The 72,089-nt window shown below is 38.0% G+C and overlaps 1 long non-coding RNA gene across 1 annotated transcript; it reads left to right on the top strand.

Annotated features, from left to right (window-relative positions):
- The first annotated feature begins 8,858 nt into the window (after positions 1-8,858).
- Positions 8,859-17,710, top strand: LOC138445114 (uncharacterized). Its single transcript, XR_011258737.1, has 2 exons — positions 8,859-8,925; positions 17,301-17,710. It is a non-coding gene; the product is annotated as an uncharacterized lncRNA (long non-coding RNA).
- Positions 17,711-72,089: the final 54,379 nt, after the last annotated feature.

The following is a 72,089-nucleotide window of genomic DNA, read 5'->3' on the forward strand; positions in this document are numbered from 1 at the left end:
GGGGTCGCAGAGTTGGACGTGACTGAATTACTGAGCATGCACACATTCAAGTTTTATGAATCATCAGTACATTTTTCTCCATATGGTGCTTTTTCTTTAGAGAGGGAACAGTTTTCTCTGATCTGGTGAGATTTTTACTGCAGATGTATTAGCTATGGCAGAATAGGCTGAGTATTTATAAAAATATAAGTGAATACCACGATATCTATTAATTCTGTCCTTTTCTGCAAGTTTTTGAAATTATAAAAATAATTCTCATTCTATAAAGTGAAAACAAACATTATACTTTTTTTCAAAGGACAACTAAAGTCTCTTATAGACCCCATCATTTCTTGCCATCTTGTCAAAATCCTGCTTGCTTATTTATTCTTCAGAGGTAGTTACTGTGAAGTTTGGGGTCTAGCATCTTTCTGGAACTTTTCTAGCTGATGGAAACAAAAATGTCCTTTTTTTAAAAAAAACACAGATTAAAATATACATTCTATTCTGCTACTTGCTCTTTTCCATTGAAGTATATTGTGGGACAAGTTTCTGTAGCTAAAATTTACAGAAAATATAATTATGAAAAAATCAACGTATGATAACTCAAGTTGCTATACTACAAAAGGATCAAATTATTTGCTCTGTAGGTCTTATAGTGTGGTTAGGAAAAAAAGCACTAATTTAGTGTATCAAAACAATAAGGAGCCAAATTGCCAGGGATGATTTTATGTGTGGTTTGGTAATGAAGACATGAGAGAGATTTCAGTAAGGCTCACTTGACAAAAAGTTGTTTATATAATAAGAGGCAGTTAAAATGCAAAGAATCAGGATAAGTAAAACATAAGTAGTGGTGGTGGTGGAGTCGCACTGAATGTTTCAGTTTTTCTCAAGTAGGAACAAAGTCATAATAATGGCAGAATTGAACAAGGCATCTGGAAGGATAAATTAAAAGACTGGTCTGCAGGGAAGAGGATTGTTTGGTATTAGTGGGAAATCCACTGGATTTGTGGGAAAGGGATAGTACACTTGACATGCAGGCAGATAGAGTTAGACTTGAACTGAAATATTTAAATGAAAGTAAAAGTGAAGACATTATGCAAGATGGCCAAGAAGAAACATCTTTCCTTTTCACATTTATCTAATAGATACTTCATCCTTTTCAAACACACACACGCACAGCTCTTCTTTTTCAAGCAGTTTCATAAAAAGAGTAATGTTTAATAGTACCTAATTTTGTAGGATGGATGTTTTAATAATTAAGATGGAAATTTGAATTAGCATGATTTTGTTATGTGATAATTGAGAAACTCAAGCATTGATTTGCATAAAAGTTGAACCCAGGGGAAGAGAAGTATGGATTTAGAAACTATTGCATGTATATGTTGAAGTATAATTTGTATCTATATGTTTTCCAATCAGAGGGTTCATTCTGAACCATGGTCAGCTCATCACTTGTCACTCATTAATTACTACTGACGGTAGTAGTTTTATTTTAAAAATGCAAAAATGGAATAAAGCATATGTTTGGTAATTTTCCAAGAAGAAACTTTTTTCTCACAAAATTACATTTGTGTATTTTATGTATATATACATTTCCTCCTACCCTTTGGTCTACAAGATTCACTGACCATTATGGCATCAAAGTATAATCATCATTGCCTAAGACTCCAGCACTGAATCAATAGAGAGTAAGCTGGTTCTGCAACAGACTGAACAGTTAGCAAGATTTGTTTACTTCTACTTCTTAGAACAAGATCAAATGAACAAATTCCAAGCAAATGGTATAATAGAAGGAGACAAGGGAAAATGAGTAACAATATTCCCTCACTGACCTTTTCCCCTATATTAAGATGTGATGTTCAAGATTTCACAGTTTGTCTCATGCCCCTGATTCATGCATAGGATACATAAGATTTTCCCAAAGAAAGCAGCAGAGTGTCACAATGTTACAAATGTATTTTTATGCCCTTAAGCCTTCTATAATGTGCTTGATTATCTTCATAAGAGAGACAGCACCACACTAAAGAACTTCTCCAGGCTTTAAATAATAATAAAAGATGTTGGGTGGGTTTTGTTCATGCCGTTTCTATGTCCTACACAAATTTAAATATGCAATTAGTTTAAGACAATTCTGAAAGGTTAAATTAAATCATCTCCAATAGGATGGAAACACCTTAAAGGCAGAAATTTGGAGAGAATCAAAGTCTCAAGTAGGAACACATCTGTGCACATTTCCCAATCTCCCTCTGCCTTGTTTTTCAAAATCCAGCTGTATTTTAGGATTTAAAAGTATAATAGCTAAAACTTTCCTCTTTCCCATGTTTCTTCCCATTTTTTTTTTCAAGCTTTACACTGTTGAAAGTTTGATCTAAAGTCTGGGGTGGTTTATGAGCACCATTTGTTTTAGTCTGCTAATCTTTCCCAGGCTCTCCCTACTTTTAAGATACATTCTAATTTGGGGTCACATGGATCATTTATAAGGAAATGCCTTTTTGTAATTCACTTGCCCCTACATATATTTTTATCTGTAATATTTACACAGCTAATTTGACCAGAGGAGAAACTTCTCTTGGAACATGAGTGATTTCTGTACAGAGAACAAATATAGTTGCAATCAAGATCTGCATGATTAGGAACGGGTGTGCAGTGTAATTTGGAATTCAGCGCAGTTACCAGTGCAGCACACGCGTAGATTTTTAGATGTGGTGGTGAACTGTTGAAAAGAAACTGGCTAAGATTTGAGCTTCATTTGAAGTGGAAAAAGAAAAATAGCTTGTTTTGGAGCTTCATGCCCTTTTCTTCCTTTGGTATCTGAAAAAAAAATTTTTTTTTCTGGTTTGGAGAAAACTGAGGCACCAAAGACTCTAATCATTAATAAAAAATGGTTCTTCTCTGTGCAAGGATTATCTGTCCAATATACCTCAGAAAAACCAGATCTAAGAAATTATAGATGGATTCTTATTGCCAGGATTAGAATGAGAAGACTAGATTACAGTGTTCTCTACTCCAAAATGTTTGATATTGGGTTATTTAGAAATGTTTTGGTTGCAAATAATACAAACCTGACATAAACTAGTTTCAGATGAAAGCAAATTATAATATTACATCCTAGAAATCCCCAAAGTAAGTAAAGGCTTCAGGTTGGCTAGTAACTGGTAACTGGCCAGTACCTCTGGTTAGTAACTTGGAGACAGCTCTGGGGTCAGGGTTCTTTGTCTCTCTCACACTCTGCCTGGGACCATCCAGGCTGTTTCCTCTCCTGGGTGTGAGAGGAAACCAAGGATGGTCAGGGACGATCCCTTCCTGGGTCACTTCCAGTGGGAGGGAGACAAAAATGTCTTCTCCTTCAAATAAGGAAGGGTCTTTCCCTTCAGTCTGGCTACACCTTTGACTCCATAGGAAGAGTCAGGAGAATGCCACATGCTCAGGACTGAGTAGTTGAGATTTACCCTGGGAGCTGGGCCAAGCCTCAGCTCCTATTTTGTTGACTGTAGTACTGAAATAGTATTTGTTTGCTACCAATTGTGGAATACATTTTTGTGTGCCACAGTTTAAGTTTTTATTCTTATGGAGAGGTTGAAGTTAATAATGGGGAATTAGTATTTGCAAAATAGGTCTGGGAAGTGGAAACAAAGAATGAGTTCCATCGAACTATATCATATAAAAGTTGATTTGTGGGCATCATCTGGGAAACTAACCTCCTTTAAAAGCACCACATCTATGGAATAATGCATTTTAAATTTTAAAAAAGTCAACTTCCAGTTAAATAGGTTGTATTTATTCCCCACATTTAACACAGAGTCTGGCATAGAGAGATATCAATCAAAACATGTTGAAAACATGTATGACTTTAGGAATACAACCTGTTGTAAGTTAAGATCTGTCTGCACGTCAACCCTTCTTTCAAGGAAATTTCACTGGGAAATATGACGTATATAAGAAAGTGTTAGTGATCAATAGAAGAAAGAGTGTAATAAAATAGTAAATTGAATACCACCAAGAATTCCAAGTATAAAGTGTATCTATTAGGATTAAAGAGCAACAAAGAAAAAGATAGCAATTGTTGCCAGAATGTGTACTTTTAGGGAGTTAAAGGAATGTTGAACTTGGAAAAGAAATAAAAGGGGGAATCAATATATTACAGTATTTTTTAAAATATAACTTAATAAACTGAGAAATTTAGAAGAGTTATCACCATGTGTTTGGTATTTAGATTCTATAACCATAAATATATGTTAAAATATCAATAATATCTTAAATCAAACTATTATTTTTAACATGTGGTCAAATTTTTTTTCAGTCATGAGATTGCATCATGTGTTAGAATTTCATCAGCCATAATTTTAAGGAAAATATTTTTCAGTTTGAAGAACTCACATTGTCAGTGACAACTGTCCTAGATGTACTTTCCTTCTGTAGAGCAGAGCAGGATCTAGTCATGTGGGAGCAGGTCATTGCCTTTGAGTAATGAACTGAGGAACCTAGGAAGCCTCTCTTGCCTCAAAATATCTCTCCTTTTCTACTGTCTGCCTAGCAAAGTCTCATCTCCAGATAGTCATTCCTTTGGGTCAGCATGTGTGCTCTTTTTAAAAGCTAGTCATTTACTTCTTAATATGAAAAGTAACCGTAATATGTTCTTCCCTCTCTGCAATTAGGCCTGGCCACTGGGCAAATTCATTGGCACATTGATTGACACCTGACATGAGGTGGACATGCTGTAAATCTCTGGGTGACAAAGACAGATGACAGTCTCTCTTTTAAGAAGCCCATCACTGAGTTGACAGACAAGCTTAAACACTGAGATGTGATAGGAAGTGTCACAGGGATAGCAAGACTGGTTCACGTACTAAAGAGGAAGGAGGGACTATTTTGTGAGAATACAAAAGTCCAGCACAGGGAAGATGGCAGAAAGAGGGCTCTGAATTTGGTAGGATGAAATTTCTAGGGTAATGAATAGGGAAAGAGGTAGCAAGATGAAGTAAAGATAGCACAGGTCGTATCTTAATTATTTAAAAATAATTTTATAAGTGAAAGCTTTTATAAAATAATCTCTTAAATTGAAATTTTCATGTAACATTTGTTTCAAATTTATAATCAAGATTGTGGTCAATTAATAACCTTTTACAACAGAATGTGTAAGATAAATGTTGCAAGATATTTCTGAATATTGTGGTGATGTCACTCTTGTTCTCCTTCATCGCTCAAATACATAACAGATGAAGGTAAAGTGACAGACATGTACACAAATGATGGTAATAACTGTAGGATTTGAAGTTACTCATGACTGACAAACCGTCACAACATTCCTTGCTTTTTTTCCGAATACTCCTCCTCATGTCAACAACAATTTCCTGTGCAAAATACCAGAACAATTTCTCCCACAACTCAGCCTCACAGTCATCACCTAGACATCATTTCTAAGTTATTGTAAATATTCATTTAGACCATAAGTTCTGATGGTGAGAAACATGAATGTGTATGTTGATTGGTCAATAAACTTGGTTCACAGAACTATCTTCAATCATACATCACATTTATGTGATTGTCAACTCAAAAGAAACCACCATCCATGTCTGAAGGCTGAGCTATAGGACTTACGCATCAAAGAACTTGCTAGGTTCCCAGTCCTTTTTAGTGTGACCCATAGGACCACACAGTTTCTCAAGGTTCATACTTATTAACATTTTGAACCAGATAATTTATTTTTGAGTGGAGGGGGAGTTCTTTTAGCAGCACCCCTGTCCTTTACCCACTAGATATCAGAAGACCACCCTCTCCCTGCCCCCACCAAGTTGTAGCAGCCAAAAAAATGTCTTCAGACATTGCCAAATATCCTCGGAGGGGCAGAACCGTTCCTGGCTGAGAGCCACTAGGTTATATACCATACCAACAGTCACTCTTCAGTAGTGTAGTTGACATTATATGTGATCTATTTTCTAGGGCCCCGATGTGTTGAAAGGAAGTCTACATATGACTCATTGAGAATAAATGGCAGACCAACCAGATCAACACCCATAGTCAACGATACATCAGAATTCACTTGACTACAGAGCATGGAATATAACTCAATCAGGAGGAAGTTAAGTGGATGGTGAACCATGTGGTATTATACCATGGATTTCTTTCTATGTGTGATTTTTTTTTTTCTGCTTTTAAAAGTAACACATCCATTATTGGGAGGAAAAAAAAAACAAACTACCATATATAGGAGTTTGAAAAAGAAAACAAAAATTAGCCCTAATATCACCACCATGAGACAATGATTCCTATGGTAAATTATATTATTTTTTCCAGTGTTCACTGCTTTCCCCCGTGATGTGTGGAAATCTCTTTCTCTGAATGAGATTATTCCTCTAGCCCTAGTGAAGCCAGTGTTATCAACAGGACTGTTTTGGTCAATGAATATGAATAGAAAGGATGTGCTACTTTTCTTTGGCTCTTTTCTGTTTGTCATGAAAAGGACAAAGTACCAAAGAAGGGTTGTCATTTAAGAATAAATAGTAGGACAAAGAGATCACATGAAGGAGAGTTACAGCTAATTCTCAGTTGACATGAAATGAGCAAAAATTTAACTTTCATTGTTATGCCACTAAGTTTTAGGATTATTTATTACTGTAGCATAATCTCATAAAATCTCATATTTTATTCTAGTCTTATTTATGTATATATAATATTAAAATATAAATTTATTATGTAAAATGTATACATTTCTATACAAATATATATTTATAATTATCTCACTTCATTTTCACTTAACATTTCTTCGTGATTTTTTTCTGTTATTACACTTTTACTTTATTTTCAGCCAACAGTCTTACATATAATATTCCCACACAGAAATCTTTAAGTGCCTCTTGAAATATTTTCTTAAAATAAGTCAAGAAAGCAACATTCCTGAGTAAAGAGGATGGGTGAACATTGGTAAGGCTTTTAGTAGAAACTATAGAGATGCTCACCATAATTATCACACTCATAGGCTCCATTCAGGGTGGATAAAGGTGTTATTTCTTTACACTCTCAACAATACTGGAAATTGACATTAAGTTCAAAAAGAAAAAAACTTTGAAAATGTCCCAGAGCAAAATGCTATCTTTTTTCAGTTTCTTTTCCTAACTTGGTAGTGAAATGTGTGTGGGTTTTTTTTTTTTGCATGTTATTTTAAATGCTCTGCTCCTGATTTTCAAAGTCAACAACTTGATTTTCCTACTCAAGTAGAATGGCTAACATGGATAGGCCCAAGTGTCCAAACCAATACCTCAATAATGAACCCCAAGTAATTTTGAGCAATAATTAAATATATAGTGGTCATGTCAGTATAGAAAAAATTCATGTAAAGATGGTTTCAAGTGGGCTTTGAAAGGAATGGAAAGGCTGAGAAGCAATGCTAATGTGCCACTCATTCATCTTATTAATTCATTCAACAAATAAGTGGCTATTAAGAGCCAGGGATCATGCAGGGTTGAGGATATGATGTGGCACATGATAGACGGGCTTCCTGCCCACACAGAGCGTGCAGCCTAATGGCCAGAGCTGAACAGTTCTACTATATGACTTGATAGCACCCTGGTAGGATCAAGTCAGAGCCAAGTGATGGAATGGCAGGAGTTCCAAGAATGCTAGACACTGTCTTCAAAACATTCCTGTGAGGGAACATGCCATTTAGCAAGTGGCAGATTTAAGATCTGAATCCAAGTCTCCTTGACGCTCCAAGTTTGTATTCAGCCAAAGATTTATACAGTTTAAGTAAGGAGAGCAGTATAGAAGGTCTGTAGAAAGAGACGGTATGCTGACAATATCACTTTGTATTTCATGTCCATATATGTGTATCTCTAGTCTAGAAATTAGATGGTGTCTCAGTTCCTTACTGATAGTGCTTTGTTAACATTTCTCTGTGATGATTCTCTGTCACTTTCATCACTTCCTCTAAAGATTTCCCACATTGGACGTTCAAAATTCTTTGGCAAAAATGTTAATTACCATATATTTATATGCACAAATGCATTTCTTTTGTTTTTATGGTTAAATATTAGTTATCAAAACAGAAATGGGTTTTTTGAAGTTGGATGACTGTTTGGGTTTGTAAAACAAGTTAAATCTGACAATAAACCATGTGCTTTAAATTTCTTTGGTTTTCATCACTGCTTACATTGGCGGCAGCGCTGTGCGTAAGTCAAGATTTCTTGCTCTCTCCCATAGCTGTTACATGGTGGACTGATGTCAGCCAACCCTGAAGGAACTATCTGAAAACAGCACATTTATTTTTGATCAAATATTGGCAAGTCATACCTCCAAGTTTCTCATTAGACTGTGTGAAAAAGATTTCAAAGTCTGGGAAAACATCATAACCTGGGTTGCCCAAATCTAAGCATTTTCTAGAAGGGAGACCATCGTAGTTTAAGTGTTGCTCTAGAAAGTTGCCTCTTGTTCATCTAGCTCAGGGTCTCAATGTCTTCATTAACTTATTTTAACAGTCTCCTAAAGAAATGGTTCTCTGATGATTAAAAAATATATTTTATTGTTTGTCACATTTCACATTTTAACCAATTGTATTGATCAGTCTTGAAGTTTGAGGCTTGAGTAAGCACAACAGGCATGTCTTATATGCATATATTTGTTTTCTTTATTTGTGTGTGGCTGTATGAGATAGCTCTTCAGTTTAACAGAAACTTAAACAAGGAGGGTCCTTGAAAGCTCAGATAACTTTTTAAAAAAACTTTTTATTTTATGTTGAAGCATAGCCTACTAACAATGATAAGAATAAGCCAATAACAAGAAGAGTATTGATGGTGCAGGATAAAAAAAGGAGAAAATTTTAAGAAAAAAGTCCCTGAAGAAGGTGAACCAGGAAAAATCCAGAGGAAACAAATTGTCTTAGAAGAAAAAATGAGAAGTTAATTCAGTTTAATAGGAGGGAAGACAAAGACTACAGGTGTAAGTAAGAAGGTTGGTAAATTTGGTGGCTGTAAATTACAGTTTTCTTCTAACTGGTTCTATTTTCTCGGTGAAATAACAGACTAGCTAACTAAGATTTATTAGCAACTCCTTATAAGATTGGGGTTTTCTTAAGCTTGGATTCCTCAGCTGTAATATAGACTCACTATGCATGCAGCAGCCACCTACATCACTCCCATGGGACTTGGGCACAAGGTGACCCAACATAAACAGAAAGTTCATGCTACCAGCTATGCTGTGAGTCATAAAGTCATTTGTGTCTGATCCAGGCATCTCATGTCTTCTGGTAGCATTTTGAAACTGGGGCTAGTTAACATGTCAACTTACAAGTAAATATCTCAGACATTTCATAGTTTCTGGTTCAAAAAGTAACATCAGCTTAACCATTTAAGATCATTTAAGATACAAAGCACATTTCCTTTATTTTTTGGAATTCTACTTTTGCCCCTAATCTTTCCCCTTTCTCTCTTTTCTTTTATTGTTTTTAATTTTCAAGATTGGGTTTAAGCATTTAATTATCTCATTCAACATTTAAGACACGTATGTTTTAAAGTCTTTCAGTAATTTTTAAATGCTTGACTTTTAAAAATGACAATTATTCCTAATTTTTTTTTTAAATAAAGGATGGTTATTTCAGAAGTTTTCTTTTGGATGGGAATAGTAATTGTTCTGAGTCATAGTAAGCAATGGATTGAATCTTAGACCTTGAAGACCGCCTTCCAGCCAAGATATTTCCCAAAGAATAGAAGCTTGTGTACCTCCCTAAATATTAAGTAAATAACAGCAATAATTAGTAGGGGACTGCTTTGAACTGATGATGCAGGGCATCTCACTGGGGTTTACCAAACTTTGGCTTGGTAAAATGAAACCTAGTAGGTCCAGGCACAGTGGACACCAGGGTCTGCCAATGTGGCAGGTCAGGGAGGGCCCAGCTGGCTTCTTTCAAAGGACACAACCAAAGAGAGGGTCTTGGATGCTGTCAAAGAGTGAGAGACATGAGCAGAATAAAATGCTCTGGAGCTGGTAAGGGATAATTACATCCTGTGCTTTTAGGACTGTGGGATGTGGGTTGACAGAATCAAGCATGGAACTTTCCTACTCAAAATGAGTCAGGGGATAAGAGTGGTGATCAAAGGCAGGAAGTAAGTAGAGGTCCCAATGCAACTTGGGCCTGTGATGCACAGTGAAACCCCACTGAACTATTTTCCAACTTGTAAGGACACATGATGAAACAAATGAGCATTTGTTTAATTCTGGAAAACTTGGTGGGTCTTATTTGGACCCCTTGAATTGCCCAAGTTAAAACGTTATTAAGTATAATTATTTGAATATTCAAATATCAATTTTAAGGAATTTAATATAAATTTATGGAGTTATAGACCATTAAAGCATTCTTATTGTAAGATGTAAATTCAATATTCAATGTGTTACATTTCTTCCTAAACTCATTTAAGTAAAAAAAAATCATAGAAATAATAAGCCTTCATAAATATTATTTGCGTGGGTAAAGAAAATGTTGTCAAATAAAGCTCTTCCGTTGTGCTATTTCTACCTGTTTATAAAAGCACTTGGACTTTGACATTTATTTTGCATAATTCTCGACACTAAGCCTCTTTTATTGAAAAAGAAATCAGAATGAATCAGTGGTGTTTAAGAGACTTTCCTTCATGCCAATTGAAAGAAGTTACCAGGAGAATCTATTAAAATTTTAATCCTCATCTTTAAGGCATGTTGGCTACTCCACCAAGAGAAGTTGCCCCCAAGAGAAGAGGCAACCGAGTAAATGCGTGAGTCTAAAAGTGAAAAGTTGCATGAAGTTTTCTCCATCTGCTATTTATTTAATGAATGTTTAAGGCAAGACAAGAACTTACCTATCTGTTTTTATGGAACTTGCATTATGGCAAGGGGGAACTAAAAGAAAGGAAAAGTGAAAGTGTTAGTTGCTCAGTGTCTGACTCTTTGTGACCCCATGGATTGTGGTTCATCAGGTCCTCTGTCCATAGGATTCTCCAGGCAAGAATACTGCAGTGGAGAGCCATTCCCCTCTTCAGGGGATCTTCCTGACCCAGGGATCAAACCTGGGTCTCTTGCATTGCAGGCAGATTCTTTACCATCTGAGCCACCAGGGAAGCCCACAACCCACAAATCACATAATATGTCACATGGTGACAAGCATGATGGAGGAGAATAGAGCAGGGAAAAAAAAATAGAAATGTAAGGGTGGAATGGGGATGCTGTGAGATATTTTGAAAACACATCTGATTTTGATGTTCCTTTACTCAAACCCTTCAAAGGCACACCATTACCTTCAGCATGAAGATCACACTTCCAGTCCTCATAAAATCCACTCTCTATGGTTGGACCCTTGAGAAACTCTCTATTCTCAACTCCTTCTATGCCTCCAGAATACACTCTTCATTTTGGCTACATTTAATTACACAGATTCTCAGATTAGTTCCTGCTATTTTATATTTCTATGTGTATACTTGTTTATGCACCTGGAAATACCTATCCCTCCTTCACCAATTTCATCTACCTAGTTAGCTCCTTCTTATCCTTTATAATTCATTTCTAGAATCATATCTTCTTAGAAGTGCTTTCTGATCTATTTTGTCTGCTATCGTAGGTCAGTTTCAAGCTCCTCCTTCTTTCAGGATCCTGTAGAAACGCTCTTCCCAGCTCTGCAACCTGCTCACAATTCCACAACGCTGTGTGCTTGTCTCTGTTCTAGCACCTTTCACATTGTGTTGTTACGTACACAAGTTTGGAACCAGGTGGGCATCAACAAATGATGTCCTCACTCACTTCTGATCAGATCTTCTCACCACAGTATGAATTACTTGAGGAAGGGTTTGCATGTGTTTGCATTTATACTCCCTGGGTCATCACAGTCCTTGGTACATGGTGAGCATCTCACAAATGTTTTATTCATCAGTGAACTTTATACATCAACTTTCAAATCAAGCTATAGATTTTGACTGATTTAGTGACAAAGATCATTTATAATATTTTTATACATACTAGTATTAGGATATAGTTACATGAATATTTCTACCCCAGTTTTTCAGATTCCATGCCATATTCTAAAGGCATAATAATATCTAACATTCATTGAATTTATACTATGGCCAAATTCTGTTCTAAGAATTTTACATCTAGTAACTTATTTATTCCTCAAGACAACCCTAGAAATGGGTATTATCAATTTTCCCATCTTGCATGGGCACAAAATTGCTTAAGTAACTTGTCTAAGGTCAGTCACATGATCAGATTTCTGACCCCTACCCTGACTCCAATTCTCATGTTTTTAATCACTACAATAGCATGTTGCCTAATTTTTATTAAGCTTCAGAAAGTTAAGTGATTCATTTCTTAAAGAGACAGAAAAAGCATCAGCTGAGAAATATTGACAGAGAATTTGAACTACTGAAAAATTTAAGGGTTGTTTGGTTTGGTGTGGAGGGTGCAAAGTACCTTAGGAATTGTGCCAAAGCTTTGAACTTGAGCCTCTAGGTACAGTAAATTAGACACATGATATTCTTGTCATCTGCTGTCTTCAATAATAATTCATTTAATCCAGGGAAGGATGGTAAATGCTTTGGAATAAATACAAGATGCTGTGGTTTCCATGGGGTAAAGTAAGAAGATATTAAACAAATAACCAACTCTTTGTAGCCTGCAATAGTTTTTTTCCACTAGATGCTATATGTCCTGTTGGTGTAATAACAACAAACATTTGAAGAGCATGCTCACATGCACTATTCCGTTTGATTTCTTTCCACAACTCCAGAAGGTAAGTAGTGCATAGATGATCCATGTCTTGCAGATGAAGATCCAAATGGTGCAAAGCATGAATGCAGCATGTGAGTTACATTACTCCTTATTCCTCCTTATCTTGATTTTTATAATTAGATAAGATAGTTTAATTGCAATGGATGCTATTTATCTAATATAAGATGACATCAAAATTGGTAGTTTTCCAATAATGCTAGGAAAATGATTCATAGAGAAACCACCCCTGAAATGGCAAAAAAATTAATATACACACCATCCCTACACAATCTCTTAACTTTTAGGAGCTTTCAGTTGCTGATACCTACCAGCATTTCCATGCTCTTCCTTGGTGTCTTTACATTCCTATCTAGGGAGAGAATTGAAAAACCAAGATTGACAGTTCTCGGAAATCTGTGTGAAGTTCTTAATGGTGTTTTAGTGATAATGACCTACAGTTTTATAGACAACAAAAACTTCAGATCTTTTAACATGTTGGATCATTATCACAACTGTCTGAAGTATGTATTTGTGGTAGATGTTAGTGTTCCAGGTTTCTAGATAAAGAATTTGCTGATAGCTGAATAAGTGACTCAGTGTTCTTTTGAAAGATTTCTCATTGGCTTTTCCATATGTTTCTGTGAATTTAGATCTGCTCTGGAGCATGATCTTCCTTTCTCTTCCTTCTCACTTTCCTGATCGAGATAAATAGCACCATCATCTACCAGTTGCTTGAGGAACAAACTTGGGAAAATTTCTCTCCTTTTCTTTCCCCCACATCAAGTCCATTGGCAGATCCTGATGACTTTATTTCTAAAACATAACCAGAATCTGTCAACTTCTTTACAGTACAAGCATTTTGGTTATTTCAATCAGGGCTAGTATTCCTAGGGCCTAGGAGAATATCTGTTATTTCATAGATGCTCAACAAATATTTGTGAAATGAGCATTTCCATTCCTACACAAGCAGTGACATTCAAAATATTTAACAATATATATGGCAAGAGTTTGGACCATTAGCTGGGATACCGAAGTCCTATAAATTCCCCTCTATGCTGTATCTTCATTCTTTCATTACTGCATCATGAGGCAGTTTGGAGGTCCTGAGAGAGAAGATAGGAAGGCTGGGGCATGAAGGTGGCAGCATTCAAGGGATGCAGGATAAAGGCTACTTATTAACCCTTAGGGAAATATTTCTTTATTTTAATAACTGACCATTATATAATGACTTTATCTGTGTGTGACGGTCACATGTCAACTACCTCTTAGTCTAGGCTACCATCAATGCTCCCAGGGCCTCTTTGTTTCCACTATCTGCCTAATTTCTCAAGTGATGATTTAAATGCAATAATCAAATAGTGTTATTCCCCTGTTTGGAATCCCCTAAAGGGCTTTCCATTACCTTTACAATAAAAGCAAAATTTTTCGGCCTTTCAGATCTTTTTGGATTCCTCTACTCAAAGTCTTTGAACTAGATATTTCTTCTGGAATCCTCACAGGGCTGTCTTTTTCTGACCTTGGGGGAAAACTGAGTTGTAATTGCACTCTTTTAGAGGGCAACTCTTCTGACCACTCAACATTAAGGAGCTTTGCCATTTGTTCTCTCTCACCACCCTTTTTTTGTTCTCTGCCTGGAATTCTTTGCTACCAATTGTGTTTGTATTTTTAGTTTCTGTCTCACTCTCCCCACTTGGATTATCTCCCATGTTCATGACAGTATCCCCAGGACCACCTACAACAGTGCTGAGCACACAGTGGCCTCTTAATAAATATTTATCCTTTGATTGAATGAATAAACCAGATATGCACTTTGGCATCACTTTGGTATCACCATTTTTCAAGTGTTAGGAGATATTTAATTTCCATCATTGTATTTGTGAATATCACAGTAGAAGTATAAGTACCTACATTTGGGAGATGATTCCATCAATGGTTCACTAAAATTGAATTATTTTAAAAGTTATGAAGACATAAGAGAAGAAGGTAAAACACTTCCAATTTTTTTTACCCAAATTATGCAGTTTGGGAAATGCTGCTGAAAATGTATCCTTTCTCCAAGAAAAGGAACTTGAGTACTCATTGCATTTTATAGAAAACATTCTAGCAGCCAATATAACCACCCTGCAGCAATAACAAATAAACGTATCTACCTAAATATTAACCAGTCATCATGAATACTCACTAGATTATAAAAAAAAAGATGTTAAGGGCAAAGATTAGGAATATAAAGTACTTTATTAAAATAAAGCAGGAAAGAAGAAATCTGGTAAACTTTTTATTCTGTTTTAATTTTTATTTTGCTCTATAAATCCTAAGTAGTATCAGACAAGAGTATATTGTTGCTTCATAATCCAGCAGCTCTGTGATTTGTAGATTATTTATTTACTACATCAATAAAAGAGTGGACAAGCAAAAAACCCTGTGAATTTTGAATTCATATATGAATGTGAAAATATTACTACTTTGCTAGACATAACTTGTCCTCAATTATTCCTTGGGAATAATCATTTTGAGAGGATCCAGGGAGAGCTTTTCCTGTTATGGATTTTCTTTGTCTGTTTCCGTCAGCTGTATCAGATAGGAGTTAGGTTAGAAGTGAAACATGACATTCTGAGAGTGAGTCCAGCAGACAGATTCTTGGCTGCATTCTCAGCTACACTTGAACTTCTGCTAAGCATGTGATGAAAGAGTGTTTTCAACTGTACCAGCTGTGGAGAGGTTAATAAAACAAAAGAGGAGAAACAAAAGTGCTCAGAGCAGAAAGCTTCTGGCTTTGCTGATTTCTCTGGTTACAAACACTATGTCAGAGGGCTGAAACTGCTGTATTGTTTTGGCCTTAAAATCCTTTCAAACAAGTGGAGCTTCTGAATTAAAACTTGCATAAAAATAAGGAAGTCGGACATCAGATGCCATTTACATATTTTGGTCACAGAAATGGATAATTTTTACTTTTCTGTAGACACCTGGAAAATAGAAAAATTGTATTTATTTTATTGGTAACCTTGTGAGTTTCTCTACTCAATAAAAAACTATGCAGATTTTCTGATTCTCAAGATATGCAGAAGCCAAAATGGTCTTAGTGGCCTGGGACTAGCGACCTAATGTTTCCTGTCCTCCCTGTGTCCACTGCTTCAGGACAGCACCATGGATATGGAGCCTTGTCTAGCCTGGCTCTCAGAAGGTCATTTCTCAATCCTATTTTGTGCAAGGGAGGTCAGTTACTGACCCAAGAACCATTTAAACTGGGAGGAGAAATTAAGCAATGCCTAGGAAACTGACTGCAAAGGACTTTTCCTTAAAAGTTAGGGTGACAGCAGGACAGGAAGGCAATTCACGACCTTTCCCGTTTCCTCCCCCAGACCTCTGTTTCCCTGCATCTCAGGTCCAGCCATCAGCGTGCTGCAGTAAGCTCAGCTATCATTGTATTCCTGAAAGCTGAAGGAGGATGGGATAAGGAGCCCTATGGCTTCACACAGGCTTCCACCAGGAGAGAAATAAAAACCAGCCTTTTACTGTCTACTTCACTGCCTGGAGGCCTGTGATACTGGTGTTTGAGAGCATCGTGAATGTGATTTACATATGTTCATTTGGGAAATGTGGTGTTTATATTTGTTGAGTTGAACAGGGGCAAAAAAAATTATAGATAGCTAAAATTTGCAGGAATTGAAAGAAAAAGGAAGCAAACATGTGTGCTCTGCACCAGAAGACATTCAGTGGTATGGACATCTTGATTTATTAGGTTAGTAAATTAGGAAAAGGTTAATCACACCCCTGGGCTTCCCTCCTAGCTCATTCGGTAAAGAATCTGCCTGCAGTGCAGGAGATCTGGGTTCGATTCCTGGGTTGGGAAGATTCCCTGGAGAAGGAAATGGCAACCCACTCCAGTATTCTTGCCTGGAAAATCCCATGGACAGATGAGCCTGGCAGGCTACAGTCTATAAGGTCTCAAGAGTTCGACATGGCTTAGCAACTAAACCACCACCAATCACAGCAATGAAGAATGGGTTCTTTTAAGCTGTATTTGCTGCAGGATGATAACTGTGATTCTGTTCATACAAATGTGATGGGCTGGGAGATCTGTCCCAGAGTACTCTAAGTCACAGGGTGGGATATACTTTGCATAAAGGTACCTAGAAGAGAATATGCAAATAAATTCACATATTAATAATTTTACAAATAAATCTGTAAATGAGGTAAAAGAACAGTTGAGCAAAGATGAGGAAGCTACCAAGTTAGTTGGAACAGTACATGAGATGCTCAGTGTCCCCTGAATTCTGTACAGCAGAACCACGTGTGTGCACTAATTCTCTTCAGTCGTGTCCGACTCTTTGAGAGCCCCTGGACTGTAACCCGTTAGGCTCCTCTGTCCATGGGATTCTCTGACAAGAATACTGGAGTGGGTTGCCACGCCCTCCTCCAGGGAGTCTTCTCGTCCCAGGCACTGAATTCGTATCTCTTCAGTCTCTTGGTTTGGCAGGCTGATTCTTTAAGACTAGTGCCACCTGAGAAGCCCACAATAGAAACAAAACATTACCAAATACTGATTTGCATGTCAGGATAATAGTAATTTTCCCTTCTCCTTTTTCACTCTGCAGCTGGCCTATGAAGACCAAAACAACACAGTATTTTTCCATCTGCCACCTTTCCCTCAAGAACTCAGTAACCCAAATAACATGACCTTTACCTGTGTATCACTTACAAGAAATCACTGGCAATTGAAGAAAAAGAAGAAAAAACAAAACAAAACAATTTCAGGGTGAGACATCTTCAAAGATCACATTTAAAGCATCATTCCTAGCATCAAATCAAAACCATAATTTTAATGTGATAACTTATGTTTCTGGACTTCTGTTTTCATCTCTGAGATAAGACTGAGTGTAGGGCTAAATATAAAGACGAGAATTCAATATATGTGTAAAACCAAGATACCGAGCAGAGAATATGCAAATAAATGTAAAGTTCTGCATTTTTTCACATAATAAAACACCTACTGAATTTGATGGCAGAGGTATGTATAAATTAATTCCCATAACACAGTCTTTACAAACATATGTAACAACAACCCAGGAAAATTAGCTTTGAGGAGACATTTGGCTTGTAATTCAGAGGAAACTTCATCTTTACATTTTCTGCAGAATTTCTGAAATGTGTGAATATGTTCAGTGGGCAATAAGCAAATAGAAATTTCACATCGTCTTCATCTTGGTTTGGAAAAGCCTCTTGGCCACGGAGGCTCTGTGGCTTTCCCAAGAGACAAGATGTGCTGGAGGTGGAGCTTTAGATGTGCAGGAGTAAGATTATAAGGCTTGGAAGAAAATATTATTCTACATGGCCCAACAAGGCATGTTACCAGATAGTTAGTACTGGCTGCCTACCTGGGCAGTGCACCAGGAGAGAGAAGTGTGTGGGGATAGAGGAAATAATAATTCGGAGGCTGCTATTCAACACTTAAGACCCATGTGAAGGAGCTAGGATAGATCTCTTTACTGTAGTTTGTGTTCAAATGTCCACTACTTCCGGTTTTAGGAATATGTTGTTGGATTTGAATAATTATTTTAAAACTTTTTAAATTAAAAATATAGGATAATAGGAATAACAGCATTAGGTTTAGCAAACAGAACGGATCATCTGTTGTTCTTTTTAGTGTCAGCCTTGGGGATAGCCATTCTAAGTCGAATTGAGGAGGGGTACAAGAGGGTCCCCACCCCAGCCCTGCCTCTCTGGTCCAGGACCCTTCTTCCCTGGAACGTGATTGAGACACTTAGCACATAGGGAGATGCCTGGCTGTTGGTAGGGTTACCTCTGGCTTTTAGCTAAGCAAAATAAACAAAACAAGGGACCCACTGAAACACTCGAGAACTTTGCTTTGATAACTAAAAAGTCTAAAAAGTTTTGCCAGAGAGTTTCACTGGTTTGGTCTCCCACAAGAGCTTGCTGTCCTGCTTGCCTTAGTCTGATTTTTTGTTTATTCTCAAATTGTCTCTGAGGATAAGCATTTCTATGTATGGACCATAACGTGGAGGATGTGACTGTCTTTTCTTACAAGAACTCAGATTCTCCCTGGAGTATCTGCTATTTTAACTCATCAAGACAATAAGACACGGTAGGATGAAACTTGACAAATAATTCTCTGGAAACTGCATTGTGAAGTAAATTCAAATTGCTTCAAATTCCGCTTAATTCGCATTTACTTCAAATGGTGAATTATTAATAAAGAGATTTTATGTTTTTTAAATCATATGCTACAAAATGAAAGACTTTGGGGAAAACATTTTAACAAAATAATAAATCTCAATAAAGTTCCATAAATTGCTTTTTTAAATTATTTATTACATCAAAGCCAAATATATATATTTATGTTTATCATATTCTTGCCTGGGATCTTCTTTTAAGAGTAAATTTCTCTTATTTTGCTAGAAAACTTATTTACTGAAACACCAATCTCATTTCTAAATTGTTTCCCATTACAATTTTCAGTTAGAAGTTATTTTACGTTAATCATATATGCTATTAAGATATACCCCAAAGCTTGGTTTTCTCTCTCTCCTCCTTTAATGAATGAGAGATCTCAGTAACATCATCATTGTCATTGTCATTGTCACCATCATCACCATCATATCACTCACTAGGAACCTATTACATGCTGGCACTTTGTATAAATTATTTTGTCAAAACAATCCTTGAATGTTTACAGATGAGGCTCAGAAAGTTAAACAAAGCTTTAAGGACACAAGGCTAGTAAGCAATGGCTCTAGTGTTAATAGAATTTGAACTTGGCTTTGTCTCTTTCAAAATTCTTCACTATTTCTAATTCTGAAATAGCTAAAGTATCAAAATCTAAAATACTGGCTATCTTTGCATGGTAATATTATAAGCCTTAATACATCCAGTGGAGCAAATCCTTTGCCTTTTAAGTGCTATCTGTCTCTGTCAGAATCTCTGGGGATCTGAGACTACCACACCATAAACTCTGCTGGTTTTTGTTCTGATCTCAAAGCACTTACTTCTGTGCCAGAGAATAGTTCAAACATGTTGGAAGAATTAAACTTCCAGAATTGGGCAACACATACTTGGTTTAAAACTGATATAACAATCGGAAATTCTGCTTATCCACTGAATCCTATTGATTACACGCCAGAGTCTTGTTCTTTATCCTAACCACACTCATCCCCACCCCTCGCCTTTTTTTTTTTTTTTGTCTACAGGATTCTCACAGCCTACAAAGAAAATTTCAGAACAGATATTCACAAGGATGAAAGGGCTTAGGTAACTTGATAAAAATTATAAAGAGGAAATCAAGTTCAAAGATAACTATAAGTATCTGGAATATGTAAGAAGCATCCAAGTTCTTGATAATAAAGTCAGGTTACTTTAAATTTTCTGAAAAGCAAAAAAGAAAAAAAAATCTTAGAATAAAATAAAAGTAGAGATAAGGTCTAAAAGTGGAAAGGCTTTATGGAGATAGAGTGAAAGACACAGGAATGCTTAGAAAAATCAGATAACAGTGATCCAAAAGAGGCAACCCTCGGGACAAACATACAACGATAAATACTGATGGAAAGTAATCAGAGCATAAGGTTATAATTCAAAGTAAATTTTCCAAATTGCATATCCTGTTTGAAATGTGTGTCTTGAAGTTTTACATGAGCCTGCTCTTGCCTGGAAAATCCCATGGATGGAGGAGCCTGGTGGGCTGCAGTCCATGGGGTCGCTAAGAGTCGGACACCACTGAGCAACTTCACTTTCACTTTTCACTTTCATGCATTGGAGAAGGAAATGACAACCCACTCGAGTGTTCTTGCCTGGAGAATCCCAGGGACAGGGGAGCCTGGTGGGCTGCTGTCCATGGGGTCGCGCAGAGTCGGACACAACTCAAGTGACTCAGCAGCAGCAGCAGCAGCAGTGGGAAAGCACTCAGGATTTGAAATCAGAAGTCCTGGTTTAGGTCTGGCTCAGATACTTGTTATTTATGTTTTCTTGGATGAGCTACTCAATGCCATGTTTTCTTACACACAGATCAAAGAGATGCTATTAAATGCTTTCCAGTGCGAAAGAATTCCATCTAGCAATGAGTAGAATTTAGAATGACACTTTATTATATGGCAAGATGTCATTTTCTTACCATTTACTGATATTCTGCTGATGATAAGCTGCATAGAAACCAATAAAAATAAAAGAATTAAAAGAATATAGAACCTATTCTTACAAATAGTAGCTATATCCTGTCACTATCATAGCTATAGTTTGCCAACATTATACTAACATCTTCTCAGATTTTATTGTATACAGTGCATATTTGATCTTCCTTACTATGCAAATAAAAGGTTGATATTTTAAAGTCTGTTGCTGTTCTTGAGGTCTAGATTAAATCAATGTACAAGTGGTCAATACTATAATTTGTGTGTTCTGTAGAGTATAGTTTTTTGCTCAAATTCTCCCTATAATTGCCAAAGCAGTAAACCCTTTAATTACAAATACACAATAATGCCTCAAAGTATAGTGCTGTAGTTAGAATAAATTTTAAGATGGCCTAATGGAATGCATGTTAGAAAAAGGGCAGGGTGAGTTTAACATTGTAATGTTCATACAGGCTTAAAGGTAACATGGATGATTTTTTCCCTCTGACAACAAAGAAAAAGGTCTTTCCCCATCTTTTTTGGTGCTTCTTGAATTCCTGCCAATATACGTGAATTATATAAAAACAAGTTCTCTCTCCCTCTTTTTCACATGAGTGTTTGTGTGTGTGTGTGCATGCACACACACACACACATCCATGGGAACATCAGTGGAAAGTATGAGCATTTCTCCTGTAGAGGCTGGCTGATCACTGGGAACTGTGACTATGGAACTCTATGGAACTAGGTTTCTCCATGTCCTAAAGGAAGGCTGATTTTAAATATGGGGTCATACTGGAGTTTTGAGAGGCTGGCTTAAGGGAAGAAAACATAGAAGGGGATCAATATTACTCTAAACAGCATGGTACTTGCTCTCTTAGCACCATAACTTTTAGCTGTGCAATCTCAGAAAAGCACAATATCCTATTCTGTAATGGGAACATACACATTTTACCTTTATTATGGAATTGTCAGTAATAAATTAAAATATTCACTTCTGTGCTCTGTAGAGTCTCAGAAAGTAATCTATTTATTTTATTTTTGAAGGTGGGTGGGTCGATAGTTTTTTATCAAATGAAAGTAAGGGAATATTTGAATGAGTAAAAGTAAGAAAAGCAAGTGGGAATCATTTACAAGGATAATAGGAGAGATTTTTGAATTCTAGATTAACAGATGTTAGAATTAGAGTATAGGAATCAGTAAAAGTCAAGTCAGATAAAAATAATCCTTTTACCTCATAAAGCAAAACATAAATAATTAATTCTCTAAGGATTGTATTTACATGGGAATCAAGAGAAAAATAACTATGAATGAGACTAAAACAGATTTATAGAAGCAGTTCTAACAAAGGCTGGTACCTCTGTTCCCTTAAAGAGTTTACAAAATCAAAACAGTCCCCTAGTGCAATGACATATACTTAAAATATTCTTTTTTTGTCAGGTGTTTTCACTGGGAAAAATTTCTTTCTTATTAGTTTTCCCAGCGATCATTGGGAGTTTGTTAGTTGCTCAGTCCTGTCCAACTCTTTGGGAACCCGTAGACTGAGCCCACCAGGCTCCAGTGTCTATGGAATTCTCCAGGCAATATTATAAGCATCTAGTGTCTGCTAACATTAAAAGAATCAACCACAGTCACAAAAAACATTAGGTGATGGCAGATTACAGTTAAGTAAAGGGACCTCATGTGTTTTATCTCCAAGGTGGCCCCGAAGGGTGTCATCATGGAGGTGAAGGACCTGGGTCCATGAAGACTCTTATTTTCCACTCACTGTCATTATTGAAGCCTCAGTAACCTCAAGACCCCAGGGTGGGGGAATAAGGCAGTGCTTCAGGATTAGTGAACCTCCAGTGGCAGCAGGGAACCTGGCTGGTCTTCAACAGTAGATGTACACAGAGAACAGGTACATGTCTTGCTTAAGGTAGTTGAAAAAGTGGAAATTCCACCATGACATAGGTAAAAGGGCCCATGATATGATTAAGAGCCCTTTCTACAATATCTTTCAGCTGTGGGACTTCTTAAAAATATCTTGGCCCTGTATTTTTACTAATCTTTAACATGAGGGTGCATACAGGCCTGTGTATGTTTTAACAAGCCAAGAAGCCACTTCGATGAATTAAAATGTTACATAATTAAACTTTCTTTTTCCATATAAAAATTATTTTCACATGGAAAACATGGCTATAGATAGAAGATTTGTCTCTAAAAAATCAGTTTCTTGAGTACCTTAAAACAGCGGAAAAAATACAAGAAATTGGTAGCAGTGTAAGTTCTATATTTATTTTCAGATGCATATTAGCAAATATCTACTTTTTAAATTTGCTTCTAGGGTGCTTATTAAATTAGTTCTGCTATATAATGTTTGACTTTTAAAAAGAGGCCTAAAGTTTTAAAATACAAAACCTATATTCCCTCTATATTACAAATTGTAATTTCCACAAAATGATTATTATCTTTGCCTTTCTCCACAACATATACAGCAATTAGGGAACATAGATTAGAAAAGATAGTACATTGATTTATAAAACCCTCCTTTATTTGGATTTCTTTAATGCATACCAGAAACATGAATTATAAAACCAATTTATATATGTTGTATATAAACAAAAAAATAAAAGCAGATACACTGGAGGAAGAAATAATAAAAATGTTACAGCACTTACCATTTTCAGTACTGTTGTTTTCATTTGTTTTGATAATATTTTCCAAAATGTATAGTTCCAAACTTGGGATATTGCATTGAAGGAAATTTGTTTCAAGTAAATGCTTAAGAAGCAGGAAATATCCTGTAGTTTGTTGTCACATCACAATAAGAATAGTTATATACCTTAAGCATAAATAAACACAGGTTTCTCCACTATCCAAAAGTAGATAGCTGAGTTGAACCCTTCCATAAAATGAAAGTGAAGAAGCAATTGCCTTAAGACCCATCTTGCTAAAGCATGCACAAAATAAATCAAGATAAAGCAGAGAGCCTCCTAGACACAGTTCAAAGCTATGGTGGCTTGACGCTGAGATGCTACGGGTAGTTCCCAGGGAAGGAACTTTGGAGAGTCACTGTCGAGGCCTCTGTAACAGCTTGGGGCAAAACAAACTGACCACTGTTTTCACTGTTTTTTTTATAAAAGCGAAAATGTTCTTTGTATTTCTTTTAGTTAGTGAAGATAGGTATTAATGTAGGTCTTTCGTGAAAGTGGGGCTTCCCTGGTGGCTCAGACATTAAAGAATCTGCCTGCAGTGTAGGAGACCTGGGTTTGATCCCTGGGTCAGGAAGATCCCATGAAGAAGGTAATGGCAACCCACTTTAGTATGCTTGCCTGGAGAATTCCATGGATAGAGGAGCCGGAAGACTACAGTCCATGGGGTAGCAAAGAGTTGGACACGACTGAGCAACTAACACTATCTTTTCTTTGTGAAAGTGAAGTGGTCTAAAGAGAACTTTCGAAGAGTGGAGGACACCTGTAATTCTTAGAGCCCTCCTTTTGGACCTCCATGTTACTAATACAGACATGATGAGAACATTTTTTTATTAAAATGCAAAACCTTGGACTTACACTCTAAATCATTACTTGTTCTTGCTTTATATGTTGTGTTGGGGGGTTGGAAAATCAGGAGCATATGGACACACATCTCAGAGGGAACCCTGAGGGCAGAAGGTGGACTAGGCTCCTGGCTGATAGCAGGAACTGACCATAGGAGCATCCATGCGGCTGTCCTAAGGATAAGTGAATTTATTGCATCTTTGTTTTCATATTCTGGTTGTTCTCTTTCCTCTCTAATATTTCTGTTTTTTTTTTTTTTTCTTTAAGCCTGTGTTAGTTATGGTCATGAGAGAGGGAATGATACTTATCAGAGGAAGGACTCTGAAGAGTTTTAAAGAGAATAACTAACTTTTTTTGAATGCTAGGTATCAGGTACTTCATTGAATCCTTCACCTGTAATGGCACACACTCTTTTCTTTGTTCAATGCCTTGGGCAAAAAGGAAGTTTTATCAAAATTGCAAGTGATACAAAATGAAAAGGATTAGCTAATGACTTGGAAAGCAAAAAGAAATGTGCCAACAGTATTTTATAAGGAAGATTTTTAAGAACAAAGAAGCTGAAATGTAACAGTATAAAGGACAAAAAACTTCCATTTAAATTCAGATAATCAATCTCTGGGTTTACAATGATGAAAATTTGATTTGGTAATAAGTGTAAAAATATTTTAGGTTTTAACACAAGTTCATGTAACCCAAGAGTGTGGCTTTATGCTAAACACTGAACTCAGTCATATACTCTATTAATTGCAACATAGTGTACACATCAAGGGAATTATTAGTCTAACCTCTTTCCTGCCAGGCACACAGGAAGTGCTGTATGGAGTCCTGGACACCACATTTTAGGGGAGAAGCTGACAGCAAACTGGACTGTGTTCAAAGGAAGGATGGTAAAGTGTCTGGAAACCATATCATATAAGAAATATCTGGAGGAATGTGTTCATTTAACCTGAAAAATGACAAGTTGCATTAAAATTTCAAAGTCTGTTCTGCAGAAGAAGAGGTTGATTTTTCAACAGAGTTCCAGAACTAATGATGAATGGGGTTAGTCACAGGGTGGTAAGTTTGGGCTCAATAAAATAATTTTATGACAATTAAAATGGTCACCCATAGGCTGAGACAATAATAGCCAGTTGCTGGCTGCTGGGGCTGTGGGCAAGTTTGTGCGCCCACTTGTCAGAGCAGTAAAATAAGCTGGGCAGGGCTGCAAAGTCCTTTGGAATCAAGGTAGAATCTATGGCAATATTTTTTGGTTACTTCCTCTAAGAAACATAGGGTCTCAGGCAAAATTTTTTCTTTAGTAATGAAAGTCCTTCTTCATTTTAGTGATTACCCACTCAGAATAATTTTATTCCTTTGCAGATAGAGTTCAGTTCAGTCACTCAGTCATGTCTGACTCTTTGTGACCCCATGAACTGCAGCACGCCAGGCTTCCCTGTCCATCACCAACTTCCAGAGTCCACCCAAACCCATGTCCATTAAGTCAGTGATACCATCCAACCATCTCATCCTCTGTCGTCCCCTTCTCCTGCCCTCAATCTTTCCCAGCATCAGGGTCTTTTCCAATGAGTCAGCTCTTCACATCAGTTGGCCAAAGTATTGGAGTTTCAGCTTCAATATCAGTCCTTCTAATGAACATCCAGGACTGATCTTTAGGATGGATTGGTAGGATCTCCTTGCAGTCCAAGGGACTCTCAAGAGTCTTCTCCAACACCACAGTTCAAAAGCATCAATTCTTTGGCTCTCAGCTTTCTTTGTAGTCCAACTCTCACATCCATACATGACCACTGGAAAAACCATAGCCTTGACTAGACAGACCTCTGTTGGTAAAGTAATGTCTCTGCTTTTGAATATGCTATCTAGGTTGGTCATAACTTTCCTTCCAAAAAGTTCAGTTCAGTTCAGTTCAGTTCAGTTCAGTCGCTCAGTCGTGTCCGACTCTTTGCGACCCCATGGACTGCAGCACGCGAGGCCTCCCTGTCTATCACCAACTCCCGGAGTTCACTCAGACTCATGTCCATCGAGTCAGTGATGCCTTCCAGTCATCTCATCCTCTGTCATCCCCTTCTCCTCCTGCCCCCAATCCCTCCCAGCATCAGAGTGTTTTGCAATGAGTCAACTCTTCACATGAGGTGAGCGTCTCTTAATTTCATGGCTGCAATCACCATCTGCAGTGATTTTGGAGCCCAAAAAAATAAAGTCAGTCACTGTTTCCACTGTTTCACCATCTATTTGCCATGAAGTGATGGGACCAGATGCCATGATCTTAGTTTTCTGAATGTTGAGGTTTAAGCCAACTTTTCCACTCTCCTCTTTGACTTTCATCAAGAGGCTCTTTAGTTTTTCTTCACTTTCTGCCCTAAGGGTGGTGTCATATGTTCCCTAAAGGTGAGGCTCCCTCCAACACACACAGACACACACTCACACACACACTCCCACTCTACACTTAGATTTTTACATCTTACATCTGTTTTCCTTTGCCCTCTCTCTCTTATCTTTTTTAAAAGAGTTGCAAGTTAGGTTTTATTTGGGGGCAAAATGAGGACTGCACTCTGGGAGACAGCACCTCAGATAGCTCTGAAAGACTGCTCCCTGCCATCTCTTAATTTTTAAAAATAGGGACAAAGTCAGTAGATGAGTAACAGTAGAACACATTTAAATCAAAGTCACATTCAGCAACTGTAGCAGAAATATTTCTCCCAGGTGTATTTCTGGTTCTCACTGCAATGGTTCATGATCTAGAGTGACACACATCAGCCAGACTGTTGCCTTGTGCTTTGTGTGGGAAAAGGTGTCCTGGAGCCAGAGTAAGATGTAAAGGTTAACGTTTGTTCTGTACCGAAATTATGAAGGTGTAACATTCAGTTCAGTTCAGTTCAGTCGCTCAGTCATGTCCAACTCTTTGTGACCCCATGAATTGCAGCACGCCAGGCCTCCTTGTCCATCACCAACTCCCGGAGTTCACCCAAACTCACGTCCATCTAGTCGGTGATGCCATCCAGCCATCTCATCCTCTGTTGTCCCCTTCTCCTCCTGCCACCAATCCCTCCCAGCATCAAGATCTTTCTCAGTGAGTCAACTCTTCATATGAGGTGGCCAAAGTACTGGAGTTTCAGCTTCAGCATCAGTCCTTCCAATGAACACCCAGGACTGATCTCCTTCAGAATGGACTGGTTGGATCTCCTTGCAGTCCAAGGGACTCTCAAGAGTCTTCAACACCACAGTTCAAAAGCATCAATTCTTTGGGGCTCAGCTTTCTTCACAGTCCAACTCTCACAGCCATACAAGACTACTGGGAAAACCATAGCCTTGACTAGACAGACCTTTGTTGGCGAAGCAATGTTTCTCCTTTTGAATATGCTATCTAGGTTGGTCATAACTTTCCTTCCAAGGAGTAAGCGTCTTTTAATTTCATGGCTGCAGTCATCATCTGCAGTGATTTTGGAGCCCCCCCAAAATAAAGTCTGCCACTGTTCCCACATCTATTTCCCATGAAGAGGTGTAACATTAGATCATAGCAAATAACTGCTGCAGATGCCTGTGTATTTTCTTGGGGATTGTACAGTAGAAACAATGTTTAAAAAGATTAAAATGGCAATATGAAATAGAAATTGTAAAAGACTAAAATGTACTTTTGTCAGCATCTATCTTTATCCAGTTCTCTGAGGCTTGGAGGCATGTGTTAAGTGACTATTGTGTTCTTCAGTGTAAACCCTGCATTCATGCTTTATGTGAAGAGCAGGTCATCAGGTCATGTATTTACGAATTGAGAAACAGACACCGTGGAGTTGAGATTGTCTCTTGATTCCTCCCTCCCTCCTGCTCCTTCTCTTGTTTTTCTTCTTCTAATAAAGTGGCACAATTTTATTTTTTTGAGTCCCCGCACCACCCGCAGCTGATCTTCAGTCCAGAGTTTAAGGTTTTTTGGGTTCGGTCTGGCCTTTTAACTTTTTTCTGTGCATGGCTCTTTGCTGACTCCGCAGCTTTACAGTGTCTTTTCTTTTTGTAAAACAAACAGGGGAACATAAACTATGGAGAAATTATTAATAAAGTTTCAAAAAAGTCAGCTCAGCACGAATTGGATAATGAACACAGAATGTTTTCCTATTGTTGTGATGTTCTGCTGGGCAGCCCTGGCCTGAGTGGCTCAGCCCAGCTTGCCCTGTGCGGTTTGGGGCCTTTAACCACGGGGCAAGTCATTAACCGGCTGGTGAAGCAGCAGCACATTGTTCTGTTATTTTCAAACCACAACAGCCTCTGTGGAATCCCAGAGCCATAAAGACATAGTTCTGATGCTGCCTGACACAGGCATAATTCATGAGCTCTATAATTTAAAGGGATTTCAATGCAATTGTAAAACTAATAAAAAATGAAGTGCATTGGGGGAACACTGGTATCTTTTTTAATCAGTTGATGCTACTTATTTAAAAAAAATGCCGTCAACCTGGTAGGTGAGTGTGTGTAAGTGTGTGTGTGTGTGTGTGTGTAAGGTAAGTCAGATTAAATCTGATAGCAGTAGTTTCAAGTAAATTCATAACATGGCTGTCAGACCCAAGAGAAAAAGCAGAAAAGAAAGAAAAATCCCAGAACAATTTATGGCCTGGAGCCAGTAACAAAGTGTTTCTCCCTGTACCTTTTTATCATTTCCCCCTCAAATGTTGATTATGCCCAAGTTAAAAAAATTGGATGGGGGGTGGGTAACTTTCTAGAAGGTTTAGATTTCAGTCTGGATTTTTTTAAAAAGCCTCAAATGAAAGACTCTCTTTAATCAGATAATTGAATAGCCAGTAATTTTAGCCTGTCTGTGACACACCAGTTGGCAGGTACAGAGGTATGCAGTCCTGAGTCCTCGCCTCCTTTCCCCCTTCTCTGCCCCCTGGGACTGTCACTCAGCTTCCCTGTCTTACTGCCAGTCCCCAGAGATTGTCCCCAAACATTTTGTTGTTCAGAAAGGGAGAGCCAGCTGTCAGAGGTGACCAAGCAGATGGCACAAAGGGGACTCCATCCCTCCATCACCCACCTGGGGAGACAGTAGGGCCTCACCAAGCAGCTGTCTTAGGTCCACAGCAACCACCTTTCAAACTGATCCCCAGTTTCCTGAAAGCCTGGCTCTGAAGTTGTTTGGGAGGCTTTGGTGGGGCTTTAGATACAAGCACATTATTACCTCTTCTATTTTAACTCTCCACTATGAGTAATGGCAGCTCAAAAATGCCCTCTATAATGTCATGTCACAAAAGCCTCAGAAAATTATCCCTTAGCCCCATTGTTTGCCTGCTTTCTTTTATTCCTTCTCTACTCATCACGTTCCCTGGCAGCCATGAATGAAATGTAACATGCTAAATGACTGACATCCATTAAAGCTCCTCGACAAACCTTGGACTGGGTTTTGAAAGGCCCTTGGAAGAAAAAGGATTGTGTGCTCTTTGAATCTTGGTCTGCTGAACGGCTGCCAAGTGAGTGCTGCTCCATTCAAAGGGCTGAGTGAATAAATGAGAATAACATCCTTGGGGACCTGCAGGATCGGTTTACTCTGAAAATGCTCAGCTTCACAAAGGGTCAGAGTCACAAGGTAAATGAAAATGGCTAGGAGGGGACTTTGATGGCAGAAATACGGTAACAGTAGAGGACTTGAAAGAAAACTTTACTTAAAAAAATAAAAAAGAGGAAAAGAAAGAAGAGGGGGTGGGGAAATCGCAGAACTGCAAACTCAATTGATAAGACCAAACACTTTGACAACAACATCCAGGAATATGTGTTTGTAAGTTGTACACAAGAGGTATGCAAACACGAATGTATGCTTATAAAATTGTATAAACTGCCAAGCTGCCCACATATGTAAGCAGCATGAATTAATTTTATTTTTCACAAGAATGAAAACTGGGTCAAAGTTTGTTAGTTTGATTTCTTGATGGGCTGTGGCCTAAGTGCTTGAACTTTACTCTTAGCTGTAAGCGACAAAATCTGGGGGCTTCCCAGGTGGCACTAGTGGTAAAGAACCCACTTGCCAAGTGACGTGGGTTAGATCCCTGAGTCTGAAAGTTCCCCTGGAGGAGAAAACGGCAACCTACTCCAGTATTTTTGCCTGGCGAATCCCATAGACAGAGGGGCCTGGCAAGCTACAGTCCATGGGATTGAAAAGAGTCGGACACGACTGAAGCAACTTAGCACGCACATGCACAGCAAAATCTTGTGAGCCATCAAACATGCCATTTGTTTGGATCACTCCTTGTTTTATTCTCCAAACTCAACTTCTCAATTAGAATAATTTCTGTGAGAGCACTTTAATGAAGGTACATTAAAAGCAGTTTCTAGGCAAGGAAGTGAAAAAAACCACAGAAATTATTGACACATGTTCCATCCTAACCTGGCACAGGGTTACTCCTAAGAAAGCTCTTTGGCCCCTGACTTTCATTTTCAGACATGTAGGCTGTGGTGGCATAAAGAAATCTTACAGAATAAGTTACATCAAATTGCCTGCAGTGAAGATGTAAACGGAGTTCTGTTCCCTCCCTTTATTCAGCAGATGACAATCGCAATGGAGGCAGTGGCTGAAGACATGTGGCCAATGGCTGCCCAGCCCCAGTAACTGTGACAGCTAGCAGAGCTGAGATGTTATCATACAAGCTCAGAGGATACAGTGGATTGAATGGTGACCCCCACTGCTCAAGAGAGATATGTCCACCCAGTATCTAGAAATCTGAGTTTATTTGGGAAAAGGGTTTTTGAATCTGTAATTAAGTGAAGGAATTCAAGATATGGTCATCATGGATTAGGCTGTGCTCTAAACTCAATGACAATTGTCCTTTGAAGAGAAGAGAAGGGAGGAGGGAATGTAAAGACAGTGGCAGAGATGGAACAGCCGTGTCTGTAAAGGGATGCTAAGAGTTGCCTGCAGCCACCAGAAACTGCCCAGGTGGCACTAGTGGTAAAGAGATTGCCTGCCAGTGCAGGAGACTAAGGGATATGGGTCCAATCTCTGGGTTGGGAAGATCCACTGGAGAAGGAAACGGCAGCGTACTCTAGAGTCCTTACCTGGAGAATCCCACAGACAGAGGAGCCTGACGGGCTACAGTCCTTAGGGTTGCAAAGAGTCCGACGTGATGGAAGTGACTTAGCACACACACCAGAAACTAGGAGGGAAAGTAGAACAGATTCTCTGTAGAGCCTCAGAAGGACCCACCCTGCTGACACCTTGATTTCAGACTCCGGGCTTCCAGAACTGTGAGAAAATAATATTTTCTTGTTAAGCTGCCATGCTTGTGATAATTTGTTACTGCAGCTTCAGAAAACTAAGAGAGATGGCAGTGGCCATGTGCTATCACAATCACAAAGTTGTCCAGCTTGGGCTTGCTGCTCTCCAGTAAAAGGGAAATAAGTTCCCAGTGAGGCAGCCCATTGAGTTATTGCGTCACTCTGCCCAGGTTCTCCCATTAGCATTTTCCCTCAATGCTTCCTGGCTTTCAATAACAACATATGCTCATTTCCTTGGTTCAAGGTTATTTAGATAATATTCCTAAAGGAAAAAAAAATGTTCCCCCAAACTCATGTGTGTGAGGAAAGATTCATGTTATATTCCAAATATAATTGTTATATATCCAAATATAATTGACGTATAAAGGTGCTGGTGTTAAGGAAGGTCACGGTAATCTAAAAAGCAACTGTGTATTAACAGCAAAGTTAATTGTCCAGTAATTAGGAAGTGATGTTTTCAACATATTATATTCTACTATAATAGTTTTTTTACTTATATATGGGAATTATTACACTTTAATAATTTAGTTGATGGGTGGGGGTTATTATATAGCATGTTTTAATTTTTTCCATTTTAAATAAGGGGAAATTGGCTTTTAGTTACTATTATTTTTTTCCCCCAGAATGTCTGATTCTAAAGTGGATAATGCACATTATCCAAGAGAGACTGATACTTCCTGTTTTTTATTGACAGATTTTAAAGGAACATAACTGTACCCTTGGGGAAAATCTTTTGTTAGAGTCAAGTTACTATATTTACCTAATTATCTGAATTCACAACTTTAAAGAGTGGCCAATTTAATTTAGATTTAGGATCTTTCAGTATTTTCAAATTCTAGTAGATTATTCTTCAGTTTTCCTTTATGATACTGGCTAAAAGAAACTTTTGAATAAAGGTAATTTATTTAAAATAGACTGCTTTTAGAACATGAAAATGTTAAAAGAACACATTTATTAAGCTTGAGTTTTGGAGAATTAGACTGATAGCCCCAAAATGCTCTCTAATAGAAAAATCTAAAGGAATGCGGTATTTGAGGAAGAGTTTCAAATATGCCTAATTATCAGCAAAAAGTGTTTAGATTTCAGTGTCCTGAAGAAGTTAATTTGTCTTCCTACTTCAATAATTCCCAAGGAGTAAGATATTGGAAAAAGTAGCCAAAACCGTAAATTTGTAAAGCAGGACTTACAACCAACAGTGGATATGTAAATGCTCATTTGTTTAAAATTTGTATGTGGAAGGGCTCTTGGTTGAAAAAAAAGAAAAAGAAAAACATAAATTATCCAGAGTGGATTTATCACAATTATGTGTTCTAAAAGCCCCATCTTTTTAAAAAAATGCCAAAGAAGACTGACACATGGAATTCATTACATTCTAGCTAATGGTTTCAATCAAGTTTATAACGGAGCTGAGTAGGCAGCAAGCATTTCTGGACCTGTGTCTCCAATCACCAGGGCACCCAGAGACACAGGCATTCACACACAGAGGAAATTCAGTGCCCAGACTACTGAAGGCCTCCGCCACCCACACTTTTAACTCCAGGGATAAAATAAGTTTCTCTTTTTAAATTTGGGCTCTATGAAAGGCCAAAATAAGTCCTTAGGATATATATTTTTTTAAGCATAACGCTATGATATGTTCATAGAATTAGATGCAATGGAGGGAGAATATTACATTTCTTTTTGTGGAATGGCATGGTATATTTTTCAAAACTTGGTAATTTACACATAGAGGAAATTAGAAAAATTTATTGACACTGGGAGTGCAAATGCATGTTCATTCTTTTTTATGCATTCAAATATGATTTAACATGGACATTTATCTAGATAGTCTTTGAATTCTAATTTTTAGTCTGAGTGTTTTGTGAATTCTTCATATATTATTTAACATACTTTGTTAACTTAAATGAATTATCCCTTTGATTTCCTTTGGGGTATGGGGGTTGGTGAAAAGGAGAAGTCTATGTCAATGTTTCATTTTATTAATTTCTTTTCAGAAGGATACTTTGAAGGGAATCAGCATTTGAAACTTATGGTCAGCTACGGATTTTGTTGGTGTGATGAGGGAATTCTCTGCCTGTGTGTACCATTTGGGCCTTCAGGGGGCAGCCAAGTGCAGCAAAGCTAACTGAACTGGCATGCGCTGCCCTGTGTTCATGCTACCTGAGTAACCCTAGTTCAAAAAAAATGCAGCAAAAGCCAAAGTAAGCACTCCTTCTCCATCTGTCACTGTGTGGAAGAGAGCTGAGGCAGCCATATTTAATCAATGCTGAAGTCTCCCCTTGGGTGATGTTCGTGCCCTTCTGTAATATTTTATTCTAAGCCATTTCCCAGACAGCATTATTGATTCGTGTCATTATTCTCTCTCAGCTCCGGGAGCTTATGCAACATGATACCAACTGCACTTTTCTCTTCGTGAACATAACCTCAGAACCAAAAAGAAAGGTGACTGCCTGAAACATTCAGATTTGCCCAGATGGCATATTATGCAGTGTATCATAGGCATTCTAAGCTCTTACATTCTGACATCAGATGATTATAATGCATTTGCAATCGAAAATTACCCCAAAAAAAGGAGTTTGGCATTTGTTTCTTATTTCTGCTCTTTTACTTCTTAACTGGTAGACTTATAGTGATAAGATACTGTATTTTAGGTATTTTGTATGGGTAGTTGGGATGAGAAACTCCTCTCCCCTGGAAAGCTTATTAAAAATAATAATACACCTGATATTTATCTCAACTAGAGTTCTGAAATTCTTTCCTCTCTCTTCTGTCAGAAATAAAGGATGATGGTAAACATTTTCTATTTTCTTAATGACAGATAGTGGGTTATCAGAGGAAGCCCTACTTGTTGAACGAGTAAGTGAGGAAAAGAAGGAAGGAAGACAGAAAGCAAGATAGGAAGGGAGGAAAGAAGGAAAATCTAGTAATTTTCATTATTCCTGAGATCTCTTACTCTCAGGAAATGGCACATTGATCAATTTTCTCAAAGTCATTTCAATTTTTAATCCACCCTTAAAACTGTGCATACTTTCATTTACCTTTCAGGCTGTAAAAAGTCACAAACCTCCACATCATCCTTCGTCTGTACCCCTACACACATACCCTAATGTGAAAGATCTGTAAAATACTACTGAGATATTTGCAGTTTCAGCACCAAGGTTTTATTTTGTCTTGGACCCAATGGAGTAATGGAAGTTGAAATGCCCATTCTTTCCCTTCTCTACCAGAAATGTTTTTCTAATTATTGTATAAAAGACAGCCCCTGTACTACTAGCCCTGCATTTCTGGTTGTATACACTTCAAGAGTCTTTTGGCTTAATTCAGTTTCAGCTTATTATTAGCGTATATTTCTATACAATAGTCATTGTCAATCCAGCATTTTGTCTGCCACTTTCTAAAGCATGAAGTCTTTATTAATTTGCCTGAATATCATGACAGATGATAGGTCAAGATTACAATAGTCACAATACTATCAACTATGGAACATCTATGCTTCAGACACTGCATTAGGCAACCCTCACAAAAAATATAAGTAGGTATTATACCCAATCTGTATATGTTTAAGTGGAAGCACAGAGATATTAAGTAATTACTGTTGTTTTAATTATAACACTCAAGTTACTACAAGGAAGATAACTATTTTCTAAAGAATAATTATGTAATAAGGCCAGGGTAATTCTAAGAAAAGAATTAATGCAAGACATTTGCTTTGATGGATATGAAACTATATAATAAAGACATAATCATTAAAATTAAGATTCTGGCACAAGAATAAGCTGATTGACAGGACTGTAAAGAAAATTCAGTAATAAACCTAAGTAGAGCTAGTAATTAATTTTACCGAAACTTTCTTAATAAGAGGTGCTTGGGTAAGTTTTCTACATACAATTTTTTTTTAATAATTTTATTTTACTTGGCCCTGCCACATGGAGTGAGAGATTTTAGTTCCCTGACCAGGGATCAAACCCATGTCCCGTGCAGTAAAAGCATGAGGTGTTAACCACTGGACCACCAGGGAAGTCCTTGTATACTTTTTAATCACTTAATTTTCACATGGTCCTAGGAGGCATTATTATCTCCACATTTTAGACAAGGAAACTGAGGCTTCAGTTCAGTTCAGTTCAGTCACTCAGTCGTGTCCGACTCTTTGCGACCCCCATGAACTGGAGCACGCGAGGCCTCCCTGTCCATCACCAACTCCCGGAGTTCACTCAGACTCACGTCCATCGGGTCAGTGGTGCCATCCAGCCGTCTCATCCTCTGTCCTCCTCTTTTCCTCCTGTCCACAATCCCTCCCAGCATCAGAGTCTTTTCCAATGAGTCAACTCTTCACATGAGGTGGCCAAAGTACTGGAGTTTTCAGCTTCAGCATCATTCCCTCCAAAGAAATCTAGGGCTGATTTCCTTTAGAATGGACTGGTTGGATCTCCTTGCAGTCCAAGGGACTCTCGAGTTTTCTCCAACACCACAGGTCAAAAGCATCAATTCTTCGGCGCTCAGCCTTCTTCACAGTCCAACTCTCACATCCATACATGACCACTTGAAAAACCATAGCCTTGACTAGACGGACCTTAGTTGGCAAAGTAATGTCTCTTCTTTTAAATATGCTGTTTAGGTTGATCATAACTTTTCTTCCAAGGAGTAAGCGTCTTTTAATTTCATGGCTGCAGTCACCATCTGCAGTGATTTTGGAGCCCCCCAAAATAAAGTCTGACACTGTTTCCCCATCTATTTCCCATGAAGTGATGGGACCAGATGCCATGATCTTCGTTTTCTGAATTTTCACTTTCATCAAGAAGCTTTTTAGTTCCTCTTCACTTTCTGCCATAAGGGTGGTGTCATCTGCATAGCTGAGGTTATTGATATTTCTCCTGGCAATCTTGATTCCAGCTTGTGCTTCCTCCAGCCCAGCGTTTCTCATGATCTACTCTGCATATAAGTTAAGTAAGCAGGGTGACAATATACAGCCTTGACGTAATCCTTTCCCTATTTGGAACCAGTCTGTTGTTCCATGTCCAGTTCTAACTGTTGCTTCTTGACCTCTATATAGGTTTCTCAGGAGGCAGGTGAGGTGGTCTGGTATTCCCATCTCTTTCAGAATTTTCCACAGATTATTGTGATCCACACAGTCAAAGGCTTTGGCATAGTCAATAAAGCAGAAATAGATGTGTTTCTGGAACTCTCTTGCTTTTTAAATGATCCAGCGGATGTTGGCAATTTGATCTCTGGTTCCTCTGCTTAGACAAGTAGATTTAGTAAGTTGTCCAAAGTTATATAGTTTTAGTTAGTGTGAACATAAGTTTTTATAATTCCAGAATCAAACTACTTTACCATTAAGTCCACAGTTTCTCCAATGTTTCATGGAATTTAGTACATGATAAAAAGTAGCATTGTAGGACAACCAGTGGAAAAACAATACATTATTTAGTAAATGGTGCTAAGATAACTCTATCAGTGTGGTATCTGGTTTAATCATATCAAAATAAATTCCATATGCCTCAAATATATAAACAGTGAATGCGTAAGTACACTAAAAGAAAGTTAAAATGAATATTTTTATATTTTTGGAAAGGCTATTTTAAGTATGACAAGAAAACCAGGAATGATAAAATAAAATGTTGATAGCTCTGAGTATACATTCTTTTAAACTTTTGACTGTAAACATAGTTTAAAAGGCAAACAAGTTACTTGAAAAATATTTGCAACATATATGCTAGGCAAAGTATTAATGATCTTAATTTATAAATGACTCTTCAAATCAATATTAAAAGTCAACAATTTAATAGTAAAGTAGGAAAAGTTTATGAACAAATACTTCACAAGAGGAGAAATTCAAATGGTCAAAAATATCTGTAATGATCAAAGAAAAGCAAATTAAAACAGGAATGAGATAGCACTCTTTACCTTATTTGATTGGAAACAGATCGATGCTTTTTGTTAACAATGATTTAAGGAAAATCTGAATCCTATGAAATGTAATTTGCTATTCATAATTCTATTACTGAAGCAAAAGTAAAAGCATATACCACTTGTCCCAATGTTCCAATAATTCCACTTTAAAAATCTTAAGAAAATAATTATACAATTAAATAAAACTGTTATAAGATATTTAGAATGTTCAAGTAGATTTATTGCCCCATTACTTATTATAGAGTTAAATTGGAAACAATATAAATGTCTATCATGAGGGCATTTCTGCTAGAGGTTATGGTATACGGACACAATGGAATACTATGAGCCAGGAGAAGTAATGCTACAAAGCTATATTTATGAGCATGAAAATGTGTTCATGACATTTAAGTTAAAAAAATGCAAGCTACAAGCCATCCATGAAAAATCATTAATATATGTATAAGGAGACGTCTAGTAGTTACTCAACAACACATTATTAATGTTGCAGTGTTTTTTTTTTTAAAAACTTTATTGTATTTAAATATTTAGTTTGCTTTATGATGTCTTATTTTTACTATTAGGAAAGCAGCAAACTTCTTTATTTTCCTTTTGGGAAACGGTTGGGAGGACATACATGGGCTGGAGCTGAATGAAGCAGTATGGAAAGGTTATTCTGAGACTCCTCAGGCTTGCCACAGGCTTTACAGCCTCACTAGAACATTTTTGCTCCTGTGGGGCAACCACTGTCTTCTCCCTTTTAATGCTAATGTGTTGCCATGACTTTGGTTTGCTCATGACTTTGGCTAGTCATGACCGTTCTGTCATGGTGCTATTTCTGCATTTATGGTAACTGGCCTTTCTACTCTCTGGGTATTTACTCCTTAAGAACATGGAGAAAAGGAATCTGATTGACCCAAGGTATCTATTCTTTCCTTCCACTTAGACTCTATCAAAATGTCATTGACAGGCTTATGACTTGGTTTTCCTTGAGTTAGGTGCTCACTTTGTACAATTACAGGGGTTGATTGGGCTATTACATGACACCTAGGCCAGTTCCTCAAGAAGTTTAGTTCAGTTCAGTCACTCAGTTGTGTCCAACTCTTTGCGACCCCATGAATCACAGCACGCCAGGCCTCCCTGTCCATCACCAACTACTGGAGTTCACTCAGACTCGCGTCCATCTGGTCAGTGATGCCATCCAGCCATCTCATCCTCAGTCGTCCCCTTCTCCTCCTGCCCCCAATCCCTCCCAGCATCAGAGTCTTTTCCAATGAGTCAACTCCTCACATGAGGTGGCCAAAGTACTGGAGTTTCAGCTTTAGCATCATTCCTTCCAAAGAAATCCCAGGAAGGAATTTGGGAGCAAAGTAATTTCCTTTACAAGAGCGTTATGGTGAAGAGGTAGAGATTAGCCATTTGCCAATTAAAACTGTAGTATAGTGACTATCTTATTTACTTCCTATGACTGTTCATTTAACAATTTGGAGAGTTGGTGGGGAAGAAGATATCAGAATTTCCTTTTATGTAACTAGATAATCTTGGAAATCTGGAAAAAAGAGACAACCTAATCATATTTAGTAGGAAAGCTTGTTTTGTTAAGTTTAGGAAAGTTTGGCATTGAAATAATCAGATACCATTAGCAAATTTGAACTCTAGGTTCAAATACACAGATTTTTGAGCACTCTGGTGTACATTTTTGAGAACCCCTCAGAAATTTTTCATAGCCTGTGATAAATTTTTGCTTCAAGAGATGTAATAACTCTTTACAAAATAAAAAATAGAAAAATAATGATTAAGATGACAATTTAAGTAGTTTGGTCTAAATCTCTTTAATAGCAACTTATGGCAACATTAATTAGTCCATGTTGTACCAATTTAAAATTTTAATTTCTTTTAAGTTCTAAATGTCAATGGTTTATTCTGGCCAATTACTATGATTTACTCTCTGTAAATGTCTTATTAGAAGTCACAAACTTTACTGACTCATAAGCTGAGATAAGAAATTTAAGTAATGACTTTGTCCGAAGTTATATATTTACTTATTTGCTTGGACAAGTCAAGATCAAATCTTGTGCAATTATTCTGGGGGCTAATTTGCTTGGCCAATGTTAATAATATTGTTAAAATTCCCTAAGAAAATAGAGCAAATGTTGATATTAGTTATAAGGCCAGTGTTTCAGCCCACATCTGAGGATTAGATTCCATGACATTACTTCTTTCAGATTATATTTAAGAAAAGCTTTAATGCAAGCAAGCATAATCCTTTTATTATACCATTCCATTATTTCAAAACCATGATTAAAATTCCCAGTGTGTCTTAGCATATGCTAGCACTTGAGATAGAGTTTTAAAAGGATACAACTCTTAATATAAAGGAATTTAAAGTTTAGTAGAGGAGACAGACAAATAAAAAGATTATAGCATTATAGCATGTACTTTCCTAGAAAAGTGCTCAGGATGTTATGGGAAGCCGAGATATTATTCCCTTTCTCATTCTTGTTAGGAGTCATCTATATATTAATATTCTCATGAACATTCAAGTGTTGCAATATCCTGGTTTTGAGTCTCTTTTCGAGGGAGAGCTGTAACACATTTTTGGAGTTAATACATAGTCTACACATATGCACACAAGCCCTTAGGCATAATTTCTACTGATATGAAACATGACTTTAAATTCTTGCCAAACAATACTTCTGTAGTGTTTTTTCACTCGATGAGAACTGTTGTATTGAGTTCTGACAGCAATAAAGGTGTTTCATCAATCCATCTCATGAAGTAGTGGTACCCATCTAATGCAACCAACCAAACACTTTATAAAGTTTAATATTCTCATTTCATTTCCAAACACTTACTAAATACATGGTATATATATATATATATTTAACATACACATTGTTGATTTTCTATGTAGGATGAAAAGTATGTGCCTTATTCAAGTAAGTGGTATTCAACCTTCTATACTTATCTCATTTAAAATTCCTTTTTTTTCCTGCTCTCTACTATCACTTTCAAGTCATTTTGTAGTGCCCTGGGTCATCTTATTTTGTAGATAAAAATCACTTAATACAAAAAGGAAAAAAAAAAAAAGGGAAAAAGTGAATTGGTACATGAGCTAAACATTTCCTTGATGGACAGTGCAAAAGACCAGAGGAATTTCCTTGATGATCCGTTTCATTTCCTAGCTATACAACTGAGAAAAAGATAGCCTTCCAAAGAATCCTTTGAGAAAGTCCTCATCTAACCTAATTGTGGGATTTCAATTTCAATTAAACTAGGACTTTTCTCCTCACAGTCTGAAATTGAGAACAAGACTGGAATCTTTCTATTTCAGTGAAGGCTGTGAGCCAGCCAAATGGCCATGAAGGATAGGAAAATGGATAGAATAAAAATGCTGAATCTTCAAAAATTGTGTTACTACATGTTGAGATAAATATCATGTTGCAGAAGAAAGAGATAGGATGTTTTTCAGATATCTAAAACTCAATTTACAGGCACTTGCTAGCAGAAACAGACTGCAGAAAATGAATAGATTTTTTTTCAGAGATCAAGATGCTAAAAGATATGTGAATTGTTAGAGAACTGAAAGCTGAATGGTCATATTATATCCATATTTTGACTTGTGCAGTACTTAAAATGCTCCTGATTTGAATTTTTTTTCCTTTCTCCTCTCTCGCTTCTTTTGCCCCTCCCTCCCTCCCTTCCTTCCTTTCTCTTTTCTCCTCATTTTACTTTTTCAATCTGTTGAGATAATGAGAGAGTGGATGTATGTTTTCACCTGTGCCTCATGTTTGCCTCTATTTCATTTTTAAGCCTGGGGAAATACCCATCTACCCACCTGGAGGTTCCTGTCTGAAATAAAAAGCCTCATTGCTGAAGCTTCCTTTTAGAGCGTTAAAGTCATTCCTATAATCTTTAGGTTTAATTTATTCTAGCGTATGCTGATTGGAGACCTACTAAAGTGAAATAAAACTGTTTTTGACCTACATGTTTCTTTGCAACATTTTCAACTGAACTAAGAGAAAATGCAATAATAAATGGAATTAGCAAACAAGTTTTCTTACAAGGAGTTTACAAAGGTTTACTCAAACTCCTGAGAGGATCCGTGGCCTGTTCTTATCCCCACAGTTAACTTTTCCAGGAGTCTGCTCCTGATCTTGACCCTTGCAAGCTACATTTCCCAGACTCTGTTGTTGGCCAGTTTGTGGTTGGGTTTGACAAGTCTGAGCCTCTAGTGGGAGACTAGAGGGTGGGAGAAGAGAAAAACTAACTCTCTGACTCTGGTGGCGTCTCCAGCAATGACTGCTTCTCCTCTGTGGCTCCGGCTCCTATCAGACTTACTTGCCATTGCTTGAGCTTCTTCTGAGTAATTGTGTCCCCCGGCTTTTATAATAGCATCTTCAATCTTTGTCTAAGCAGCCTAGAGATGGCCACGCATTCCTTTTTTGTTCCCAGGCTCTGGGTTTCCTTACTATCACCTATGTAATCAATTTTCTGCTTTAAAATCACCTGAACTATTTCTTTCTTCCTAGTTAGACCTTTTCTGATCTATCTTATTTTTGTAAGTCATTGTTGAAAAAACTTTTGAAGAGTTACAAATTTCAGGGGGGAAAAGGCTAGGTTATGCCAATAATACTGGCTGAATATTGCAAAAGGCACAAAATAAATCAATAGCTATTACTTCTACAAGAGACCAAAAAGCTAGTTGAATAGATTTATTTTCTTCCATAATTGAGTAATTTTTTGGATTTCTGTTGGTGTAATTTTATCCCATAGTTGCTGTCTCCCATATGGTTACTTAGCTAAAAGCTACTCAAAGCATAAAATTTGGAACTGAATGCCCAATTGGTTGTCTACAGCTTCCTGGGGACATTTTGGTCTCACTCATACCATGGATATGTTGCATAAAAAATGGGTATTGACCGTTGGAAAAATTTGAAATGATCATATTCACTGTGAGTTTAGTTAAGTAAAGGAAAGAGAGAAGAGGAGAGGAGAAGAAGGGAAGAGGGGGAAGAAAACCTACCTGAGATGCATGGTGTTGTTAGAAACTGCTACTTCAGGCAAGTCGTTTAACTCCTTTGAGCCTCAATTTAACAGAAAGGGATCTTCAAGCATTCAGATGCTCCTCCATGAATAGTAGAAAAAAAACTCATCTAGTTTAAACAATAAGGGTCATTTATTATTGCAAATGACAAAGGTTCTTAGGTGGAGCTTCTCCAAGTCATGCAAAAGGAGAGCTCATGTCATTTTCTGCTCCCTGCCTCCCAGTCAGGCTCGTTCCACTCCTCTCTCTGTCATTCAGGACTTCCCTGTGGTCACAGAGTTCACAACAGCATCTGCATGTGAGACAAAAGCAAGCAGAAGACAGCTTCTCTTCTTTGGTCTCTTTCTAAAGAATGCAAGACACTTTCCCAGAAGAATCCCAGGTGACTTCTGAGGTTGGAATGAATCACTCTGAAATTTGGACATATTTTAGAAATAATTGTAATTGTTGTATTTTCTTATGAGTCTTAGGGAACAAGAATAATATAAAGTTGCTGATCAAAATCAAAAGTTTTAGATGATGTAGTGAGAAAAACAGTTCATAATTCTTATTTTAAACAAGTTTGAGGGTTGATACACAGAGAATGGTTTGGAACTTTTTCCCCTTTAGGAAAAAGTAATAATTACTAAAGTTTAATGAGCATTTATTATGTACCAGGAGGTTGTATAAGTACTTTAATCTCACAGTTCATTACAATCACTCAGTGAAGTAGATGCTATTACTATCACCCCACTTTACAGATGAGATATTTAAGGTACAAAGTGGTTAAATCATTTTCCCACTATTCCTCTCCTGGCAAATTTGGCAGAAAGCTAGGATTTGAACTCAAAGGTTTTAAAAGCAGAATCCCTGCCTCCCAAATCTACAGTAATGACAACACGCATTTTATTCAAAATTGCCTGAACAAGAATCTTGGAACATTATGGGTTTTGCAACAGTTCTTTGCAGTTGCTTTGAAACATCATGATGATGGGAGATTTGGTCTAAAAGGCTTTTGTTTTTAGCCTTTTAAAAATTGAAGGTGTGTATATATATTTTCCTGCTCTGCTATGTAACTTTGCATCCTCTCAAGTTGTTCATCAGCTCAGTGGTTGTCAAACTTTAACATGTGCAAGAGTCACCTGGGGGTTTTAGTAAATGCAGAAGCTGATTCTGGAGGAAGGGTGGGGTAGGGGATACCAATGTGATGCTGATGCCACTGGATGGAGGACCACACAGAGTAGAAAAGTATTAAGTGGTCATTCATAACGTGCTGGTGGACCGTATGTGCTGGTGCCAGTATCTACCAGCTTGTAAGAGCCAATTGTTAAATTTTCAGAAATACTGGGAGCTGGTTGTTAAGCACAGTCGTAATCAACAAATTACATAAACGTCCAGTTAACATAACTGTCGTCGTTCAGTTCAGTCACTCAGTCATGTCCAACTTTTGTGACCCCTGTCCTTCACTGTCTCCCACAGCTTGTTCAAACTCAAGTCCCTCGAGTTGGTGATGCCATCTCCTCCTCTGTTGTCCCCTTCTCCTCCTACCTTCAATCTTTCCCAGTATCAGGGTCTTTTCTGATGAGTCGACTCTTCACACCAGGTGGCCAAAGTATTGGAGTTTCAGCTTCAGCTTCAGTCCTTCCAATGAATATTCAAGATTCATTTCATTTCGGATTTACTGGTTTGATCTTGCCGTCCAAGTGACTCTCAAGAGTCTTCTCCAACACCACAGTTCAAAAGCATCAGTTCTTTGGTACTTAGCTTTCTTTATGGTCCAACTTTCACATCCATACATGACTACTGGAAAAACCATAGCTTTAACTATATGGACCTTTATCATAAAGTAATGTCTCTGCTTTTTAATGCGCTGTCTAGGTTGATCATAGATTTTCTTCCAAAGAGTAAGCATCTTTTAATTTCATGGCTGAAGTCACCATCTGCAGTGATTTTGGAGCCCAAGAAAATAAAGTCTGTCACCATTTCCATTATTTCCCCATCTATCTGTGATAAAGTAATGTGACCGGACTTTATTTTTTGTGCTCCAAAATCATTGCAGATGGTGACTGCAGCCATGAAATTAAAAGACGCTTACTCCCTGGAAGAAAAGTTATGACCAACCTAGATAGCATATTTAAAAGCAGAGACATTACTTTGCCAACAAAAGTCCATCTAGTCAAGGCTATGTTTTTTCCTGTGGTCATGTATGGATGTGAGAGTTGGACTGTGAAGAAGGCTAAGCACTGAAGAATTGATGCTTTTGACCTGTGGTGTTGGAGAAGACTCTTGAGAGTCCCTTGGACTGCAAGGAGATCCAACCAGTCCATTCTGAAGGAGATCAGCCCTGGGTGTTCTTTGGAAGGAGTGATGCTGAAGCTGAAACTCCAGTACTTTGGCTATCTCATGCAGAGTTGACTCATTGGAAAAGACTCTGATGCTGGGAGGGATTGAGGGCAGGAAGAAAAGGGGAGGACAGAGGATGAGATGGCTGGATGGCATCACTGACTCGATGGACATGAGTTTGAGTGAACTCCGGGAGATGGTGGTGGACAGGGAGGCCTGGCGTGCTATGATTCATCGGGTCGCAAAGAGTCAGAGACGACTGAACAACTGAACTGAACTGAACTGAACTGAATGGGACGGGATGCCGTGATCTTATTTTTTTGAATGTTGAGTTTTAAGCAGGCTTTGTCACTCTCCTCTTTCACCTTCATCAAGAGGCTCTTCACTTTCTGCCAAAAGGCTGGTATCATCTGTGTATCTGAGGTGATCGATATTTCTCCCCTCATTCAAACATAACTGTAAACAAAGGCAATAAATATGCATAACTCATGCTTCAATAATCATTTTTCACCATTTCTTGATTACTGATGCTCCTGACATTTTTATGTTGACTGTGGAATTATTCTACAATAATGTGACAGCTTTCACCTCTTCCCTTCTCTGCATTCAGTGAGGTCACATGGAAAGCTTGAAATTGATCATGGTGAGGATACTGACACTGTGGAAACTGGGAAATATTACAAATTAGGGCTGTTTTCCCCAAAGAACCTGTTGTTAAAACATTTGCCAGCATACCACTCTGGTAAATATCGCATTTACAGTTACGATTACTGATTTGGAAAAAAAAAATCAAGTTGTCATTTCAAACCTGAAACTAGTTCACATGGAGCTAAAATTTACAGGTTGCTGGAGTTTGCAGGTTGGGTGAGAGTGTGAGGGAGGAGGGTCTTTTGGTTTCATATTGTGAGTTAGCGGGACAATCGTTCCTGAGAGTATGTATCTGTGTTCTTACTTTGGGAAGGGGTAGACTTGTACTTCATCTGTACTTGCCTTTCAGGTTAGTTACTCATGAGTGGGAAGAGGGTACAAGAAGAGTGATGTTGGACATGTTTTGTCTATGATCACCCAGAAGTTGCTACATGTCTGAAGTGTCAGCTTTCTCGATTGTTTGTAATAAGCACCCCCTCTTCACAGTCATTTGCTCTTCGTGGACCAGGCACAGTTTTATATTTTGCCTTTGGCAGCTGAGAGCTATTATTGGGGCCCACAACATCTGTTTCAACAACAGTGGGTCCCTGGTCAGAAAAACTAATTAAAAGAGAAGTCCAAAACAAAATGTTGAAACTTGTATGTTGTACGTCCACAGTAAACATGGTTACTGGAAAAAGAAAGAAAACCCTTTCATAAGGCTGGGATTATTTACAAAACTATGACAGGTGATGAAAGGGTTGAGCTGTATTTTGAGTTGGAGGCTACAGGAGAGGATGCTAACTAGCCAGCTTTCCTGATGTGGGATGCTTCGTAAAGGTTGCGCTAATTGGCAGGATCATTCTGCAGCATGATCAACTGAATAACAACATATAATGGGCCTCCAAACATTTGCTCAGTCCTTCTGGTTCATTCTTCCATCAAATTTTCACTCATCAAGAGTACAAAGTGCCGGTGGTTTCCTGGAAGGCTAACTAGCTTTTCCTAACCTGGCAGCAGCAAGAGCGGTGATGTTTACGTTGAGTTGATGAAATGCAAGTACTAGACAAAACATAGAGAGACATGGAACTGGGAGCCTGTAAAAATTCCATCACTGTTTCTTTGTTTACTGCTTAAGAGGTGATGGGAAAAACCTCAAAATCTCTCCTTTTTCCTCCTTTCATATCTGTAGGAACATGCTTCTTACTCTTTTATTATGAACAGAAACTCAGTGATGTTGAGAATGCTGTGGGTGTGTGTGTGTCTGTGTCTGTGCGTGTGCACACACACCAGCTTTTCAGAGAAGTACAACATTCTTCTTAAGATTTTGAGCATTTAGAAGCAAACCAACAACTAATGCCAATGGGAGACTTTTTAAAAAACAATCAGTAAATGTCCCAGCTATAAACATTTTCTTTCCTACCGGAGCTGAGGCAGGATTGGGTCATGCTGACAATTATGCTTAGTTGTATTTTAAGCCTCCTTAGCTCCACAGGACAGCTGCGTGAGTGTGGGGACCCCTGGGGAGTACAGCCCACCTGGTACTGTTCTTTTCCTCCCACTCAGATGAAATTTTTAGTTTTTTTTTTTTTTTAGTTGCTAAGAAGGCAACTACCCGTTTCCATGGTTGATTGACTTTAGCCCAGATAGTTTTAAAACTGGTGATGCTTTAACCTAATGGTTGTTTCTCACACTCATTTTGTGTTTAATGGTGTGAATCAGCATGACTTTGAGGCAGTGGCGCATACAAGGGTGTAGACTACAGCTACAGCTAAACTGCACGGGCTGAAATCCCCATGAAACACTGAGTTTTTTTGTTGTTTTTAAACAATTGCTCATATAGAGCTTTCTGTATGTGAGGCACGATTGGAGAACTTCACAAATGTAAACTCATTTAGCTTTCACAACCTGAGGAGAGTATTTTCATTGTGCTCCACTTTTCAGATGGGATCACTGGGGTAGGAAAAGCTAGTGGGGCAAACTGATTCACAGCATGGGCTCTGGAGTGGCCTTGCCTGAGTTTGGATTTCAGATATGCTGCTTTTTGACTGTGTGTGACCTTAGGCCATGAAATAAGCACATCTTATCCATCCCATCACCATTATGACATTCTTCAGTTCAGTTCAGTTCAGTCGCTCAGTCATGTCCGACTCTTTGCAACCCCATGAACTGCAGTACGCCAGGCCTCCCTGTCCATCACCAACTCCCAGAGTTCACTCAAACTCATGTCCACCTTAGAGATATTTTTTAATACCAAGAGAATGGAAGTGACACAGTGTCAGACTGAACAACAGTCTCGAAAATAGGATAGATTTGGTTTTTTAAACCAGCTACTAGTTCTCCTTATTTTGTAATGTACCAGTCAGGATTTTAGTGTGGTCTTGCACTAATATGGACTGGTATGTGGGAACCTATGTCACTAGGCTATCTTTGGCATATCACTGTTACTGTGAGTAATACTATAGCACGTAGAGAGTTAATCGTTGCATTGTTATCATTATTGGACCAGTCTGCTAAAAAAAAAAAAAAAGAAGAAGAAGAAGAGAAGGCAATATCCTTCAGACAAAGAAACACAAAAATGCACTGACACTTATTTGGAAAGTAATAGTACATGTTCCATAGCTTCCCTAATATAGATGGAAAATTCTAAATTTAGTCAGCCCAGAAAGTACACATTCACACTGTAAATTATACCTCCCTTAATTTCTGGACACCACAGAGCACGTCTTTGAGTGAACACAGCGTATCTGGGATTTGAGGTGGTTCTGCTCTGTAGGTGTGTGCCAATCTGTAATGATCCATGGCTGCACTGTAATAGCCCAGCTGTCAGCCAACCAGAAAGCCGCAGAGACTCCCCTGGACATCTGAAAACGCTGCTGGTGGGGGAGGCCCTGCCTGGCCATTTGCCTTTCTTCCTGGGAAACAGGGCCAGTTTATTGCTGTCTTATTCTAAGGCCACTGTGGTCATCTATTCTTCTAACGGGTCTTCCATAACATTTCTCACCAAGAATTACTAAATACTCTCAACCTTCATCAAAGAGGGTCTTTTCCCTCAGTCATCTTTTACCAGCTAAAAACATGTCAAGATAGGAAGGAGATTGTAGAGCTTTTGTTTTTCTTTTAGGAATTGACTGGGATGCAGGACTTATCTCTTGGGCAAACATACTTAGCAACGGAGCTGACTTGATAGATGTTGCATGTTAAGGAAGTGGCATTTTTATTGTCTCACTTAGAAATTGTGAAAAACAGCAGATCATTTGTTGTCATTCCTCGAATGTTTTTTAGGTTTTTAAAAATTCATTCTTTTTGGGAATTTCTTAGATTGTGCATTTATTCATAGAGCCCTTTAAACGTATACATTGAAAGGAAATGAGTGGGTGGCTCTTAAGCTCCCATTGTGGACATAGACGGACATTAACACAAATTCCGTTCATACCTTAATATTAATGGAAAAATCAGTGCTTTTAAAAAGCATTTTATTTCCAAGATGTTTGCCTGCCAAAACTGAGTATGATTTAGAGTAGGTAATTCAGTTATGTGTAGAGGGAGTTAGGGGAAATAGTTTATCAGACTCACATTCCGGTAGTCTGAAACTTTTGGTTTGTGTGCTGTGAAAATGCGCTGGCAAGCATCTCGGTCAGAAACCATTCTGAGCTCCTCCGTGGACGGGTACACATATTCTGTTTCTATGTTGAGTGTAGATAGTAGAGAATGCAGCAGTCATTTTAGATTCTCTTTAGTGTTTTACTTTTTACTTCTCCTGCTATTCATGAACACTTTTGTTTCATTTCTTTGTGAAGCTCAATAAAAGACATTTGAATAGGAGGGCATTCTGGATCTTTCTTTAGGATCTTAGGTCACGCAGGTTCCACTGCTGCTCTATGATTATGGCTTTAGTTTTCTAAAGTTCTGCTTTACTTTCTATTATTCTCAGTAGAGAAAATTCTAATCAAGGAGCAAATTGGAAAACTTGGATGGAATAATCTGAACAAAACACAGCATAGTAAATCAATGCATGTTCACAATTCCCTTCATAATTTTTGACACCAGGCATGTTTTGAATTTTTGAATTTAGGATTATACGACTTCATGGGAGAACTTAGAAACCAAACATTTCTGTAGCAGAACATTCATAGAATGTGAACTCAATAAAGATTGTGCTGTGCTTGGTCGCTCAGTCGTGTCTGACTCTGCGACCCCATGGACTGTAGCCTGCCAGGCTCCTCTGCCCATGGGATTCTCCAGGCAAGAATATTGGAGTGGGTTGCCATTTCCTTCTCCAGGGGATAATCCTGACCAGTAATCACATTCCTTTCTGTGAACCTAGAGAACCAAACATATAACAGACATGCGCGTGCTAAGCTGCTTTAGTCGTGTCTGACTCTTTTCAACCTTATGGACTACAGCCCTCCAGGCTCCTCTGTCCATGGGGCTTCTCCAGGTAAGAATACAGGAGGAGGTTGCCATGACCAACCCAGGGATTGAACCCAAGTCTCCCTCATTGCAAGTGGATTCTTTATCAGCTGAGCTACCAGGGAAACCCCAATACTAATTATGTTGATACTTCTGCAACAAAATATGAATCCTTACAAAGTGGGATAAAGACCAAAACATCCTGTTAGTTATGATCCAGTTTGCTACCAATACTTATGAAAATTTTTCACTTTTTAGACTTTAAAAATTTTTTTGAATTTCAGATTTATAAATAAGGGATAGGCCTATATTAGAAAATTGATTGGGGTACAGGTAGTGGAGATCAACATTAGTCTTATTTACAGTTTTTTATTTCTTACCAGGATATGATACGGGAAATCAGGCATGATACATACTCACTTGATTTTATAAAATTATCTTAAATTTTCAAATGAAATAAACATGGATGATATCCACTGATGCCTCTCCAAGTATAACTGACTATTCTAATTTCTACTCCCATTATGCTACACAAATTCTTCCATTCAATAGGTATTTATTGAACTCATACTGGGTGCCAAGTACCTGAATTAGGTAAATGGGGATATAAAAATAAATATGTCACTTCTTTATCTCTGTCCTTATTAAACATATCACTGAAGTAAGGAAAAGAGGGAATATGCACATGTTTGCTAAATTAGCAGGGAGATTTAAACTTAACTTCCTGAGAAGAGGCATTTAGACTGAGATCTGAAGGATGACGTGGTGCCAGCCAGGGTAAGGGAGAGGCAGTGTTCCAGAACGTGAAGATACACAGTGGACACTGATGGGAGAAACAATACAGGGATCTCCCCAAATCTAGTCAAGTGTGGAGTGCAGCACGCAGAGAGAGATGGAGAGCAGCTAGAGAGGTGGGTTAGGGGTCAGACAGGAGAGGGTCATAAGCCATATAAAAGGGTTGGGTTCATTGGTTACCATATTGATCTTCTCTACAAATGAGATGGTCTTTGATCATGGACCATATTCTATTCTTTGTATCCCAGAGCTGATCACAATGACTAGCATGCTTTAGAACAATCTTTGTTGAAGGAAAGAAGAAAGGAAGAAGAGAACAGAGGAAGGGGAAAAAGGAGAAAGCAACAGGAATGGATTCAAGAGTGGAATACTAAATACAAACATTAAAGAAAACTTGAGTGTGAGACAGAGTGTCAACCATTTTTAAAAGGAAGAGTGGTAGTCTCTAGATTAAGGATTTAGAATCTGGATTTTTAAATCAAACTTTAACACATTCTACAGCTTCAGGCAATTATCTTTGCTCTCAGGACCTGTTTCCTCTTCTGCAAAATGAGATATTTCACATATCGTCTCTAGCTCAGAAATTTAATAATTCTATAAAAAGAGCTTTCAAATGAGTGTGGGGGCAGCTTTCTGTTGTTCAGAGCACAATTGGGTGCAAATTGCAGTGTGATTCTTGCGGATGCCACGTCATAAGGCAGGGATCATGCAAAGAGTCTGCTTTCGGAAAGGTATATGCCCACAGACACAATCCAAATGTTTTGATTCATCTCTGATTGAATATTCATCCTACTTCTAACAATATAGTTCGAAGAGCTATTTTTCTTCAAATTTATATTCAGTAACGCCCTCAACATTTCTTAAATTACTAGTGTCAGTTAAGACAAGAACAAAACAAGAAAGTTAAAAATACATTGTGTCTCTATGCCATTGCCACAAAAAATGAACGGCCAACTTGCCAACAAAGACTTTCTTTTCAGGGAAGATAATTTGCATGTGGGGCTTCATTCAAGTACTTTGAAAATGTGTCCAAGGAAACGTAGCAATTGAAATGATTATCAGAAACTGGTTGTATTTCATTCTAAATCACTATTTCCAAGACACATTTGGTAAGCTAGAGGAGGATCAATGGGAAGTATTTGGAACCTACTATTGTCCTTGATCATACAGGAAACTTTTGATATTCCCTAGTTTGGTTTGTGGTGACTTGATCTATTTCCTATTTTCTTTGTCCAGGTACAATTCACATTATTAGGCTTAGAACTGAGAAGACATATGGGCATCTATGTGTAAGGTAGTGTTGGTATTTAGTAGATATTATAGCAAATGGTTTGGAGAACAAGGCTGGAAGTCAATGGAGCCAGTGGGCTAGAACATAAATTGTTTGAGTTGGGTTTTCCACAAAGAAAATGCAAGAGAAGAGGCCATATCAGTGTCATTACAGGTGCAGGCAAATCTCAATATCTTAGCATTTATGATATTGAAATAGTGAGCTATTGATTGAGGCAAGAGTAGAAAGGTTGAAATCAGTCACCTGTGAGGTCTTGACTCCAGCTTCATGATCTCAGGGAGTTTACTCCATCTCTCTGGGTCTCATTGTACTCATCTATATGAGGAATGAACCAGACCACAAGAAGCTCAAGATGTTTCCATTTTAAGATTCTCAAGTCTTATTTCCTACAAATGCAGAAAGACGAATTTATTTACATTTGAAAATTTTACAGTAGTCTATTTTGCTTCTGAGGTAAAAATCTTAGAGAGTGAAGCTTATTCGGATAAAAATATTTACACATTTTATTTAAGAAAAGACTGTCAATTTAGGCATAATAGTTAAAGTATAGTAGCTTCTAGATGGTTAATTATCTTTTTACTTTGAGATAAGTTTCATGTACTTTTCCCAATGAGTATGCTTTTAATCACAAAGCCCAAATATGATAAATCAATCAATAATTACAAACATATTTAACTGTTTGTATAATAGCTTCTAGATGGTTAATTATCTTTTTACTTTGAGATAAGTTTCGTGTACTTTTCCCGATGAGTATGCTTTTAATCACAAAGCCCAAATACAATAAATCAATCAATAATTACAAACATATTTAACTGTTTTCCTTCACACATACACACACACACATATGTGTGTGTCTGTGTATATACATAGGATGTATATATGTAATTATATTTACATGTTTATACTTGGTTCACTATTTGAAATATTTTTTACTGTTAAGAGTTTTACAAATACTTTATGGTTTAAGGAATAATGTTTTTCAGACGCAAGTATGCAAAACAATGCTATTAATTTATGAGAAATGAAAAAGAGAGATTGGCACAATCTGGAGTTTCTAGGAAATTTACTTTAGGAATTCAGCATTCCCTAGAGTAAATTTCCACCTGTCCACAGTCACACGTCACCAGAGACACATCATCCAAGTCTGCTAGACTCAATTCAAGAGTAGAGGCATCAACATATCCTGACACTATTAGTAGCAGTGAATTATTGTTCTGATTTTGTTTGTTTGCTTGTTTCTACCCTGTACTTCTGGTGTAACCTTTTGCTTTGCATTGTGCTACTCCAGAGTAGGTACATAGACTCCTATTCTATAAAATGAGAGGAAAATGGGATTCTGCCCACAAAAGAAAGAGGCTGTAAGAAACATTTCCGAAGTTTTCTTCATTCTCAGGGGAAGGCAGTACATAAACATAACTTGTAATTAAAAATATTGAGTTTCCATTGGTGACCAAAAAAGATTTATGTGCCTTTTAGTAAAAAATTTAAGTGCAAGAAAAGAGAAAAAGTATCAATACAAGAGTAAGAATAATTGATCTGTAGGAGAGAAAAGAACAGGAGTCCTTTATTTGCTTTTCAGTATTGATCTGCTTGTTTTGTTTGTTTGCTTGTTTTTGAAGAACTGAAAATTAAACACTGAATTATTACCCTAGGGAATTTTTACATACTGACAAAAAGTCTGCCTCCCTGTGGGATAGGGCTGTTCGGTGGCATTACTACGGATTGTGTGTCTCTGACTTGGAGACTGCTGAACCTGGCAAGTAGTAACTATCAGCAGTTACCATCTGACAGTTATTCTGTGGCTTAAGAAAAAATGGCTTGTGGTTACAGTCCAATCCCTGCTGGACAGGTATCCACATCATAAGAAACCACCACTAAATCTGGCACCGAGATGGACTATTATTGGCAGCAAAGACAGAAGGGCCTGAATCAGCATTCAGACTTGAGAGCTCTGACCATCTAACCTGGTCACTCCGGGTCAGGGCTGAGGGAGGCAGGTTTGCGGGGTAAAGTGGGAACAGAGAACAGCTCACTGCCTGGAGCCTTTGACAGTCTACAGACAAAACGATTGTGCTGATTTCTAGACTTCCTTAGCTGGCACATTTTATGTGCTTAATTTCATAAAGACAAGGAAATCTCCTCTTCTTTTATAATGAGTGTGATTTTTATCAGCCAGGTGAAAAATACAAGCAGATCCTACAGATACTATCACTATAGCACAGTATCTAAGCACTCACAATTGTTTTCAACATAGTCACTGCGCGGAGGGAGCTTATAGAAGAGCAAAGTGATGATGAAGAAAAGCAAAGAAATCCATGCCCAACATTTGCTCAGCCATGAAAGCACTGAAAGTCTTTCAGTGAGCTGGCAAATTCATGAGCAGTTCCTGCTGCCCGTCTCAAGGGCAATAGAAGATTCATGGTGGGTCTATTCAGAAAGCAGAGTTCTCAAGGCCTTATTTTTCTTAACTTGATGTCCTTATAGGCCCTGGTATCTATTGCAGAGAAGTATAAATGGCTTATTCTTCCAGTAGGAGCTCCCTTTGCCTCCTCCACTTCTCCATATCTGTTTATTTTTAATCAACACACAGTTAAATACATCCCTGAATGGAGAAAGTGGACTGATGGATCAAAGGTGTTTTGAGGGCATTGCCACCAACATGTCAACAGTAGAATTTACCTGGCCCAAGGGGCCCAACAGTCATTAAACAGGGGAGCAGTCTGGGGCACCAATGAACTCCCTGGCATTATAGTTAACATTGACCCTAGTAGGGTGGGTGCACCTCCTGCTGGTCAGTAAATGAGGTAAATTTAATGGTAGCCTTTGAGGTGAACCAATGTTTTATTCCTTGGCCAAGGCTGAGAAACGTGGCTGGCTGTAGGGAGCAGAGGGTGATATTTAGGAGTGTGGAGAGGCAGGCAAAATGCTCGTAAAGAGCTTGGAAAATGCTTATAAAGGGGGCTGAGAAGAGAGGAGGCATTGGAAACAAAAGCAGATTTTCCAAACCAAATCTCTGAGATGCAATTATATTTCTTTTTTTTATTTTTTTATTTCTGGAGACAAGCTCTGGTTGAACTGTGTGGTGCAACTGCTAACAGCCTTTTGCCAGAAGGAGTCAAGAAAACATGGCAAAGAAATGTTTTTCTCCTTTAGGGAATATTGACTTTTCTCTTTCCTGTGACTGTGTGTGTATGTGTGTTTTTTTTTTTTAACCCTACCTGGAAACAGTCATAGTTGTTGTAATCATAACCAACTAAATGTATGGAAATATATTAGCCTTGAAAGAACTTTCCATTAGCACATAGTGGAGTCGATGGAGTTAACACAGAATAATTAAAGTTTCATAAGGTTTCCCCTTTTCCTTCACACTGTATTTGCTTAATTGATTTGGATAGTCCTAACTTTTGGCATTTAACTTAAAGATGTACCTGCTTTCACACTAAATCAAAGACAATTTTTCACTAAGTTTCAGTACTATTTCGAAGCAAAGGGAACAGAATGCAATTGTAAACAAAAGAGGTAAGACTGACATGATGAAAGCAAATATAATCTAATTGCCAGCTTAAATGTAAATTATCATGATTGAGGGAAGAAGTTTATTTCCAACGGCTTATGATGCTTAAAATACATTTACCTGTCTTTCCAAAACAAAAATATGATTTTCTTTACTTTTTCATCTTACTTGACTTTTGACTCTCGGAGTTTTTCATGTAAATGGTTTTTAAACTGAAGGACGTTATGGGGAAAGCCTCAGTAAACTTACAGTGCTTTCTCATTACCAAAATATATATTTGGGAAACAATCGAGCATCATTATCTAATGATGGTAATTTAAATTTTGGGTAATTTAAATTAGTCATGTGCAAAAGAACACTTGGCCTCTACTAACTACATAAATATTTCTTATTTTATCAGTCTATTTTCTCACAATAATGAAAGTAGAAGTCTTTGCCACTTCTAAATCCTTCAACTTGAAGTGGGTTAGGAGTTGATACTGTTTATGACAATAAAGCATCTGAAGAATACCACTTCTTTAAAAAAAAAAAGCCTGCTTCCTTAAGCCTCAAAAAAGCAGTGTGTTAAAGCTCCTATGCCGCAACGGTGAACGTTTTGATTGTTTTTTCCCTTGGTGAACAGCAGACTGGGTTCTACCAGGGATGGTTCCCACGGTTAGCACTTTTATGTTCAAGGCCACGTGTGAAAGTCGGAAGTAAAAGCTCCAGACACCACCAGGGGGCGCCAAAGGACAGCAACAGTTTGCATAATAGGCTAAAGAGCATTGCAGAAAGAGCAGAGAAGAATGACCCCTAGGTGGAAACTTGGATCCACCTTGGGCCATGGTGGAGAAGCTTCTTTGTGCGAACTGTCTTCAGTCACTAGAGATAGAGGTGGCCATTGCAATGATCTGACAAACTTCCTTATCTTATAAAGGACTCTACTGAGATCTAGAGAAACTAAGGAAGGTGTTCCAAGCCCCAACTGGTGGGCTGTGGCAGAACTGGGACCTGTGCTGGGATGAGAACTGAGGTGTCCAGGTTCTTCCTTCAGAACTTCTTCAACTCTCCCATGCTATGTCCTCACAATGAAGATGCTGCAAGGGAAGTTTAAACATTGCACTTGACCTGTTTCCACGGATCTTTACAACACTTTGGAGGATGGAAAACCATCTTTTTTCTTGAACCTCCAGATTTAAATGAAAAGATATTAAGTTTTTCCTCCCTACCCTTTCTGTGTTCTATTTAGGGAAGTCATATTTCTACTGGAGTGTGTTCTAATTCTTTCCTCACTTTTTATCTCTACTTTTTCAGTGAGGACCAGCTGCAGGATCTTTCTTATTTCTCTAGTCAGGACCCTGTTGGCTTCTTGTCAAAACTAACAAAATTTCTCATGCCAAAAAATACATTAGGAACTAATATTTGAAAACATATGAAAATGTCTCTTATAATGCATGCTAAAAACCCATTTTCAACTGATACAAATCTCTCCAGATAAAATCTATGTTCTTGCTTTATGATAGAGCCTCTGCTTTCTCCATAAACAACCAATTTCAGGCCCATATTCTGGATCGAGGTGAAAAGCCCACCGCATAACATAATTTAGAATTAGAATCATAACGGAAAGCTTTTAGAGCATCTACTGATTTTAACATGCCTGGTCCATAGGCGACTTCAGCAAGTCCACTTCTTCCTAATTTGACAGCTGCTTTGCTCTGGCCAGAGCTCGGACTAATGAGGTTACAGCTGTCAGGGTTAATCAACAGGGCCAAATATGAAGTAGGAATGGGTAGCTGGTTTCAGTTAATTTGTGCAAATGTACAGATTGGGTGGGCAATATTTACACTGGTGACTCAAAACAAACTTTCAGGAATGGAGCCAAGTATGATCTCACGTTTTCAGCTCTACCCAGGGGAGATAAGGCACAAATGACAGAAACAGGAGATGGCATACAAAAAAGTTCAGAGCTCTGAACTACCCATGAAAAGCCCATTTATCTCCAGCATATTTTTCTCTTAATTGAGGATCTAATTTAATTTCCAGTCCTTGAGTCTGGTCATTCCTGAACAAGTTCTCAAACCGTCCTGATGATTCAGCTTGGGATTTGTGTGTCTTTTCCCCTTGCCACGGGGCTTTATGTAAGAGCTCCCCCCTCCCCAAACCTGTATTCTTGTGAGAGCATCCAGAGTGAGTCCCTGATGGCTGCACATCCATTTTGTTATGAAAACATCATTCTATTAATATAAATACAGGCTGCATTTGCCAGGGCTAACTAGAACAGGTGCAAAGTCTTCAGATGCTTGCTGGTACCGAGAAATGAAAAGGGTGGACAAACAATTTTCTGTGGAGGCAATGTTGGTGTCAATGTAACATTCATCTATGTTGCATTCCTTGATGTTCATGGAAGGTAGCCCAGGAAACTCAATATGACCCGCTTGTAGCGTGGTGAGGGAGGAAGGAGGAAGAGAAAGATAGTGATGACATGGTCTCTAGGATTCTGTTTATGCAAATACTCTCCTCTTGATCTCGGGCTCGCATGGGTTATGTATAGAGTGCCTCTGTCAAACCTCCTGCTGCGAGATACGGGATGCTGCCAACATAAATATTCTGCTGATGCTGAATTTAGAAAACAGCTTAAAGGCTCCTGATGTTTCTGTTCTTCCTCCTTTTTTTTTTTTTTTTTTTAATCTTATCCATGTGACTGCCACTGTGTTGCTTGTGGTTTCAAATTCGCTTTGTAGTTTTCCAGGCAAGAGAAAGTCATTGCTGAAAGGCACATCTGGGCTCCTGTTCCTATCATTAGGCTTATCTCAAGATCTCCCTTGGTTTCATGGAGTGAAAGCTTTAAATGCATATGCCATTCGTGGAATAGTCTTAATAACTAAACAATAAATTCACTATGTTGTGAATCTTAAGTGTGGGATTTTACACTTTGGGGGAACCCATCCTCAGAAGTGAGTTCCTAAGGATATATGAGTATGTCACACACATATATATACATACATATATAAATGCATAAACACACGTGCATAGAGTAGTTTGGGGTTAATTGTTGACATTTCCATCATGGGATTCTCTCCCACAGTGGTAGGCAGAATTCTAAGTTGACTCTTGGAATTCCTGATCTTTGGGGTATACATCCTCACCTTGAGTATGGGTAAGACCCGTGAAGTTCTTATGGGTAAGAACTAGCTCATCGGAAAAGACCCTGATGCTGGGAAAGATTGAAGGCAGGAGGAGAAGGGGACAACAGAGGATGAGGTGGTTGGATGGCATCACCGGCTTGATGGACAAGAGTTTGAGCAAGCTCTGGGAGTTGGTGATGGACAGGGAATCCTTGTGTGCTGCAGTCCATGGGATCACAAAGGGGTGGACACAACTGACTGATTGAACTGAAGGCCTGTGAATGTGATGGGGTGTCAACTCTGGGTTTATCTTGTGTTATGTGGCAGAGGGGAAAGCCTTTAAAAGATGTAGTTCAGGTTCTTAATCAGCTGACTTTAAATTAACTAAAAGAGAGATTATTTTAGTGGTCTGACCTAATTAAGTGAACCCTTTAAAAGAGGGAGTGGAGCCCCCTGGGGTCAGAGATTCTCCTGCTGGCTTTCAAGGAATCAGCCACCTCTCAGCCCCTGAGAGGTAGTAAGAACTATCGGGACCTGCTGGAGCTCAGACTGACCCCCAGCTGCTATCTAGAGAGAAGACAAGGACCTCAGCCCTATAGCAGCAAGGAACTGAATTCAGTCACAACCTTGTGAGCTTAGAAGATCCTGAGCCCTAAATGGGATCACAGCCCTGACAGACACTTTGATTTTGGCCTGGTGAGGCCATGAGCAGAGAAATCAGTTAAGCTGTGAAATAATAAATGAGTGTTACTTGAAGCAGCTAAGTTTATGGCAATTTGCTGCACAGTGATAGAAAATAGGGCTTCCCAGGTGGCGCTAGTGCTAAAGAACCTGCCTGCCAATGCAGGAGATCTAAGAGATGTGGGTTTGATCCCTGGGTTGGGAAGATTCCCCTGGAGGAGGGCACGGCAACCCACTCCCGTATTATTGCCTGGAGAATCCCATGGACAGGAGCCTGGCAGGCTACTGTCTATAGTATCGCAGAGAGTCAGACACAACTGAAGCAACTTAGCACGCATCATAGAAAATAAACACACCCAAATTCAGTACAAATTGTACGCAGACTTTGAACATCAACAGGACTGGCATTCTCAAGAAAGGGAAAAGTGTACCCCCACTGTGCAGGCCACAAATTACTTGCTACAAAGAACATCCAATTATAAATGGTGGCAGTGGTTGTTACATACTTCTTGTCAAACGTCTCATTTTCTTCTCTGCCTTAGGGTTAGTAGTTACTCTTTCATTTCTCAGAAGGGAGAGGAGCTTGTTTGAATTCCGATTGAAGGTTTCAAAACACAACATCATAATTAAGATACATCATAGTTTTGTTATGGGATTAAATAATTATTCATGAGGACTCCTAGCTTTTTCTCTGTGCTGCCTTCCAAGAACAGTGTGGCTCATCTCTAGACTGATCTTTTGGCTTTATGATAAACAGTCAGAAGAAAAGGGAAAGGAGAAGATGGCAGGAGACACACACGGCAGGGAATTTTGTTTGAGGGAATTTGTCAAGTCAGGGACCTTCCTGACCATGAAACCGAGAATCCCATCCCCTGGTCAAAGGGGCACTGTCTAGCGTGTAGTGGGATTAGTAAACAACTTCTAATTAACTACATTAAACAAGGACATAGATGGCAGACAAAAAGGGAGATTTTAAAGAGGTAGTGTCTGTTTGGCAACCCATCATGGTATTAAAAACTGAAATAAATGACTGAAAAAATTTTGAAATGACTTTTGTGAACTATTCTTTGAAGTGTGACACCACTCAAAGTCTGGACCGTGGGGATCAGAGGTTTGTAAACATAAATTGGGTGCAACATCCTGAGCGCCTATGACATTCCTGGCATTGGGCCCTTATGATCATGACAAGAATAAGATGCAGGTCCTTAAGGTATGGCACATGGAGCTCTGCTCAGTGTCATGTGCCAGCCTGGATGGGAGGGAAGTTTGGGGGAGAATGGATACATGTGCATGTATGGCTGAATTCTTTCACTGTTCACCTGAAACTATCACAAAATTGTTAATCAGTGGGTAGTGGTTTAGTCACTAAGTCATGTCTGACTCTTGCAACCCCATGGACTTAGCCCACCAGGCTCCTCTGTGCATGGGATTTCCCAGGCAAGAATACTGGAGTGAGTTGCCATTTCCTCCTCCAGAGGATCTTCCCAACCCGAGGATCGAATCAGCGTCTCCTGTGTCTCATGCGTTGGCAGGCAGATTCTTTATGGACTGAGCCACTAGGGAAGCTGGTTAATCAGTGCTCCAATACAAAATAAGAAGTTTAAAAGTGAAAAAATAATTTTGAAAAAAACAGTAAAAAAAAGATGCAGGTTCTGCTTATTGCTTCTGACATTGTGAGAGGTCATATCAAGAGACCCCTTTCACTTGCTTTTGCTAAGAGTAGCAGAAAGATGGATTCAGACACTCCCACGGGCTCCAGCACAGTCTCCCCCAGCCACACTCTGGGGACAACGTGCATAGGCCTGCAGCTCACACATGTCCAACTTGTACACCTGAGCAGAAGTGATACAGAACTACCCAAAATTTTCTTAACTACAATGAATCGTTGATGGTCTCAGTCCTGATTTCATCCCATGATTTCCAAGCCCAATGTAATTACTATTAATCTAAATTGTATATAGGGATGCAAAACTTTGAGGAGAAAGGAGAGAGCATGGTTTATATATGTAGTTATTTTAAAATAAATCACCAGCATGCAAAACTTGGCTAGAGACATATGAAAATGGAAAGTTGCTCATTCTTTTGAGAATAAATGTTAACAAAACCACAACTTGGGGGCCAAACCCAGCCAGGATTCTATTTTTGTAAATAAAGTTTAATAGGAACCAAGCCATGTTCATTTGGTGACACAGTGCTGTGGCTGTCTCTTTTTTACATTCAAGTACAGTTGATTTACAATGTTGTGGTAGTTTCAGGTGTACAGCACAGTGATTCAGTTATTCAAATATATTTATATATACTTTTTCAGATTCTTTTCCCTTATAGATTATTACAAAATATTGAGTGTAGTTCCCTGAGCTATACAGAATGTCCTTGTTGGTTATCTATTTTATATATAGTAGTATGTATATGTTAATCCCAAACTCCTAATTTATCCTTCCCCACTTTCTCCTTGGGTAACCAAAAGCTTGTTTTCTATGTTTGTGACTCTATTTCTGTTTTGTTAATAAGTTCATTTGCATCTATTTTTTTTCTTTTTTAAGACTCCACATATAAGCGATTTTATATGCCGTTTGTCTTTTTCAGTCTGGCTTACTTTACTTAGTATGATAATTTCAAGTCCATCCATGGTGCTGCAAATGGGATTTTTTCATTCTTTTTTTATGACTGAGTGATATTCATGTAATAATGGCAGAGGTGAGTAGCTGAAACACAGATCATTTAGTAAAGCCTAAAGTATTTCTACTAGTTCCTTTAGAGGGAAGTTTGCTGACCTTTATTGTAGAAAGACGTCTCTTATTTTTCCTGTCATGAAAAACAATGGGAAAAAAATCTTTGTGGTAAAAGAGTATAGTCATTTAGGAAGATTTAGGGAAAGAAGACATTTATGTGGATCGATCTGGAAAACGTCTAACTCTGAAAAAATAATCAACAGTAACCATGCTTTCTTATAACTAAGCTAAGTATTCTGCACGCATTGCTCTATTGGATCCCATAATAGCTCTATCAGGTCATATTATTCCTGTTTTACAGATAAAAAAGCTGAAGCTGGAGTGAGACAAGGACTGGTAAAGGATTGTTGCATCTGGGATTCAAACTCATGTATTCAAGTCTGTTTGAATCCAGAGCCTGTGAGCTGAACATCACGTTACCATAAGGTGTCAAGGCAATAAATACTGGTATCTCCAACACAGGCAGCCAAGAGAGAAAAAAATCTTCCTATTTTTAATCCAAATGCATATCTTGGGATTAAAAATGAGTAATATAAAAATAGTATAGAGTAAAAAGACTAATCTCACCCACTAAACGTGCCCTTAACAATATAGCAGCTTTTCAGTATGTCTTGTCTGAAACTTCCTATTTTTATTCCCTGTCTTTGAGGAGTAAAAGCCATTCATTGATGCAATAAACATTTACTGAGTATTTACTGTGGCAAGGTGCCTGCCAGCCATTAAAGACAATCCTTTTCTCCAAGTGAATTGATGTTTACTCACATTAACTTCTGTTTCCACCTTCAGAACAAGAAGATGGGACTTGCCAAATGGACATATTTGTTAGGCAAAAACTTCCAGCTACAAAAAGGAAGATATCTTTTGGAGACCAATTTAGTAAAGTTCATGTGTCAAGGAGTCTCCTCTTTCATGTGTGTTAGCCTCCTCCACCTAACCTAGGAGGTCAAGGTGAAGTTCTCAGTAAATGGTCCCAGAATTGAATAGGATTGGTTTGCTTAGGAATAAAACAAGGCTTTTGTTACTAAGGTTTGGGAAAAGTCTTTGAAGGCCATTGAAAATCAAGGATCAGGGAATACCAATTATAATTTATTTCTATTGTTTTGCATTCCAAGATTGCAACTGGTCCCTGAAAACATATTTAGAGTAGTCATTTTCATGGGAGTGAGGTGGGTGATTTTGCCTCCCAGGGGATATTTGAAAATGTCTGCAGGCATTGTCACGTCCCCAGGGAGAGGGCTACTGGCATCTAGTGAGTAGAGACCAGAAATGCTGCTACACATCCTACAACACACAGGATGGCCCCCAACAGAGCATTATCTAGCTGATAATAGGGCAGAGGCTGAGAAATTGCAGCTTCGAGGTTTTTAACTTTGGAAGGCCCTAGAACACTTCTCCAGTTTAATAGTTGCACAGAATGAAAGTGAAAGTGAAACTCGATCAGTTGTGTCCAACTCTTTGCGACCCCATGAACTACACAATCCATGAAATTCTCCACGCCAATACTGGCGTGGTTAGCCGTTCCCTTCTCCAGTGGATTTTCCTGATCCAGGAATTGAACTGGGGTCTCCTGCATTGCAGGTGGATTCTTTACCAACTGAGCTATGAGAGAAGACCACAGAGACAGAAGGAGAGATCAATTCTAGTTTGCTTAAGAAGATGCTTATATAAGAGCAGAATCCAGCCCATTAATGGTGTTACTACCACTGACTTATGTGTTGAGATAGAATGAGTTTTCAGATCCATCTACTGTATTTTTTTTAATAGCTTGGAACTTATCATTAGACTCATCTTCCTCTCTTAGGGTTGGTTTAACAAAGTACTACAAATGGATGGCTGAAACAACAGAGATGTGTGGTCCACAGTTCTGGAGGCTGAACATTCAGGATCGCAGCATTGGCAGATCACTGCAGCCCTTTCTAAGCCTGTTCTGTGCTTGTCTCTGAGCTTCGGTGGAGTGCTGGTCATCTTTGACTTCTGTGGCACCCTGATCTCTGCCCTCTACTTCACGTGGCATTCTCCCTGTATGTGTCCAGTTTCCCCTTTTTATAAGGACACTGGTCACGCTGGATTAAAGCTCATCCTAATGACCTTATTTTAACTTGATGACCTCTGTAAAACACTCTATTACCAAATAAGGTCACATTCTGAGGCGCTGGGAGTTAGGATGCCAATCTCTCTTTCTTTGGTGGGGTAACAATTCAACCTGTATAGCACCATAGGTCGGCCGTACTTTTTTTTTTTTTCTATGTTGTTCAGGGTCAAACTGTAATATATTTTATTTATCCATTCACAGATGGACACTTGGATTGTTTTTACCTTTGGAAATTGAGAAAAATGCTTGAACGTGGTCAGCCGTATTTTAGAAATAGCCAGTTTGGTTGTTAAGCATGTACAAACTTACTGAGTGTCCACTTCCCTTTTGAGACTCGAGAAAGGCAGATGTTTCGAGGAGACCCAGTGGGAGAGATTAAAAGATGATTCCATGGTCAAATGGTACAATTAAGATGAAAAGGAATTATCATTGTGTTCGCTCATGGCATCTTTCTTTACAATAAGTGATTTAAAAGCTCCTTGTAAAAAGCAACGTCTAGTATACAAGCGATAAAGAAGAGGTTTGATTGTAGAAAAGCTGTATTTCTCTTGAAGCTGAATCTGAGCAATTTCATCTGTGCTTAAAGAGAGCTGGAGCCAGGCCGACTTGCTGCCTTCATCACCCACTTTCCTAAATGGTGTCCCCACAGCTTTTGGTCCCCTACGGTGGTCAGCAGGAGGCTTCAAGAAAAGAGCACAGTGTGCTCACTGCCACCCTGAAGTGACCAGCGCAGATTACCTGTGACCTTTCCCAGGAGTGGGAGCAGTAAAACCTTCTGGAAAGAGGGAGCGATAAAGAAATTTCGATTTCATTCTTTCATGGGTTTGCTCACAGGAATGTTTATGGGTGAGACACTAAGAATAAACCCAGTTATTGAAGAGGGAGCTGGGAAGTTGACAAGCATGGCTAAACTCAGCAGAGAAATTTGATGAGGAAATTAGATGCTGTGTAGATGGTGTGTAGTGATTAGTCTTCTGAAAGCCAGGATTATTATATAAGTAAGTGGGGGAAGGGCAGTTTATTGTGTTCGGCAGATCCCGTTTATACAGGTATTCTTCCAGCTAATTAGACCCATCATGCTGCCTTTGTACATAAATTTCTCACAGACCCTTTTCCATGGTGTACTTTAGTAAGGTGAAACACCAAAAGTGGCATATTCCCTTTCAAAAGTAGATCTTAATAAAACTAAGATTAGTGAAAATGTACAGCTAAAATCTATTCCTGTAATAAGTAAGCCAATGCATTTAAACTTTGTATATGCATTATTAATTAAGCCAATGCATTTTAAACTTTATGTACTTGTTGATACTTGGATTTGAGTGTTCCTATGGCAATGAAGAATCCTGGTCCTATAAACATATAATACAGAGGAAAAGAGATACATTAAAAACCCTCCCCAAAAGAGCATTTAAAAGTCTTATTCTGTGACTTCTAGCCCAACCAGCACAGATAGAAAGCTTATCCTCGAAACGCTCAGTCCTCATATGATTGTTCATTCTGAAAGGCTTTTCTAATTTTCCTTTTATTCAGTCCATCTAATGAGATAATACATAACAAGCTTACCTCGCACAGTACTGGCACATAATAAGTGCTCAATAAATTGGATTATCCTCTCCTCATTTTAATTCTGGTCTTCACCCCGGCTCCCAGTCCTGTGATCACACTCAGAAATCAAAGATACCATTTGTTGGCGAGAAATGGTGTAAAAACTCTCCTCTGGGCTGTGCACACGGCGTGGCTGTGCTGGTGCTTTGCTCAGCACCCTCTGCACTGCCACAGGCGGCCAGACCAGCTGCAGATTAAATGGCTTGTTTAAACTGCGGTAAACAAATTTTATATGTGGATTTCTTTGACAGCCATTATGACCCTTTTGTGGGAAAAACTCAACCTTAGCAAAGTAAAAATTCAAGTGACTGCAAATGTGGTCCATGTTTCAGATTGTGCAGACAAATTTTTCTGTCCCAAGTTGCAAGATGCAGGGAGAAAGCATTTTCCTGCCGAACATCAAGCATGAAACTAGCAAAAATACTCCTTAAGGTGTCTCCTAAAACTGTTTCATCTTTAATTTTTTTTAATTATGCATTTCATCTGACCATGTAGTTATTGCTTAAAATGAACTACAGCTGATCCTCTATATCTGGGGTTCTTCCATTCAGAAATTCTACCCAGCCAAATGTTTGAAAAAAAATTCCAGGAAGTCCCCAAAAGCAAAACCTAAAATTGCCATGTTCCAGGCAATTATTTACGTGGTATTTACATTATATTTGCAATTATTTATTTTGCAATTATTTATTTTGCAATTATTTATACATTGTGTTATGTATTATAGGTGATCTCAAGTAGATTTAAATTATACTAGAGGAAATGCATACATTATATGCAAATACAGTGCCATTTCATACAAGGGACTTGAGCATCTGTGGATTTTGGTACATGTGGGTGTCCTGGAACCAGGAGATAACTGTATTTGTTTTTGCATGATGTATGTTTAAACATTTATCCTCCAGGTCACCCAAAAGAGAAGGAATATGACTAGTAATGAATCAATTTTCTAGAGCTTAACTAATTAATAAGGATAATTATACTGATTTAACTCTTATTATAAGCAAGACATGCCACAGAGACTTCTCCAGGTCTCTCTGTGTTGAAATTGCACACAATTGATATAGAGACCATCACTGGGTCTAATCATGCTATCATTATCACAAACAGATTTTTCTCCTCTTTCTTAAATATAACACAATGTTTTCGTATACACTAAGAAGTAAGGCATACATCAAAAAACAAGGGATTACTTAGTAATGCTGATGTGTTATTTAAATGAAGTTAAGCTTATTTAATGTACAGTATACTTGGTGGTGCGGTGGTAAATATTTTTTGGAAGAGGGCATGACAACCCACTCCAGTATTCTTGCCTGGAGTATCCCCATGGACAGAGGAGCCTGGTGGGCTACAGTCCATGGAGTCACAGTGGTAAAGAACCCACCTGTTAATGCATGAGACATAAGAAATATGGGTTTGATCCCTGGGTCAGGAAGATCCCTTGAGGGAGGGCATGGCAATCCATTCCAGTATTCTTGCTGGAAAAAGCCTCATAGACAGAGGAGCCTGGTGGGCTCCATAGAGTTGCAGAGTTGGATACTACTGAAATGACTTAGCACAATACATGATATATGCTCTATACACTTTATGAATGCATGCCACTAATAATGGCACTCAAACGGCACATATTGCAAAGAAATTTTTAGTCCTTTACTTACCTTTACTCACTTTTTCTTTAATAATCTGATGGGCAGAAACTGTTTTTAGTTCCATTTTACAGACTAAGAAACTGAGGCCCAGAGGGCTTAAATAATTTTCCTAAGATTACACAGCTAGCAAGTGGAAGAGTTCAGGCTCCAAACTTCATGCTCTTAAACATCATACTATCTCTTAATGAAAAATAAAGAAAGGAAGATAGGGAAGAAAAAAAGAAAGAATTTGTACTGGAGGAAAGAAAGAATTCAAAAGAAGAACAGTCTCAAATCAACTAAGCTTTTCACTTTAAGATATTAGAAAAAAGAAGTGTTTAATAAACCCAAAACTAAGAGAATAATTAAAAGAAAAAGATCAGAAATCAAAGACATTGGAAGCAGAAAACAAAGAAAATCAATAGACCAACTTAGACATGCACAAAATTAGTCAAAAGAATTTGGGCCTATTTATGCATTGCATTCAAATAATTGATTCTATTTTTTAATTCATAAGTTAGAAAATTCATGTTTGGGATCTTAATATAACATTAGCCCTTGTACTAAACCATAATATCAAGTCACTGTATTTATAAACTACTTAGAAGTTCATATTTTAAGCCTCACTGTTAGAATGAATGTTTTGTAGCTCAACAATTTTATATTTAAATAAAAAGCATGTGTTTTGAATATGTATTAACATTTTGTGCACACCCATTCTCCATTTCATGGTGTTTTCATATATTGCTGAATTAATTGTTTTAGGCATAAAAATAATCAGCCTTTGCTGAAATGAACATCTTGCTTCACAAAAGATGCGGAAGAAGTACAGTGCCATTGAATTAGTCACGAATGCTTGCTTTGTTTTTCTTGCAAACTCTGCCAAACCAAAAGTGTTTCAGGGGTTTATTTTACCTTTAAATGGAAGAACCAGTTCCTCAGAGGGAAATTATGTTTTGCACATTACAGTTAAAAATTGTGTTTATTTTGCAGCCGAAGTATTGTGACAAAACAGTTTTCTCTTTGCAGTCATTATTTGCCAAGATAGCCTTGAAAATGTTGTTCATTTTACTTTCTGGGGACTCTGTTATTTCAAGTATGTTTTCTCTCTCTCTCTCTCTTTTTTTTTTTTTTGCCAGCTGTGCAAATTTTTATAAAACAGCTTCAATGTGAATCTTTTATGACTGTTCTTCAGTTATCTAAGTTATACGAAGCACAAAAGGCATAAGAGATATCCACTTTGGATACTGGCTGAGAGAGAGAGCAGCATGCAATCTACACAAAGGAAACACAATCCTCTAACAGCTAATTAAAAAGGCATTACTTTCCACCAGGGCTGACCTCTAGCCATATAAAGGATAAAGATGGCTGTCTGTCAATCATGTTTACCTAACAAATTCTGGCACGGGATCATGATGAATGGACAGATCTAAAAAGGGATGATATTGCTCAGAACTCCTAGGTACTCTTAATACCACCTTTAAAGAGGCAGAAGACCTCATCAGTAATTTGAAACCCCTGCCTCAGTGCTAGAACTACACCAGGGCTAAATTTGCCGAGGACAGCAGATACTAGATACAAGAAGGAGAAACATATTTTCACATCTGCAGGAATTTTGATGGAAGTGCACTTAAGATATTCTAATCAGTTCATGTACCCAAAAGTTTTTATTCAGTATGTTTAAATCTTTTCAATCACTTCCTTGGCAGTAAACCAAAGGCCTAGTGAGCTGATTTGTTTTTCTGTGCAATTATCCCCAAATCAACCAGGAGGAAGGAGTCCTTGAAATCATTTAGTTCATCCTCCTGTTTCCCTGCCAGCCAGCAACATCCTCTTCTCCTTCAGTCATAAAGCACTAGGAAAAAGTTGAGTCCTTGATTTACTTTGCTGTACTACTACAGAGACTGTAGGTTTTTACAGCTCAGCTATTTCTTCTAAGACTAAACTTAATTCTACCATTTTCAAAGCAGCATTTTATTTTGCCCTTCCTAAAAACAAAAACAAAAACAGGCAGCATATCTTTACCATCATCCATAAAACATCCCTTCAACTGCTTTCCACTATGGAGACAACTTCAAAGAAAACGCTGGGAAGGAAAAAGTTCACTCTAGGGAATGATAGTCAACCTTGATTCTCTCTGTTCAGTAAAGGTATGACTGTCTCCATAGGCTTTCTTTTTTTTCCTCCCCCTGACTTCCTCAGGTTTTCTGACCTGTGTCTTTCAACACAGTCCATACTCCATCCAATCTGTCCTTTCATTCTTGCTGAATTTACCTCATCTACTTTAATGTCTGCCTTATCTCATCTGTTTTGATTTTGAACCTCAACAGGGAAAGTTGCTTTTTCATCACTAAACATAAAAATAGAAATAGCGATAATACTTCTAATAAAGCACAGATCCTGGAACTTTACTAACAATTTGGATGGTTTTTATCTTACAATTTTGAGCTCCAGGTGCTTCATACCAAGATGGTACAATGGCAAAGAATAGTCTGATCAAGGATGTTGTAGGACATCCTTATGTTCTGAGTTCTTGGTGTTCTATTTATGCTTTTTGAATTTCATTTATTTGGTTGAGTCTATGATATATCATATCTCTTTTCTGTATCATCTTTGTGTAGATTATTATTATTTTATTTGTCCCCTGAATCAGATGACCGATATGGAAGTATCTTTGCAATTCAATGCTTACTTTGCAATTAAATACTATGAATTCTTTGCATTTTTTGATTATGCTTCTTCTCTAATACATGCAAACTCATTTTCCATGTTACCTTGGTTTGTACATGTTCCTCCTATTACATTTGTAATTGTTTTCTAACTATTTAATATGTTAGTCTTGCCTTTTCAAAGACAAGAAACAGTAGAGTAGTGGCTTTAGTTCAGCCATTTCTTGGGGCAAGTTATGTAACCTCTCATTGCTTCAGTTTATCACAAGTAATACTGTTGTAATAGCAGTACTTCCTCACAAGATTGTTGTGAAGATTGCAAGGATTGATGTAGTGCTTTGGGCAATTTCAAATGCATAAAAAGCACTGTAAAGATAGTTATCGAGAACTAGCCACCCATTTAATGTTGTAGCAATATCATTTGAAAGTCCAAACAACTGATAAAAATACAAAATTCTTTGAAGTTAATTTCTATTTTTTTCTCCATTGCATTTGTCATATGTGTGCCTTTTTTCCTCCCCTCTGGTTGATATTCTAGAATAAGAAATCATTCCTTGGTCAAGCACCCTCTCAAGTATATGCTTCTTCATCCTCTGCAAACTATATTATCCCAGTTCTTGCAGTACATTTATGGGACACATTTAAATAATTGTTTTTCAAAGTCAACTTGTCATATCTATTTTCTTCTGAAATCTTATATTTTGCAGTTCTATGAAAAACATCATCAGGCTAATTGGGTTTATTGATCTCACTCATCACATTAAAATTTTACTTAATTCAAGGGTTTTGATCCTCACAAATAAATTTTAGGTGATGAATTTTAATATAGTTCCAACTTTTTGTTTATAATTTTAATGGTCAAGACCTGTTACATGTCCATTCTCCTTTAACTGGAGAATTTATCTGCGGTCTTTTTCCCAATTGCTAATAAAAGATTACCTGATTATCTAAGTATTCTGATTGATGAGATTGTAGCTCTTTTTAAAAATTCATGCAAACCCCCAAACCCATTATTTTAGTGTACAAGGAAATGAAGATATTGGGGAATTCTACTTAGTGAATTAAATTCAGTGTCATCTTGGGGCTATGTGTGTGTGAGATTTCCTTGCTGCTTCTGAGAAAGGAAAGAGATTTTATATAATTTATGACATATTAATGATGCCTCATTTAAATACATCTGTAACTTGTAATATTTAATAGTGGTGAGAAAGTTTAATTTGCCCTTTCTTTTACTCATATTATATAAAAAAAGAACTTCTGAGTTGAGAGAAAGTGAAATGCTAAGCAAGGAATATTATGTGGCTCCCTCTTTTTATTTGCTTTCCATGAGCTTTACCCTAAAATTCCTCTAAATGTCTGTCTTCATAACAGCTTTTGGCACTGTTATTTTTGGGTGATCTAATAAAGAATGCAACACAAGAGAAAAAGTGTAAGGGCTTTGGGCCCTGCAGACAAATATCTGCAATCAATCATGAAATTTACAACAGATACTAAAAAGAGAAGCGATTTTACAGAGAAATGATCTAGAATGGCATAATGTCATCATAGGGAAAGACTATAAATGGTATTTAATTCCAGTGTACTCCAAAAGTTCAACTGATATTTCTCAAATCATCTGTGTTAAGATATTATGTTAAAGGGCTATAAAAATTGAGGCATCAATGCATGTAATTCCAAGTGCTCAGCTTCAAAATGAAGCCACTCCGTTGAGAGAAGTAAGAAACTAGCTGTGTGTGTGTGTGTGTGTGTGTGCGCGCGCGCGCATGCTCTCAGTTGCTCAGTCGTGTCTGACTCTTTGTGACCTCATGGACTGTAGCCTGCCAGGCTTCTCTGTCCATGGGATTTCCCAGGTAAGAATACTGAAGCGGATTACCATTTCCTCCTCTAGGGAATATGCCTGACCCAGGGACCGAACCCAGGTCTCTTGCGTCTTATGCGTTGGTAGTGTATGCTTTACCACTAGCAACACCTGGGAAGTTGGAAACTGTCTCCTACGCAAAACTTCGGGATAGAACTTGTGGTAGCTTAGCTAGTAAAGAATCTGCCTGCAATGCAGGGGACCCTGGTCGATTCCCTG

Source organism: Ovis canadensis, chromosome 8 (assembly GCF_042477335.2).
Source record: "Ovis canadensis isolate MfBH-ARS-UI-01 breed Bighorn chromosome 8, ARS-UI_OviCan_v2, whole genome shotgun sequence".
In the NCBI taxonomy this organism is placed as follows: domain Eukaryota; kingdom Metazoa; phylum Chordata; class Mammalia; order Artiodactyla; family Bovidae; genus Ovis; species Ovis canadensis.